We start from the raw sequence: 71,895 nt of genomic DNA on the forward strand, positions 1-71,895 counted from the left end.
AAGATTTGCATGTATGCTGGATCACTATAGAACTCTCCTGTTAACCAAAATCTGTGATAAGATCATATTCTTAAGGACAAAGAGAATACAAAAATCTATAGATTGAATGGAGCCATATCTAAGACCAGCTCTGTAATTCTTCCTTTATATATTGGGCCTTTATAATCCAGGATCTTGATATTAAAATAGCATAAGAAAAACAATTTCTCATACCCTTTATATTAATTTTTATTATAAATCTAACTGTCAGAGATACTTCTAGTTATTTGGATCCACACTCTACTTTCAGACTGTATATTCTGTTTTTATAGTTTGTTTATGGAGACGACCATCTTCTCCTACAAGTTTGGACTTCTGCCCTATTCAGTTTTTTAAAGTATTGTTTTTTTTTGTTTTTGGAGCCTCCTTTACCAAGTTGTTGATTCTTTTCTTTCATTCTTTTCTTTCATTACACATTTCTTTTCTCCTGCTTAATTTATTTAATTTTTTAAAATCCTTTTTCAGTCCATCCAGCAATTCTTTTTGGGCCAGAGCTCTTCGAGGCTTTGAATGCAGCAATATTGACTTTGTTGACTTCTTCTGAGTTTGTGTTTTGGTTGTTCCTATTAACAAAATAACTTTCTAAACTGAGTCACTTTTTTGTTGTTTGCTCATTTTCTAGCTTCTTCTTGTCTTTTAACTTTTTTTTCAAGCTAAATTAGCTTTTATTTTTTGAAAATTGTATTTAGTCAACTTAGAACATTTTCCCTTGGTTACAAGAATCATATTCTTTCCCTTCCCTCCCCCACCCCTTCCCTAGCCAAAACACAATTCCACTGGATTTTACATATGTCTTTGATCAAATCCTATTTTCATGTTATTGATGTTTGCACTAGGATGATCATTTAGAGTCTATATCCCCAATCGTATCCCCCTTGACCCATGTAATCAAGCAATTGTTTTTCTTCTGTGTTTCTGCTCCCACAGTTTTTCCTCTGAATGTAGATAGTGTTCTTTCTTGTAAATTCCTCTGAGTTGTTCTGGATCACTGCATTGCCACTAATGGAGAAGTCCACTACACTCAGTGTATCAGTCTCTGTGTATGTTCTCCTGGTTCTGCTCCTCTTACTCAGTGTATCAGTCTCTGTGTATGTTCTCCTGGTTCTGCTCCTCTTACTCTGCATCAGTTCCTGGAGGTCATTCCAGTTCGCATGGAATTCCTCCAGTTTATTATTCCTTTGAGCACAATAGTATTCCATCACCAACATATACCACAATTTGTTCAGCCATTCCTCAATTGGAGGGCATCCCCTCATTTTCCAATTTTTTGCCATCACAAAGAACACAGCTATGAATATTCTTGTACATGTATTCTTGCTTATTATCTCTTTGGGGTACAAACCTAGCAGTGCTATGGCTGGATCAAAGGGCAGGAAGTCTTTTATTACCCTTTGGGCATAGTTTCAAATTGCCTTCCAGAATGGTTGGATCAATTCACAACCCCACCAACAATGCATTAATGTTCCAACTTTGCCACATCCCCTCCAACATTCATTACTTTCCTTTGCTGTCATGTTAGCCAATCTTCTGGGTATGAGGTGATACCTCAGAGTTGTTTTGATTTGCATTTCTCTGATTATAAAAGATTTAGAATACCTTTTCATGTACTTATTAATAGCTTTGATTTCTTTATCTGAAAATTGCTTATTCATGTCCCTTGCCCATTTATCAATTAGGGAATGGCTTGATTTTTTTTTTGTACAATTGATTTAGCTCTTTATAAATATGAGTAATTAAACCTTTATCAGAGGTTTTTGTTATGAAGATTCCCCCCCCCCCAGTTTGTTGCTTCCCTTCTTATTTTGGTTGCATTGGTTTTGTTTGTATAAAATTTTTTTAATTTAATGTAATCAAAATTATTTATTTTACATTTTGTAATTTTTTCTAACTCTTGCTTGGTCTTAAAATCTTTCCTTTCCCAAAGATCTGACATGTATACTATTCTGTGTTCACCTAATTTACTTATAGTTTCCTTCTTTATATTCAAGTCATTCACCCATTCTAAGTTTATCTTGGGGTAGGGTGTGAGATGTTGATCCAAACCCAATCTCTCCCATTCTGTCTTCTAATTTTCCCAGCAGTTTTTATCAAATAGAGGGATTTCTCCCCAAAAGCTGGGATCTTTGGGCTTATCATAGACTGTCTTTCTGAGGTCACTTATCTCAAGTCTATTCCACTGATCCTCCTTTCTGTCTCTTAGACAGTACCATATTGTTTTTTTTTAAACCCTTACCTTCCATCTTGAAATCAATACTGTGTATTGGCTCCAAGGCAGAAGAGTGGTAAGGGCTAGGCAATAGGCATTAAGTGACTTGCCCAGAGTCACACAAGGAAGTATCTGAGACCAGATTTGAATCTAGGACCTCCCATCTCTAGGCCTGACTCTCAATCCACTGATCTACCCACCTTTCCCCCAGTACCATTGATTACCAGTGCTTTAGAGTATAGTTTTATATCTGATACTGCAAGGCCACCTTCTTTTACATTTTTTTTCATTATTTCTCTGGATATCCTTGATCTTTTGTTCTCCCAGATGAACTTTGTTATGGTTTTTTCTAATTCAATAAAAAAGGTTTTTTTGGTAATTTGATGGGTATGGCACTAAATAAGTAAATTAGTTTGGGTAGGATTGTCATTTTTATTATGTTAGCTCATCCTACCCATGAGCAATCAATGTTTTTCTAATTATTTAGATATAGTTTTAATTGTGTGGAGAGTGTTTTGTAGTTGTGTTCATATAGTTTCTATATTTGTCTTGGCAGATAGATTCCTAAATATTTTATATTGTCTAGGGTGATTTTAAATGGAATTTCTCTTTCTAATTCTTGCTGCTGAGATGTGTTGGAAATATATAGAAATGCTGATGACTTATGTGGGTTTATTTTGTATCTTGCAGCTTTGCTAAAGTTGTTGATTATTTCCACTAGTTTTTCTGTTGATTCTCTAGGATTCTTTAAGTAGACCATCATATCCTCCACAAAGAGTGATAGCTTGGTCTCCTCATTGCCAATTTTAATACCTTCAATTTCTTTTTCTTCTCTAATTGCTACTGCTAGTGTTTCTAGTACAATGTTAAATAATAGAGGTGATAATGGGCATCCTTGTTTCACTCCTGATCTTATTGGGAATGCATCTAGTTTATCCCCATTGCAGATGATGTTGGCTGATGGTTATAGATATATTCTGTTTATTATTTTTATTAAAGACCCTTGTATTCCTATACTTTCTAGTGTTTTTAATAGGAACGTGTTGTATTTTGTCAAAGGCTTTTTCTGCATCTATTGAGATAGTCATATGATTTTTGTTGGTTTGCTTATTGATATGGTCAATTATGTGGATGGTTTTCCTAATATTGAACCATCCTTGCATTCCTGGTATAAATCCCACCTGATCATAGTCTATAACCCTCGTGATGACTTGCTGGAGTCTTTTTGCTGGTATTCTATTTAATATTTTTGCGTCTATGTTCATTAAGGTGATTGGTGTATAGTTTTCTTTCTCTGTTTTTGAACTTCCTGGCTTTGGAATCAGTACCATATTTGTGTCATAAAAAGAATTTGATAAGACTCCTTCTTAGCTTATTTTGTTAAATAATTTGTATTGTATTAGGATTAGTTGTAATTTCACTGTTTGATAGAATTTACTTGTGAATCTATCTGGCCCTCGGGATTTTTTCTTAGGAAGTTCCTTAATGGCTTGTTCAATTTCTTTTTCCTGAGATGGGATTATTTAAGTATTCTATTTCCTCTTTTGTTAAGCTAGGAAATTTATATTTTAAATATTTACCCAATTCACCTAGATTATCATATTTATTGCCATATAATTGGCCCAAATAGTTTCTAATGGTTGCCTTAATTTCCTCTTCATTAGAGGTGTGGTTGCCCTTTTTATATTTGATACTTTTGATTTGATTCTCTTCTTTCTTTTTAAAATTAGATTGACCATTTTTTTGCCTATTTTATTTGTTTTTTCAAAGTACCAGATTCTAGTCTGATTTATTCAATCAATAGTTCTTTGTCTTACAATTTTATTAATTTCTCCTTTGATTTTTAGAATCTCTAACTTAGTTTTCATCTGAGGATTTTCAATTTGTTCACTTTCTAGTTTTTTAATTTGCATGCCCAGTTCACTGACCTCTGCCCTCCTCAATTTGTTAATATATGAACTCAAGGATATAAATTTCCCCTAAAACTGCTTTGGCTGCATCCCATAGATTTTTAAAGGATGTTTCATCATTGTCATTTTCTTCAGTGAAATTGTTAATTGTTTCTATGATTTGTTCTTTAACCAATTTTGGAGAATCATATTAACTTCCAATTAATTTTTTATTTGCCTTTCCATGTACCCTTACTAATTATTATTTTTATTGAACTGTGATCTGAAAAGGTTGCATTTATTATTTCTGCTCTTTTGTACTTGCTTGCAATGCTTTTGTGCCCTAGTACATGGTCAGTCTTTGTGAATATACCATGTGCTGCTGAAAAGAATGTATATTCCTTTTTGTCCCTATTTATTTTTCTCCATATATCTATTACTCTAATTTTTCTAAGATTTCATTCACATCTCTTACCTCTTTCTTATTTATTTATTTGATTTATCTAAATTTGATAGTGGTAGGTTCAGGTCTCCCACTAGTATAGTTTTACTATCTATTCCCTCCTTCAAATCCACTAGTTTCTCCTTTAGAAATTTGGATGCTATACCATTGTTGCATACATGTTGAATACTGATATTTCCTCATTGTCTATATTCACTTTTTTCAGGATGTATTTATGTTCTGTATCCCTTTTAATCAGATCTATTTTTACTTTGGCTTTGTCAGATATCATGATTACAACTCCTGCCTTCTTTCTATCAGTTGAGGCCCAATAGGTTTTGCTCCAACCTTTAATTCTAACCTTTTGAGTATCTACCCACCTCATGTGTGTTTCTTGTAGACAGTGGATTCTAATCTACTCTCCTATTTTTTTCCGTTTTATGGGTGAGTTCATCCCATTCACGTTCAAAATTATGATTGTCACTTGTGTATTCCCCAGCATTTTGATATCCTCTCCTAGTTCTGTCCTTTCTTCTTTTGCTATATCCTTTTAAACTAGTGGTTTGCTTTTAATCAACCCCTTAATCCCCCCCCCCTTTAATATGCTTACCTTTCTGACCTGTCCCTTTTTTTCTCTTCTTTTTTTTAGGGTCTGTTAAGTTCCCTCCCCCCTCTCTTTCCCTCCCTTTTTGTACTCCCTCTCCCCTCCCCCCCTTAGTTCTCTCTTCTCTCTTTCCCTGTAGGGTAAGATAGAATTCAAGATTCCAATGGATCTTGATGCTCTTCCCTCTCAGAATTGATTTCACTGAGAGTAAGGTTTAAGTATTACGTATTAGCACTCTCTTCCTTTCCTTCTTATAAGAGTATTCTTCCCCTCCCCTTTCCATGTGTAGCTTTATATGATAAAGATTATCCTATTTATTTTCTTTCTTCAAGTATCTCTTGGTGCCATATTTGATTCCCCCCTCTCTTTTTCTTTTTTTGCATATCATCTTATAGCACTTATTACCCCAATCTCTTCTTGTGAATGATTCTTCTAATTGCTATAATAGTGAATATAATTTTTGAGAGTTACAAATAACATTCCCCCATATATTAATATAAATAATTTGATCTTACTGTAGCTCTTAAAGAAAAAAGTTTGAATAAAAAACATTTTCCCCTTTCCCCTCTCTTTCTTATTTACCTTTTCATGTTTCTCTTGATCTTTGTGTTTGGATAGCAAACTTTTCACTTAGTTCTGGTCTTTACAAATACTTGGAAATCTTCTATTTTGTTGAATGAACATACTTTCCCCTGGAAGTATATAGTCAGTTTTGATGGATAGGTGATCCTTTGTTGAAGACCCAATTCTCTTGCCTTTCTGAATATCATATTCCAAACCTTGAGGTCCTTTAGTGTGGAAGGTGCCAGATCTTGTGTAATCCTGATGGGTGCTCCTTGATATCTGAATTGTTTTGGGTTTTTTTTTTGTTGTTGTTTGTTTGTTTGTTTTACTTCTTGTAAAATTTTCTCCTTAGTTTGGAAGCTCTTGAATTTGGCAATTATATTCCTGGGAGTTTTCTTTTGAGGATTTAGTGTAGAGGGTGGTCTATGAACTCTTTCAATGTATATTTTGCCCCCTTGTTCGAGAACATCAGGGCAGTTTTCTTGGATAATTTTTTGTAGTATGATGTCAAGATTTCTGTTTATTTCTGGGTTTTCAGGTATACCAGTGATTCTCAAATTGTCTCTTCATGCTCTGTTTTCCTGATCTGTCTTCTTTTCAGTGAGATAGTTTATGTTTTCTTCTATTTTGTCAGTCTTTGACTTTGCTTCATTAATTCTTGCTGTTTTGTAAGATCATTGGTTTCTAGTTGCCCAATTCTGGTCCTTAAGGCCTGGTTTTCTGTTATAATCTTTTGGTTTTCTGCTTTTATCTTTTGATTTTCTGCTATAATCTTTTGAATTTCCTTTTAGGTTTGGTCTATCCTGCTTTTCGTGACTTCCAGCTGTTTCGCCAATTGCAAGTTCTTGTCCTTTAAACTGTTATTTTCTCTTTGAACTATTTCCCACTTTTCTAGCCAGAAGGCTTCCATCTTTTTGATCAGCTCCAATTTAAATTCTTCAAGAACTTTTGGAAAATTTCCATTTTTTTTCAAAGGTTTTGGTGCATTTATTTGAATTTCCTCTTCTATTTCCTCTGTAGCCTGAGTTTTTACTCTGTAAAAATTTTCCAGGGTCAGTCCCTTCTTCTTGTTTTTCTTGCTGGAGGGAGGTTGTTGTTCCTGGGTACTATTTGCCATCACTGTGGAGGTTTTTCCTTCCCTTTTTAGTCAGAAATCTTAGTGAGATGGGCAGGCTCTCTGTATGGAGTTAAGGAGCAAGGATTTTACCTGAGGCCAGCTCTCGAATCTCCACAGCTACTGCTTTTTGCTTCCCTTCTCTGTGATATCTTCCTATGAGTGCCCACAGTCTGTGCTCTTCAGCCTGCTGAGGTTTCAGGTGTAGTTGCTCTCAGGGGTATGTCTTTGGTAGTCTTAGTCAGCTGCCAAGGACCTAGATGTGCCCCCTCACTCACTCTAGAGGTGCCCCTTGTTCACTCACTGATTCTGGCACGTGCTGGCTCTGACTCTGGCTCCATAGATGGGGTGGGGGAGGGTAGATTAGCTTGCATTTTGGTGGGAGTTTTTTCACCTCCTTATAATGTGGCAATGCCCAAATCTCATGTACCTTCAATGCTGTGCCCTACTGTAGAGTCCCTTCATTCAAATGAGTTTCGTTTTTTTGTTTTTTAAGGTAGTCTATATTGGTAGGTGCTGAGGAGAGGAAGCGTCCTGTGTCTAGACTGCCTCCATGTTTACCTGGAAGTCTCTCCTAGACCAATGATTCTTAAGTTGTTTCTCCTGGACCTGTTTTCCAGATCTTCCATTTTGTGGATGAAGTGTTTCATATTTTCCTCAATTTTTTCATTCTTCTGGTTTTATTTTATAGTTTCCTCCTACCTTGTGAAGTCATTTGCTTCTAGTTGTTGAATTCTAGTTTTTAAAGACTGAATTTCATCCATGGTTTTTTTGGCCATCCTTATCCTTCTGGTCTGATTTTCTTTGGAGTTCATCTTTCATCTTCTTTGCCTCATCTTTGATCTCCTCTGCTTCATTTTCAAGCTGATTAATTTTGGTCTTCAAGACACTATTTTCTGTTTCCAGATGATTTATTTTTGCTTTTTAAGTTCTCTTTCCAGTTGTCTTCAACCTGTTTTGATTGTTTTTTTAATTGTGTTTTGAGTTCTTCCAAAGCCTGAGACCAGTTTGCTGGAGTTTCTGTGTTTTTGCTTGGTATTCCTTGATCCTCCTCTGTTCCATTTGCTCGTTGTTCATTGCCTGTATAGAAGCTATCAGTTGTAATTTCTTTTTTCTTTTTCTGTTGTTTACTCATATTTCCCCCTTCCTTCCCCCCTGTAGTTGACTGTAGTCTTGCTCCTCTCATTCTGTGCTGGATCTGTGGGTTTGGGCTGTTTTGTCCTGAAGGGGCTTCTTCTCTGTTTTACTGATTGATCAGTTTAGTCAGATCTTCCCCAACTGACAGCAGAGGCTAAAAAGGAGCTGGTCTTTCTGCCCTGTTGTCAAGGTTGTTGCCTGTAGTTTGTTGCAGCTTTTGCCCTTGGAGCTTAGTCAGCAAGGCTCTCAGATCAGTCTGTGGGGGAGGGGTGTTTAGGCTTGAGCTTTCCTACCCTCTGAAGGCTTCTTATCTGCCCTATTGATGAGACTGAGCCAGTGAGGAAGAGTTGATATACAAAGCTGGATGTGCCCTGAGGCCAAAACCTCCAGAAATGAGGGAAGGGGAGAGGGTAAGTGGGGGGAGGGGGGCCAAGATGGAGTGTCTTGGCTGTGACTAGGCTGCCTACTCTGCACTTCTCCTCCAGCTGCATCTATGCTGCTGGTGTTCTACACCCTGAGCCTGGCCCAGCTTTGCAGGTAAGGTACTCCCTCTGGACTAAGACTCTTACCCACCCAGAGATTCCAGCCACTGCTGGAGGCTCAGCACTGTAGGTGTGGGAGGAGTCCTGGAACCTTCCTTCTTCATTCCCCTTAAACCCCCATGTTCTAGAATTCAGACTTTTGGGGTGGTGTACCTTTTGAGTTGGGTTCAGGAGAAGGGTTCCCTAACTCTGTCCTGTTGTTAGATTTGGTTTTCAGTCCCCTGGAAGCATTGTGTTTTTGATCAGTGAGGAAGGGTTTATGGAGGTCTGAAATGTTGCTGTCTCTAAGATGCCATCTGGACTCTGCCTCTTCTTGTCTTTTAACTTTAAAAATTGTTAGAGGTAGGCTTTGTTCCTTTGGTGAAGGGAACTCTATTTCAAGCTTCAAGTTCTTTGCACAGCTGCCTTCAGAACTAGCTCTTCAGATTTATGTTTTCAGTTCTTCTAAGGTGGTATGATTTAAGGAGCAGTGTATTGAATACTCTCCCAATCTGTGCTCTGGTCTGTGAGCAACCACAAGCACTCTTTTATACCCTGGAATTGTGACCCCTGTAGCTACAAGCACTGGTACTCCTCTTCATCCTGGGACTGCTAGTGGACTTCAACCTGGATCTGTGTGAGGGAAATGCAACAGAGTCTTGCACCCAGACACAGCAAAGGCACTCCGGTAATTTCCTTCTGACCAGTTGTCCAATCCCTCTTACCATCAGTGGCTGAAAGCTCTTGAAGTCTTTCCTGCTGATTCAGGTGCCCCCAAGACCTATGTTGGCTTGCTGAGGTGGGACCTACTGTTAAGAGAGTTTTTGTTAATTTCTCCTTTTTTATACTAACTTAGGGTTTTATAGGAAAAGTTAGTTAGGATTGGGATCTTGGGTATAGTTATAATCTATTATAAGATTACTTTTACTTTCCTCCTTCCTGTTTCCTATCCATATTTCTTTTTTTTTAAACATTATTTTATTTGGTCATTTCCAAACATTATTCACTGGAAACAAAGATCATTTTCTTTTCCTCCCCGCCCCCCCCCCCACCACCTTTTCCTCTCCCATAGCCGACACACGATTCCACTGGTTATCACATGTGTTCTTGACTCGAACCCATTTCCCTGTTGTTGGTAGTTGCATTAGAGTGTTCATTTAGAGTCTCTCCTCAGTCATATCCCCTCAACCGCTGTAGTCAAGCAGTTGCTTTTCCTCGGTGTTTTTACTCCCACAGTTTATCCTCTGCTTGTGGATAGTATTTTTTAGATCCCTGCAGATTGTTCAGGGACATTGCATTGCCACTAATGGAGAAGTTCTATCCATATTTCTTAATAATAAACAAAGTATTTTGCATTGAATAAACTTTGCACTGGATTTTGATCAAACTTCTGCCCCCAAAATTTAACCCCTCACACTACCTTGGTTTGCTGGTCTGTGCTCCACTTCTGCTCCGGTGCAACAGATTCCTCCTGCTGACTTCTAAGTTACTTTAGCTTGAAAAATTGTTTCTTCCAATGTTTTGTGGATTCTGTAGCTGCAGAATTTGTTCTGAGGTGTTATAACAAAATGGTTTGGAGGGTAGTTTGGTAGAGATCAGATGGGTCTAATACCTTTTTCACCATCTTAGCTCTACCCTTAATGTTTGTTTTTTTTTTATTTAATTTTTATTTTTAGTTCTAGGTATTCCCTCTCCTTCTACTCCCTCTACCACCCATTGAGAAGACAAGAAATATGACACCTATTATACATATGAAGTCATGTAAAATATATTCCCATATTAGCTGTTTTACAAAAAAACTAAAGAAACAAGGAAAATTTAAAAAGGAAATAAAAATACACTTTGATCTGTACTCTGAAACCATTAGTTCTCTATCTGGAGGTGGATGGCATTTTATAGTATGAGTCTTTGGGGTTGTGGTGGGTCACTGTATTGATGAGTTTCAAAGTTTTTTACAATTGTTGCAATATTGCTGTTATTATGCATATTTTTCTCTTAGTTCTGCTTACTTCACTAAATTTTAGTTCATCTAACTTCCCAGGGTTTTCTGAAATCATACCTTTCACCATTTCTTTCAATAATAGTATTCTATCACATCCATATATTTGTTCAGCCATTCCCCAATTGATAGGTAGCCCTTTAGTTTCCAGTTCTGTGCCATCACAAAAAGTTGCTATATTTTTATACATATGGATTCCTTTAATTTTTCATTGATGCTCTTGGAGTTTAGTCCCAGTAGAGCTATTGTTGAGTTAAAGGATGTGCAGTGTTATAGTCCTTTAGGCATAGTACCACATTGTTCTTCAGAATGACTAGACTGGTTCACAGCTTTACCAACAGTGTATTAGTGGGCCTATTTTTCCACATCTACTCCAGCATTTGTCATTTTTCTTTTCTCTCCTCCTAACCGATCTGTTGAGTATGGGGCAATACCTCAGAGTTATTTTAGGAGGCAACCAAATGGCTCAGTGGATTGAAAGTCAGGCCTAGAGACAGGAGGTCCTGGGATCAAATCTGGTTTCAGACACTTCCTAGCTGTGTGACCCCCAGCAAGTCATTTAACCCCCATTGTCTAGCCCTAACCCCTCTTCTGCCTTTGAACCAAAACAGTGTTGATTCTAAGGACAAAGGTAAGGATTTTTTTTTAAGAGTTGTTTTAATTTACATTCCTGTAATTATTAGTGATTTAGGGCATTTTTTCCCATATGATTATTGATAATTTCTATTTCTCTGGTTTAGGTATCAAAACCACATTTGTGTCATTGAAGGAATTTGATATGATTCCTTCTTTACCTATTTTTCTTTTTTTTTTTAATTTAGAATATTTTTCCATGGTTACCTGATTCATGTTCTTTCCCTCCTCTCCTCCTTCCCTCTCCCAGAGTTGACAAGCAATTCCACTGGGTTATACATGTCTCATTGTTCAAAACCCATTTCCATGTTATTCATATTTGTGGTAGAGTGATCTTTTAACATTAAAACCCTAATCATATCCTCATCAAACTACATGATTGATCATATGTTTTTCTTCTGTGTTTCTGTTCCCATGGTTCTTTCTCTGGATGTGGATCGTGTTCTTTTTTTAAAATTTATTTAATTAATTTAGAATATTTTTCCATGGTTACATGATTCATACTCTTTCCCCTCCTTCCTCCCTCCCCCACCCTGTGGTCAATGAGTAATTTAACTGGGTTTCACATGCATCATCGATCAAGACCTATTTCCATATTATTAATATTTGTAATAGAGTGATCATTTAGAGTCTACATCCCCAATCATATCCCCATTGAACTATGTGATGAAGGAAATGTTTTTCTCCTGTGTTTCAACTCCCACAGTTCTTTCTCTGGATGTGGATAGTATTTTTTCTCATAAGTACCTCAGAATTGTCCTGTATCATTGCACTGCTGCCAGTAGAGAAGTCCATTACATTTGATTGTGCCACAGTGTATCAGTCTCTGTGTACAATGTTCTCTTGGTTTTGCTGCTTTCACTCTGCATCAATTTCTGGAGGTCTTTCCAATTCACATAGAAATCTCCAGTTCATTATTCATTTCAGCACAACAGTATTTCATCCCTATCTTATACCACAATTTTTTCAGTCATTCCCCAATCCAGGAATACCTCCTCATTTTCCATTGTTTTGTCATCACAAAGAGTGTGGCTATAAATATTTTTGTACAAGTATTTTTCCCTATTATCTCTTTGGGATATAAACCTAGCAGTGGTATGGCTGGATCAAAGAGCAGGTGGTCTTTTAAATTCCAAATTGCCTTCCAGAATGGTTGGACCAATTCATAACTCCACCAGCAATTTATTAGTGTCCCAATTTTGCCACATCCATATTGGCCAGTCTTCTAGGTGTGAGGTGGTACCTAAGAGTTGTTTTTATTTGTATTTCTCTAATCAAGAGGAATTTAGAACACTTTTTCATGAGCTTATTGATATTTTTGATTTTTTCATGTGGAAACTGCCTGTTTATGTCCCTTGATCATTTGTCAATTGGCTTGATTTTTTGTGAATTTGACTTAGTTCCTTTTATATTTGGGAAATTAAACCTTTGTCATAGAGTTTTGTTATAAAAATGTTTTCCCATTTTGTTGCTTTCCTTCTAATTTTGGTTGCATTGTGTTTGTTTTAACTTTTAAATTTGATATAATCAAAATAATTCATTTTACATTTAATAATGTTCTCTATTTCTTGCTCGGTTTTAAATTCCTTCCGATCCCACAGATCTGACAAGTATGCTATTCTATGTTCGCCTAATTTATTTATGATTTCTCTATATTTGAGTCATTTCCCCATTTTGAATTTATGTTGGTATAGGGCATAAGATGTTGATCTAAACCCAATTTCCCCCATACTTTGTTTTCCAACATTTCCAGGAGTTTTTGTCAATCTTTACCTATTTTTCAAACAATTTATGTAATAGAACCAAGTGTTCTTTAAATGTTTAGTAGAATTCACTTATAAATCCATCTGTTTTTTTTCTGTTTAGATTCCATTTACGCCTTTTTAATTTTTTTTAAAGATAAAGTGATTTAAGCATTTTTATTTCCTTTTTTGCTAATCTGGACAATTTATATTTTTGGTAAACAATCCAGTTAATTTATATCATCAGATATATTGTATCGGGGCAAAATAATGCATAGTAATTGCTTTAATTTCATTGGTTGTATATTTACCCTTTTCATTTTTATACTGGCAATTTGGTTTTTTTCTAAATGCTTTCTTAATATTTCTAAAATAGAGAGAGGGTTGACCTGCTTCCAGAAAATGGAAAATTATCAAATGACAAAAGGGAAAGTTTCAGAGGAGCCCAGGAAGACTTGTGTGAACTGTTGCTGAGAAAGGAAAGCAGAAGCAAGAGAAAAAATTATATAATAACAACATTTTAAAGAAAAACAACTTTGAAAAACTTAAAAACTATATTCAATGCAACAAATAACTGTGATCCCAGAGAACTAATGACAAAGCAGGTTATCTGCCTCCTGAAAGAGACATGATAGACTCAAGGTATAGAATGAGGCTTTTTTGGACAGGATAAGAATTTATTTTGCTTAACTATGCAGATTTTTTAACAAGGACTTCCTTTTTCTTTACCTTCTTTACTTTTCTTTTTTTAAAATGTGTGTGGATGTGTGGGTGTATGAGTGTAGTTGGGAGAGAGTAGGAGAGTATTGATAGGGTTTCCAAAGGAAAGAAAAGAAGGTCATTCAAGCATTTTTTAATTTTTTTTATTTATTTTAAAGGAACATCAATAATAAAATAAGTCGGATACCTTTGAAAGCTACAGACTGAATTTACTTTATACTTAAAAGGAAAATCAAGCTATATACCAAAATTTCATGTATAATCCTCTTTTTCTGTTCTACTTTGTATATGGGAATGTTCAATTTATTTCCCGTGTGTTAAGTTCAAGATAAGAAAATTGAATACAAACAAATGCCTACTACACACAGGACTCTCTTCTAAGTGTTGAGGAATATACTCTGGTTTATCTTCGCACCACATAAATCTTTCACCTTTAACTAAGTATTGAGGAATAGTATGGTACAGAGAAAGGAGCATCAGACCGATTTGGCACCAGGGTGCTTCCATTTAAAACACTGCTCCATCACTTGCTACCCCTAGAACATTGGGCCAAAATTAATTCAACTGCTTTAGGCTTCAGTTTTAGGCTCTGTAAAGTGAGGAGGTTGAACCAAGTGACCTTTTGAGGCCTCTTCTAGTTCTAAATTCTAAGAAGGATAAACTAAGACTCAGGGCTATGACAACAAATTCTTTCACTAATGGAAAAAATAATTGTTTTCAAGACACAGGCTGGGGAGTGGGGAAGATACTGGCAATAACTCAGGGAAAAAAAGCTTTATCATAAGAGAGAGTGTTCCCACCCTCAGGAAGGTCACTCCTCATCTATCTGGCCATGGGAAAAGGGCATAACAGCAATGGGTACCTGGGAAGGATGGTGGTTTGCGAGGACTTTTACCACATGTTGACACAGGACCATGGGGCAACGTAGAGAGGGGGAAGGTAGTAAATTGGGGGCAGGTGGATGTGTCCCTCTCCTAGACATTAAGTGCTCTGGGGCAGAGCACTTAATATACCTGAGATTGATCTAAACAGACTAAAGTGAAATTGAGAAATATTTAACAAGGTTTATAAAAATGCAATATTATTAGCGTGTGGTTTTCTAAGTCAATATGCTCCATTATGTATGGTTTAGTGGTATCGTTTCTTTTGAGTTCACTACTGCTACTACTCTGGAGCCAATCCCTCCCTATTCATTAAGTAGTTTCTGCTCTGGTCCTACAATCATGGAGTAGGGAAGGATTTCATCTGGCAGAGATGGGTGTTCCCCTGCATATGTACCCTCTATATAAGTGTATGAAAATAACTTTTATTTCTTTTATCTGGTCTTTCCCCCATGGGGCAACCCTAAGGCTACTATTTATTTTATAATGTGTTAATTTAAGCTGCTTTAATTGCTATGCTAGGTTTTAGATAATATAATTAGTGTTTTAATTCTGTGCACCAGCTTCCCAAGGCAATTTTGTGAAGGCCACAATTTTGAAATCAAACAAATAAAGAATAAATAATAGCTGAGGTTATTATAGCTACACCCTCTCCCAGCAGAATTAAAACTACATATTTCACAGCAGTTTCCAAAAGGGAAAAAAAATTGCGCCATTATTCCTCTGATTTAGGTCATGCTGTGATTGATGCTAAGAGGTGGTAAGGAGGCAGTCCAATGTAGTTCAAAAAATTCAGTTTTAAACTTAATTATCAACTTTCTGAGTTGCAAGGGACCTCAGAGTTGTTTACTCAATCCCAAACCCCACTGGAATAGGAAGCCCACCCCATAGTATTCTTGAAAGACTTAGATTTGGAGTCAGAGGCCCCAGGTGAAAATCTACCACTTACAATCTGTTTGACCTAGAGTAAGTCATTCCATCTCTCTTGGTCTCAGTTTCCTCACATGCAAAATGACAGGGTTAAATTAGATGACCTCTAAGGTCCTTTACAGCTCTAAATCTATGTCAGTTGTCCTCAATAAGTGCCATCCAAACCCAACCTGAAGACCTTAGCAATGGAAAGCTCACTATCTGAAAAAATGGGCCTTTCTTGGGCAAATTCCTTTTTGTCATGGAGCCCAAGTCACCTAATTTCTAAAATGAGTGAACTATATTCAAAATATCAAAGATTCCTCATAAACTCTATGACATTATTGCCAATAACTTATTATTGGAGTTCTTGACTTTCCTATTTGAGAGGGCTTTTTTTTCCCATCACCCTTTCTTGCCTTATTAGTGCTACCTTCTTTGCTGCTGAAGAGATGCCAAAGTACTCTGAGGCACAGGAGTTAAGTGAATTGAGAATGACGTATGCCGACAGCAGAATCAACTCTGCCTTCTCACATGTTGTTCAGTTGTTTAAGTCATGTCTAACTGTGACCCAATTTGAGGGGTTTTTTTGGCAGAGATACTGGAGTGATTTGCCACTTATTTCTCCAGCTCATTTGACAGGTGAGAAAACTGAGGCAAACAGGGTTAAGTGACTTGCACAGGGCCACATAACTAGTAACTGTCTGAGGCCAGCTTTAAATTCAGGAAGACAAATTTCCTGATTCTAGGTTTGGCACTTTATCCTCTGTGCCATCTAGCACCCACGTATATTGTACGTTGTGTCAGACTCAAGGACAAATATAAAATGTCAGAGGTGGAAGGGATCTTAGGAGGTAAAAATGTTACCCATGTCTCAGAGCCAAAGCCTTGGGTTAAACTGAGATCTGGTTCAATCTTGGAGACATTACTCCAAAATCTCTCTCTTTGGCTCAGAAACCTTACCCAGGACTTGCCCAAAAGGAAACATAGTTCATTCTAGGTCGAAGTAGAAAAGATAGGAGCAGCTGGGTGGCTAAGTGGATAGAGCCAGGCCTAGAGATGGGAGGTCTAGGTTCAAACCTGACCTCAAACTTCCTAGCTGTGTGATCCTGGGCAAGTCACTTAGCCCCCATTGCCTAGCCTTTACCAATATTCTGCCTTGGAACCAATAATATTAATTCCAAGACAGAAGGTAAGGGTTTAAAAAGTATATAGAAAAGGTAAAAGAGCCCTCAGCAACTAAACAAGTACTCAGGTGAAGAATACATCAAATACTAAATGGACTTTATTTCATCAACAATTTGATTATCTCCAGGGTTTTCTGAGAGCATTTTTTATAGCACAAAAGTATTCCATCATGGTTACAATACCACAACTTGTTCAGCCATTTCCCAATTGATGGGCATAAATCCCTTTGATTTCCTGTTCTTTGACACCACAAAAAGAGCTGCTATAAATATTTTTGTTCATATAGCTTTTCTTTTTTCTCTCTTTGGGATACAGATCTAGTAGTACTATTGCCAGCAAAAGGTATGTGCAATTTTTTAGCCCTTTGTTCGCAAAACCAAATTGCTTCCCAGAATGGTTGGATCAGTTCACAACTCCACCAACAGTGCATTAGTGTCTTAATTTTCCCACATCCCCTACAATATTTGTCATTTTCCTTTTCTCTTCATCCCCTCCATTTTATTATTTTTATTTTTTTAAACTTATACCTTTTGTCTTAGAATCAATACTATGTGTTGGTTCTAAGGCAGAAGAGCAATAAGGGGTAGTTATTGAAGGTTAGGTGACTTGCCCAGGGTCACATAGCTAGGAAGTGTCTGAGGCCAACTTTGAACCTAGGACTGCCTATCTCTGAGCCTAGCTCTCAATACACAGAGTCTCCTAGATGCCCCTTAATTTTTAAATTATTTTTCAATTAAAATTTTTTACTTATTTTTTCATCTGGGGGGGATGAAAAAATTTGAAGACAAGAAAACAGAGGCCAAGAAAGGAGAAATTATGTGTCCAGTCAAGCATGGTATAATGGAAAAAGCATTGGATCTTCCAAAAGACCTGGCTTTTAGCCCTGGCTCTACCATTTACTGCTATTTGACGTTGGGCAAATCACATATTCTTCCTGAGCCACAGTTTCCTCCTCTTTAAAATGAACCCTTAAATCCTCAAGTTAGAAAGGGTTTTCCAGGTCATCTTTACAGAGTCACAGAGTTCCAGGTTTGGAATGGGCCTTAGATGCTAAATCCTTCTACCTCCCAAGGAAGCCCATTTTCCTTCTGGATGGCATGAATTGTCAGCTGAAATATGCCCTTCTGCTACTTTCTTTGTTGCATTGTTCTTAATTCTAATTGCTGCTTCCAAGAAGAAAAATCTAATCCCTCTTCCATGGTCTATAGTTCCCTCACTGTTCTGGTCAGCTCTCCTCTAAATGTACTTCAACTCGTCAATGAATAAACATTTAGCTAGCACTTGGTATGTGCCAGGCATGGTGCTATGTGCTAGATTTCAAAGAAAGTCAAAAAGATTCCTCCCCCTTAAGGAGCTAACATTCTAATGGGAGAAACACATGCAAATAACTACATAATATAAGTATATAGAGAAATCAGATGGAGGTAGACTAAATGGTGAAGGAAAAAAAAGTTTAGGGGATTGAAAAGGCCTCCTGTAGAAGATGGGATTTGTGCTTGTCAATCTCTTTTCTAAAATGTGGTGTCCAGAGCTGAACATAACACTGCAGATACAGTCTGACAAGAGCAGAATACAAAACCACAAAATCTCAGGGTTGGAAGGGACCTGAGGGAGCTTCTAGATAGGACCAGATAGGACCTGAAAAAGAAATATTTTCAACATTTCCAACAAGAAGTCACACAGTGATGGTAAGATTTCATTATTTGGAATTTTTTTCTTATGTCAAGCTGAAATCTGTCTTGGCAACTTCCATATATTGCTCTTCCCTCTTGGATCTAGTAGAATAAATCTAATCCCTTTTCCTGTCTTTCACATATTTAATGAAAGTGTAATTTTCTTTGCTTAAAACTAAAATAACCCTGGTTCCTCTTTTGTTTGGCATCATCTCTGGCCCTCACCACCCTGATTACTCTTCTTTGTAGGCACAGTATGCCAAGGTCCTTCTTAAAAGGTGCCTCCCAGAATTGAATATGATGTCCCAGATGTCATCTGAGCAGGGCAGGAGGTAACAGGACAATCACTGTCAGTGTTCTGGACATGTTGACTCTTAGTGTAATATTGTATTAGCTTTTTTGGCTTCTCTGTTGAAATGTTGACTCATTGAGCCTGAAGTCAACTAAAATTAAAATTCCAGATATAGTAGGACCTCATTACATGAACTCAACACAAGTGAATTCATTCAGGGGTATGTGATGGGCAAGCAAAAAAATGTGAAATAAAAATTTTAATTATGTGCTAAATCCATACCATTTTCCTCAAGTGGTATAAAGGCTTATAGCAGTTCACCCAATCATGTTTGTTTTTACTTTGAGAAGGATTAGTATGAATCTTGACTTTGTTTTGCCCCAAAGATAAGCTCCTACATCAGTCTTTTTTTTTTAAACCCCTATCTTCCATCTTAGAATCTATACCAAGTATTAGTTCCAAGGCCAAAGAGTGGTAAGAGCTAGGCAATGAGAGTTAAATAACTTGCCCATGGTCACATGACTAGGAAATGTCTGAGGTCAGATTTGAACCCAGGATCTTCTATCTCTAGTCCTGGTTCTCAATCACCTAGCTGCCCCCCCCCCAGTCTTTATCTCGAATTCCTGATTATAATAAGTCCTGTCCAAGTCAGAGCAGTGTTTCTCTTTGCTTCATTTAGTTATTAATAGTGGTCCCATAATACAAGAATAGTCATGCAGAGCTCAAAGCACAAAGTAGCTCTGATAAACCTAAGAAAAGTGGCAAAGTGCTTAGGTTATGGTTAAATAAATACTTATTAAATAGTGAGGTTTACTATTATGCATGATTTTCAATTTATATGAAGGCTTAGAACATATCGGTTACATAAAATGAGTTCCTTTTGTATTTTTCACAGGGGAATTGACTCTGCCATGCCTAAAACAACTTATGAAGTTATTTTTTTTGAACATCAGTGAAGTACTTTACATTCTTTTTTATTGCATTTTGTTTTCCTACATTTGATTTATCAACTTGCACAAATCTTTGGATCATTCTTCAAGAGAATGATCACCAAGTGAACATCAACCAATTTTGTAGATTGCCAACCTTTTGAATCTAATCATTTAGCCAGTTCTTCTATTTTAAACCCTTACCTTTTGGCTTAGAATCAATACTGAGTATTGGTTCCAAAGCAGAAGGGCAATAAAGGTGAGGCATTGGGGGCAGGGTTAAGTGACTTGCCCAGGGTCACCATCTGAAAGTATCTGAGACTAGATTTGAACCCCAAGACCTCCCATCTCTAGGCCTGGCTCTCTATTCTACTTAACCTATTCTACGGGCCAGTTCTAATTCTACCTAACAACTTTAATTTAGGACAATTCTCTCCATCTAAATATACTATATCTATATCTATATATACTATCTCTCTATATATATAATATACACATATATCCACTATATAGCATTTCTATGATATTATTATAGTAACTCTATTAAAAAAGGAAATGAGATTTGCTTGATTTACTTTGTTCTTGTTAATGACTTGCTGTCTCAGGGGCAGCGAGGTGACTTAATGGATAGAGGGCCAGGCCTAGAGACAAGAGGTCCTGGACCTCAGACACTTTCTAGCTGTGTGACCTTGAGCAAGTCACTTAACCCTCATTGCCTAGCCCTTACCACTCTTCTGCTTTGGAATCCGCTATTGATTCCAAGATAGAAGATAAGGGTTTTTGAAGAAAGACCTGCTCTCTTGGTAATTGCTTGTGAGGTCTTAAACTGTAGTGATTAAAATAGTGGAAGATATAAATTGTGATAGATATGAGAGGGTGAGTAAATTTGACTGCAGAAATATGTTTCACTACAGTGTCTTGGGTTTTAAAATCAAATATAAGGTGGTCGCCAGGGAAAGATTCCCAATTATTCAAATACCCAAGTCAATTGGGTTTTATAGAGATTTTAATTAACAATACAATGAGTAATCAAAGAAAGAGAGAGAGAGAGTAAGAAAGGAATAAGTATGAAGGGCCTCAAGCCAATATGGCCTAGACCTGAGTCTTAAAAGAGAAATCAGTCAGTTTTTTAACACTCACCACAAGGTCTGACTAAACAAGGATACTAGTGACACCAGGCCAGCGTCCTTCCTCAAAGAGTCTTCCAGCCAGAGATTGTTTCAAAGGGCCTCTCTCAAGAGCCTCCAGAGCTCCTACCCAGAGGGACAGAGCCCCTCAGAGGAGCTCTTCAAGGAGCTCTCCTCCAGAATGAGAGTCAGAAATCGAGTTCCTTTGCTCTTCTCTGAGCTCTTATTTTTAAGGACAAAATCTCCTCTGTCACCTCCCCTAAATCCTTACATCTACCAATCACTGTAGATGTTTCTAAAGGACCGCCCATTTTGAATTCACAGCTGAGTAGTTTTAATCTCTTTAGTAAATCAGGAAAAAATGCTGCTGTGTCGACAAATTTCATTAAGAAAAAACCTCTGAATAAGTTATCACCCTTTTAGATTTAAGTAGTTTACAAGTTGCCCCACCTTTATAGGTACTTAGTATCCCATTGTATCAATTCTAAAACAGTCATGACTCAAAGAACTTCCTGTCCCTTCCATAAGCATGGATCAAAGTACTTTCATTGTTTAGCAAGCCGTTTTCTGTCCTAAGCAGTCTTAAGTAGGGTGGAGCAGGGACACTCCCATAGCTAGGAGCCCCCACACTCAAGTAGAGTTCTCACCATCTGCTAGGGAATTTTTTTAAGTAGAAGATTCCCCAATGGGGGAAACCCCTAACATTCATAAGTCTAAGAAATTTTGAGGTTTACATGCTCATGATAATTGCTTCCCTTTCTAAATTCTCACAAACCTTCCTTTTAATAGTGTGTGACACTATAAGCTAATTGGTTAATGTGCTACTTTCCTAAATCCTACAGAAGGATAATATAATTAAGTATCTAGCATGGGAGTACAATATTTGAGTTGTTCTTCTAGCATCACTATTCTCAGATCACCAGCTCACAAATCCTCTCAGTTCCTTTCTAGTACATCCGGAATAGCCTTCCAGAAGGGTGCAGTGCCTTGCCTGACCACCAGAGGACAATTGACCTACAGAAACCTACATTACTACCCCATTGTCCTAGTATACAATTTCAAGCAGCAGCACTAATTGGTTTCTGAATTGAATCTGTGGATGAAATGACATGACTCAACATATCGACAATATGAAATCTACAGCTCTAGAACCCTTACGTGGCATCTGGATTAAGAATATATTAAACAAAACAGAAATAAAAAGAAATAGGTTAAGCCATCCTACATGTAGCAGGATGCCTCCAGGCATTTCCCCAAATCTCCTCCCACTTAGTCTTCATTTCTTCCAGATGTGGCTGGGGAAATTCCCAAACCACTTGTGTCTGGAGATTTTGGTCCAGGGCCTCTTCTCTGGAACAGAGACTATTCCAAGGAAAGTCAAGGGAAGACTGGAGAGAGAAATATCTTTCTCCTCCAGGTCACTCACATGATAGAAAGAAACCACAATAACCACCAATCTTGGGATTGATCTGAATCATCTTTGCAGCCCTGCTCTTCAGGGCCCTCAGAGAGCAACTTAAGGTTTTAGCTCCACCACCGGCTGCCCAGTATTCCTCCCATCATTTCATGGAGCCATAATATTCTCAATCTAGTGGCAGGCCTACTATCTACATGTTATTATTGCTTAATTGTTTTCAGTCATGTCCAATTCTTCATGACTCCTTTGGGGTTTTCTTGGCAAAGATACTGGAGTGGTTTGCCATTTCCTTCTCCAGTTCACTTGACAGATGAGGAAACTGAGGCAAACGGGATTAAGTGACTTGCCCCAGGTCGGACAGCTACTAAGTGTCTGAGGCTAGATTTGACCCTACACTGTATTCACTGACCCACTGATCCATTGCTTCCATGGTGGCCTGCATAGTGATCCAGAAATCTGAATCTCAAGGGCAGCGGGTAGAAGAGTAAATTAGCCAGTCTTGGGATGCCAATGTCCAGATCTCATCCTTTTTATCCTATTGCCCTCTGCTGGTTTTGAATACCCATACCGTAGCATTTCAGTGGGGGGGGGGGGAAGGGAGCAGAAAGGGTGACCAGAATCTCTCTGCCATCCCCTCTCTCTGAATTTTCATTATCACCCTGACAAAATAAGCCAACTAGATAAGTAAACAGGGAATGGATTCAGGTTACAGATGTTTTAGAGTTTTGTCGGGAATTGGAGCCAAATTCACTAGCCTTTGATTTCTTTTTGTGAAAATTGGAACATCTGCTTTTCTCCAGTATTCTGGCATCTCTCCTGTTCTCTACAGTCATTCCAAGGTTATCGATAATGATTCAGCAATGACATTTTGAGGTTCTTGAAGAACCCTTGCCAGGCAAGTCAAACTACCAGCATTCTCTTGTCCACCACCTTCTCTCAGACTTCAGTGGAGACAGACTAGAACCCTGATCCCAGGAGCTTTAGGAAGAACAGTGCCACTCCCAGACCACTGACACTGCTTCCAATTCAATCCCTGAAGTCATCATTGGGGGGAGTAGCTCTTGTGGTGAAGGGGGAGCCATATTAGCCAACTGCAACCCATAGACCATGCAAGCTACCTAGCCAAAATAATAAAGCCTCCTGAGGAAGATATAATAGGTTCAGTGAGTCAAACTACCACCATTATTTCTCCCTCAACCAGCAGACTAAGAGCACAAAGAATAGCAGCTCCCCTCATACCACCAACCTTGCTTCCGGCCCAGCTCCCACAGCCATCATCTAGGAAATTAAGCTTTCTAAAGATGTGACCTGGGCTCTGAATGTACTTCTGTACATCTGCTCTTTAGTCATAGCTATTTAAGACTTTTTTTATTTTAAAAAGGAAAAAAATAAAGTAAGAACTTAAGAAAATCCTCACCACCAGAGTCTTTGATATAAAATGTCTCAATATGAGAAAGAGTTATTATTTTACCATTGGAAATAAAAATAAAAAGGAGGCTTTACCAGCTGCTTTGCTGCTAAGGATCTTAAGGACCATTAAGATTTCCTACCCAACTTGTTGTTGAAATATCCTTTATGTGTTATTTCTCCCTATTAAAATGTGAGCTCCTAAGAGCAGGGACTGTGCTGTTTTTATATTTAAATCAATAGCATTTAGACAGTGCTTTGCATGCAGGACAGTATTAAATACATTTTCTTTTTTTCCTTCTTTCCTTCCCTCCTTCCTTCTTTTCTTCCCTCCCTCCCTCCTTCCTTCCTTCCTTCCTTCCTTCCTTCCTTCCTTCCTTCCTTCGTTCCTTCCTTCATTCCTTTCTTCCTTCTTTCTTTCTTTCTTTCCTTCCTTCCTTCCTTCCTTCCTTCCTTCCTTCCTTCCTTCCTTCCTTCCTTCCTTCCTTCCTTCCTATAGTTCTTAAGGATCTTTTCCCAGTGATTTAAACTCCTTGAGGGCAACAAAGTGCTCTCTTACTGACTCTTCATTTATCTTTAACATTAATGTCTTATTAACTAATTATGTTCCATCTTTTTCAGCAGGAAAACCATTCTCTTTGATAGAAGAAACAAAAGCAAAACAAGAGAGATGAGTAGTTCTGCTTTTGTTTTTATCATCCATCATTATTTTCCTGTCCAACCTGAATAGTCCTTCTTTTGAGGCTTCTTTTGCTCTAGTTTACCTAAAAAATCTCTTTGAGTTATCCTCAGCATTCATCAACAGATTCAGTTCATCCTGGGCTTTAGCACTCTTAACAATATTCTTACAAGATCATCCTACTTTTTAAAAGTTCTTCTTTTATTACTGGCTCCAAATTCTATCACACACACATATATGCACGTGTAGAAATATATAGGGAAGTATGTGTGTATATGTGTAGGGTGTCTTTTCACCAAATTGAGGTTGGTTAAACAAATTTGCTCAGCATTCACATTGGTATCTTTTCTTCCTCACTGGAATGGTTTCTCTTTGCATTTTCAGCATTTGATTCTCAAAAGTTTCCCATCCAGTCTTGTCTCCTCTCACCCCCAAAACTGAATCTTGTGTTATAATTGGGATAGTATTTGAGCCACTAGTATCACTAGATTGTGGTGAAGATCACAAGAGACCTTGGATAGAATGTTCTACAAGAAGAATAAGAGCTACTGTCATTACTGCTGAAGCTGCTGGCAGGATTCATGGGGCTATACATCTCCAGTCTGTGATAATCAGTCAGAAGCAAGGCAGCAAAGCAATCCTGGTACTCCTGCTTAATTGACTCTCTATTGTACTCCCCACAGCAGCTGTCTCATTCTTTGTTGAGAAGACAAAGGCCATTTGCCATTTGCCATAAGCTCCCCTACTTTTGGTTTCAAAACTCCTTTATATCATATTCCCCATTTACTTCTCCCTTATCTCAGTCTCTGATGACAAGTGGTGGCTTTTCTCCCCATGGAAGCAAATTCCTCTAGTTGTACCTTTGATTCCACCACAGATATGCCCCCACAATCATTTCCCTTCTCCACAATATTTAGTCTCTCCCTATATAATGGTGTTGTTCCTGCTACCAACAACCACCCAGGTTTCCCCAATTCTTAAAAAACCTCTCATTTGACCAAGATTTCCCAAGGCTTTTATTTTATAGTTCTCCTTCCATTCACAGTCAGCTTCCTAGAAAAGGGCATCTCCATTTGTCATTTCCACTTTCTCTCCTCTCATTCACTTCTCATTCCCTTGCAATTTGTGCTCGGATCTCCTTACTCAACTAAAACTACTCTCCAAAGTTGCCAATGTCTTGTCTTAATTACCTTACTTCTTTCTTTACACACTCTCTTATAACCTCACTGGCTTCATGGGTTTATCATCATCTTTATGCAGATGATTCCCAAATCTGTATATCCCACCCTACCTAGAACCTTCCGTTACAAACCTAACTACTTTTAGATATTTTGAACTGGGTGTTTCATAGGTGTATCAAACTCGGAATGTCCAAAACAGAATTTATTATTTCCCCCTAAACCTATCCCCTCTTACCAACTTTTTTATTTTAATTAAGAGCACATTGATCCCACAAAGTACCCAGATTCCCAATCTTTTTTTTTTTGTTATTGTTCTTCAGTTGTACCCAACTCTTTGTGACCCCTGGAGTTTTCTTGGCCTAGACCCTGGAGTTGTTTGCCATTTCCTTCTCTAACTCATTTTACAGATGAGGAAACTGAAGCAAACAATTTGCCCAGGGTCACAAAGCTAATAAGTGCCTGAGGTCAGGTACTTGAACTCAGGAATATAAGTCTTGCTGGTTCCAGGTCTAGCCACCACAACACCTAGCTGTCTTAAAGTCTAAGTCATCCTTAACTCCTCATTCTCCAATACCTCACGTATCCCATCAGGTGCCTCTGGCATCTATCTTCTCTCTGTTCACAAGACTACCACCTTAGCTCAGGCCTTATTACCACTCTCCTAGTCTATTGTTATAGCCTTCTATTTTATCTCTCTCTTTTCCAATTTTTCCTCCACACAACTGCCAAAGTGGATAATTCTAAAATAGGCCTCAAATCATGGCAAACCCTCTGCTCAATCAACTCCAGTTATTCCCTGATATTTCTAGGATCAAGTATAAATTCCTCTATTTGACAACCTATGTTGTAACTCTTTTCCTTCCCAGTCTTATGAAATATTATTCCCTTTCACTTACTCCTTGGTCTAAACATCTAGGCTCTCTCTCTCTCTCTCTCTCTCTCTCTCTCTCTCTCTCTCTCTCTCTCTCTCTCTCTGTCTCTCTCTCTGTCTCTCTCTCTGTCTGTCTCTCTCTCTTTCTCTCTCTCTCTCTTTCTCTCTCTCTCTCTCTGTCTCTCTCTCTGTCTCTCTCTGTCTCTGTCTCTGTCTCTGTCTCTCTTTCTCTCTCTCTCTTTCTGTCTCTCTCTCTCTCTCTGTCTCTCTCTCTGTCTCTCTCTCTTTCTCTCTCTCTCTGTCTGTCTGTCTGTCTGTCTCTCTCTCTCTCTCTCTCTCTCTCTCTCTCTCTCTCTCTCTCTCTCTCTCTCTCTCTTCCCCCTTTTAAAAATAAGAACCCTTACCTTCTGCAGTTGGTTCCAAGGCAGAAGGTTGGTAAGGACTAGGCAATGGGGATTAAATGACTTTCCCAGAGTCACATAGTATGTCTGAAGCCAGATTGGAAACCAGGACCTCCAGACTCTGGGCCTGGCTCTCAGTACACTGGCTGCTATCCAAAGCTCAACAATTTTACTTTCTTAGAAACATCTTTAAGACAGAGGGACAAGGGTTGGGCAAATGGGGCTAAGTGACTTGCCCAGGGTCACACAGCTAGGAAGTGTCTGAGGTCAGATTTGAATATAGGACCTCCTGTCTCTAGGCCTGACTCTCAATCCACTGAGTCACCCAGATGCCCCCTCTTGTTTCTCTTACAGACAACATTCCGTGTCCTATCTCTGGGCTATTTCTCCATGCTAGAAATGTAATTTTACCTCATAGCATCCCCCATTCTTTTCAAAACCCAGCCCAAGTGACATCTTACATGAGACTTTTCCTGACCCCCCACTATTGCTAGTGACTGTCCTCCCAATTATCTTGTACTTACTTTGTGTCTATTATGCATATACAGAGAGGATATATACATGCACATATATACTGTGTCCAAAAAGTCTTAGAGTAGCTTTAAACTTTAATAGCCTCAGAAGTACAGGATAAATGCTAAACACTTATGAAATATCATTTGAAAGTTTGTATTGACTTCCTTGGCACTTGTTTAATTTTGTGAAATTTGAATAAAAGTTATTTTTGAGTTTAACAAAACAAGGAACCATGGCATAATGATTTGCATGTGACAGTTTTAAGATGATACTTCCTCAGATCAATTAGAGGATGTCTTCTTTTTTGGTCTCACCTTGGTCACATCATCTGTCTCCATTATACTTTTTCACATCAAAACTGTCCATATGTATTATTCTTTGGATGATCTTAAGGCTAGAATTACACATGCAATCCTTTCGGTTACTGAGCAGCAGGTGACAAAAATGTATACAAAGTTTAAAAATTAACTAGAGCAATGTATAGCACAAGATGGTGCTTATATTGAATTTTGATCAGAAACATCAATACTTAAAAAATTTAAATCATTACATTTTCACATTTGGGGGTAAATTTGTACTACTGAAGTTATTCAACCTTAAAACTTCTCTAAGACATTTGGATACCCTGTCTAAGGTGTGGGGTAGGAGATAAAGAGTTAACTTCATAGTCAGGAAGACCTAGGTGCAAGTCCTACCTACCTCTCATAAATACTAGCTATATGACTCTGGACAAGTCACTTCACTTCTCAGTGACCCTGGCAACAAAGACTATACTTGTTAGAGAAAGTGCTAATCTATATTAGTAGAGAAAAGTTCCTTACTTGGAGTTGCTTTTATTAATGATATATAAGTTCAATTAAAAATATATTTGATGAGCCAGGTCCAGAGACAGGAGGTCTTGGGTTCAAATATGACCTCAGACCCTTCCTAGCTGTGTGACCCTGGGCAAGTCACTTCACCCCCATTGCCTAGCCCTTACCACTCTTCTGCCTTGGAACCAATACACAGTATGGATTCTAAGATGGAAGGTGAGGGTTTAAAACAATATATGTACATGTATATTTGATTACATATTCTTCTCCCTCACCCATACTATAATCTTCTTGAGGGCAGAAATGGTTTCATTTTTATCCTTGTATCCTCAGCCCCTGGTACAGTTCTTGGCACACAGTAGGTACTTAGTACACCCTTTTTGAAAGATTCAGAAGCTATGAAGATTAGATTTCACCACCCTTTCTTCCTAGGATTATGTGTTCTCAGGTATTTTAAAGATTTAAAGATTATGTAGTGACCCTTCCTTGTTCCAAAGCTAGGCTTTCTTGTAATGATTGAGAATATTATTATGGTTTATATTTCTATAGCAGTGAACATACAAAGTTTATTTACCACCTTCATTTAAAAAAAGAGAAAACAGAAGCCCAGAAGAGAAGAGCCAGGACAACTGGCTTCAAATCCAGCGATCTTTTCATTACACAGAGGGCTCCACAAATCCTCTCTCCCCCCTCCCCAAATCTGGGATTTCAAAATCTTTTAGGAACTTTGTATTCCAATAAGAACACTCAACCGGGAATCAGGAGATTTGGGATCCAGGCCTGGCTCTCTCTTGTGTGACCTCAGGCAAGTCAGTTCTCTCCTTTGCAAAACGAGCAATGACGTTTACACTAGGACTGGAGTTGCTACAGAAATCATGTGAACTCTGGTCATTCTTCCTGTCAGTTTCGGGCTAAGGGTCGGGGACCGAGATGGGCCTGGAATAGCCCTCCCAGGTCCCTCACTTAGTCTGGAATTTCCTTAGGAATGAAAGAGAAACTCAATAGGGAAACTCCTTTCCTTGTAAACACCCCCGCTCTCTTCTTCCAGTTGCATTTCTCCCAGGGGACTTCCTCCAGAAAGGCTGGCAGAGAGCCCAGAGGGGGCGGGGGACAGACTTTCAGTTCAGTCGGAATGGCGGTAGGAGTGGAGCAGGGTCGAGCCCCTAACCCCATAGCGGGTCTCCAACCCCAGGGGCGTGACAGTTTACCACTCCAATAATCCTCGGAGTGTGAACAGGGTACCTCTTTCCTAAATTTACTGCCCTTTGGCATTCCACGAAAGGGGTTGAAAGTAAGGGGAAGAGAAGCTTGGGGCACTAGAAAAAGAGTCCCCGTCACCGCATCTCGGAAAGCTGCCCTAACCTGAAATGTCCACAGAAAAGACTTCTTGAGGGGCGGCCAGGGGCCTCCCTGAGCTTCTAGATCTCCCGCCACCTTCAGCTGCGATTGGCCCGAGGTGGCCCGCCCATACTCTGGGTGGGGCTTCCACTTGGTGGCTAGGAGGCTATAAACCGCCGGCACTTGTTCTTCTTCACCTCTCCAGAGTCCCTCAGCTAGTCCAGCCATGATCCTGTTCTGTCTGCTGTGGGGATGCGTTTTCACTGCTGTGAGTTGACTTTCTAACCCTTTGTTCCCCACCCTTCCCCCCCACCCCACCCCCACCCCGGCCCAGGGAGGCCAGGTTGGAGTCTAAAACTTGGGAGGAGACGAAGGGAAAAGCAAAGCTCTTGGAAAGGACTCAGTCATCTGGACATAGTCTGGATCCTAGACTTCAATTTCCTCCACCGTAAAATAAGAGCAATGGGCTAGATGATCTCTGAGTTTCCCCCACTTCCCCATTTTAACATTTGACTTACTTTCTTGGAGATATCAACTAATGGAAGAAGTAGAGGGAGAGGACAGTAGGGAAAGGGAAATGACCTGATGGTGGATGGTTGTCAGTTTACAGGGAGTGAGCTGTGGATCACCCCACCAACTGCCAGGGAACAGGTCATTTATCCATAGGCTACTTCCTACGACCATCTTTAAAGGTCTGAAGCAATTAATGCCTAGGTTGAGCTGGTTCAATTCATTCCACATTCCTTGAGTTTGTATTATGAGTTTTTGTGGGAATTTAATCACTAGTACTTAAAGGAGAAATAGGTGAGACTACCCCTCAGTTGGCACCTGGCTGGGCCCCAGAAGCCTGTATTTAGCCTGTAGACCCCTGAGACTGGCTGCTAAAGAATTGTCAAAGTTATAGAAGGGTTTCTGGCATCCAGGCCAGGAAGGAAATGGAATGGTAGGAAGAGGTGGAAAAAAATCCTGCTTCCTGTCCTTTCCCCTATTTTACAGGATGCTATTATATCTGGTAACAGCCTTTTTCTATGGTTATGGGATCCTCGACAAACTAGGGGGAATCTTTTTAGTGCTTCCCTTCTGTGCTCTTTCCTTGGATAGAGGGAAAGATAGGATGCTGGGTTGAAAGTCCTTGGAGAAGAGGAGGAGAGAGACATAGAAGACAAGGCTGCCATATAGATCCACTGGTCTGGTCTTGTCTTGAGGGGAATGCCCAGGGAAATTCCCCATGACTCCCTAACTCAAAGAAATGGACATAATTTCAGGAATAGCATCAGAAGGTTAAATGAAGCAAAACAATAGGATGTTTTTTTGAACTGAGAATCCTGGAATGTTCAATTTGAAAAGGCCTTAGAAAACAGAATGGCAAAATCAGGGAGGAACAATAGAATAGAGAACATCAGAACTGGAAGGAACTTTAGAGGGAGACACAAAATGCAGCAGAAGGATCATTAAATTTGGAATCAGATACCCAAGTTCAAATCCCTGCTCTTTCTTGAACAAATCTTTTAACCTCTCTTGGCCTCACTCTCTTCATCAACAAGAATGAGGGTGTTGGACTGGATAGACCTCTAAAATCCATGTCAGATATCCATGATCCTATGAAATATGCTATCAGAGCTGGAAGGACCCATAGAATGTAAAATATTAGGACTTGCTCGTTCTTAGACTGACCATGATGGAGTTGTGGAAAGGACCTAAGACTTATGAAATGGTAGAGTTGGAAAAGGTCTTCAAGACTATATTTGGTTCAATTCTTCCCATTGACATAAGAGGAAACTGAGGCTCACTGAGATGAATTGACTTGCTCACATTGATAGTCAAAAACTTACTCAGTTCAGTGCTTATTTGTCTCAACCACACTGTCTCTCAAAGGTGGCTCAAGTACTGCCTGGGGATGATGGTGTCACTCTAAAGCTATCACATTGGCTCAGAATTGCTCAAGCATATAGCTGGGGAATTCACTAAGGGCCCACACCCCTCTTGGTTTTTTTGGGTAGTTCCTCATTTTGGAGGTTGGGAATTCCCCTTGTACCTGGTCTGCTGTGTCCCCTCCCCCTCCCTAATAGTTTCTCCCTTTTCCCCATCCCACATCATTAGGTGAGGGAGAGGGGTTGTCAGTGAAACTGCAAAACTAAATCTAGAGAGATGGCTCTACAGGAATAAGCAAACTTGGGAGGGTTGCTGGGAAAGAGTTAGACTCCTAATGGGAGAGGAAGGGGTAGAGCCACTTCTGCCCCAGCTACTTTCATTTTCTCTAAGTACAAAAGTTAAGAGGGAGAATAAAGACAAAGAGAAAGGCAGGTGGGGCTAGAATTGGGGGAAAGAACTTTTGTGGAAGAGGGCACATGGGGAGGAAGAGGCGGGTAGAAAAGAGGTGAACTACAGGGTCTCACCCCCAATTCAAAATTCTGGCTCAAGTGCTGGGATCTCTAGCCACTTGCACTCCCTTTGGGAATATTTTGTGTCAGGAAGAACAGAGCTAAGGGCTTGTGGTTGTTCACAGGTTCATAGTGGATCGATTTCTTTTTCTGTTTTGCCATGGAGTTAATGATATTGATTGCTGGATTAGAGAGCATTAGACTTGGAGTCAAAAGCTCCAAATTTTGGGCTTAGCTCCAAAATGTGTTAGCTATATGATCTTAGGCAAGTCACACCCACACTTCAAGTCTCAGTTTGTTCATTCGTAAAATAGGGATTCTGATGCTGGCACTAAAAGGCTTTATAAACTAGTAAACCATAAGTCCTAGGGACTGTGACCTATTATTTCAGCCACAGTTCTTCTCTTAAAATATAAATAGCACTGGATTTAGAGGTAGAAAAATAGGGGTCCCCATTCTGCTTTTGCCACTTATCTGTGTGACCTTGGACCAATTAGTGAGCTTCTTTGAGCTTCAGTTTCCTCCTCTGTAAATGAGGGAGTTAGATTAAGTGATGTCTAAAGTCACTTCTAACTGGATCTTATGCTCTGTGTGTATGTAATTGAAATGACAACTGTGTAGAAAGATCCACAGGCTGTTATATTTCAGGGGGCCTGGTGAGCCTGGTGACTGGCTAGGTGGTACGGTAGATAGAGTGCTTGGATTGGCGTCAGGAAGACCTGAGTTCAACCTAAGTCTTCCTGACCCCAGGCCCAGCATTCTCTTCCTGACTCCAGGCTTGGCTCTAAATCCACTGAGCCACCTAACTACCTCCAAAGTCATTCCATAATATTAATTATCTTGAATTTTGTTCATTTACATTTTCAGTTTCATGAAATAGATGTAAAATTATGTGCTTATGTCCCACACCAATATAAATGGGGAAGGGAGTATTATTGGGCCAGACATTTGTTTGGGAAAGTTATCTGGGGATTTTAATTGGCTGCAAGCTCAATATGAGTCAATAGTATGATTCTGAAATAGGGAAGTAGTGGCTGTTCCTTTTCTCTGCCTGGTCAAATCTCAGCTGGAGCATTGTCTTTCTTTCTAGGTCACATTTTAGGAACAATATTGATAAACTTGAGTGGATCTAGAGGAAGGCAGCCAATATAAAAAGACCCCAAACTGTGTCACTGTGGGTGCAGCTAGGTGGTTCAGGGGATTGAGAGTCACACTCAGAGATGGGAAGTTCTGGGTTCAAATCTCGTTTCAGATACTTTCTAGTTGTGTGACTCTGGAGAAGTCAGCTAACCCCCATTGCCTAGCCCTTATCACTCTTTTGCCTTGTAATGAATACCAAATACCTTCTAAGACAGAAGTTAAAGTTTTGGAAAACAAACAAACAAACAAACAAACAAACTATGTCACTAGAGGAAAGGGAATAAGCATTTATACAACACCTATTATGCACCAGGCAGATGCTATTATTCCCATTTTACCATTTAGGGCAACAGGAGTTAAGTGTCTCAGGATCACATAGCGCTAATAATTATGGGAAGCTGAGTTTGAACTCAGGTCTTCCAAACTCCAGGTCCAGTGTGCTCTTGAGGTTGTAGGAACTGGAGAGAACGACTTGGATGGAGAATGAATGGATTTTGTCAGGATCATGATTGTGTTCTTCAAATACTATACTTGAAGGGCTGTCCTGTGGAAAAAGAATTAAACTCAGCCAGTTCAGTGCTTAGAATGTGGAGTCAGAAAGACTTGAGTTCAAATGTGACCTCAGATCAAACATTTAGTAGCCGTGTGACTCTGGGAAAGTCAATTAATAAATAGCTTTCAACTTCAGTTCCTCAACTGTAACATAGGGATAATAATAGCATTTACCTCCCAGGGTTGTTGTGAGATAAAATAATATTTTAAAAGCAGTTTTGCAAACCTCAAAAGCTTCATGAAAATACTGGCTATCATTGTTATTATTATTAGATTTTAGTTCCATATAAGTAAGAATTTCCTAGAATAACAACTGTCCAACAATGGAGTGGGCTGCCTCCTGTTGCTATGTTTAAGCAGCATATGATTGGTATTTGTGGGGATGCTTCAGAGGGGATCTCTGCCATTGGCTGCTGGACTGAAGAATACAGGACCTGATGCAGAGAGTTATACTAGAGGAACTCCAAGTTTTCTTCTAGCTCAAGGATTCTCTAATGACTGTACTTAGCCACCCACATTCTTACCTATCCCCCTTTAGGACTGTCTGCACTGTGAGATGGCTGACATTGCTAGGGGGACAAGCATCTACTGTGCACTCATCTGCTTTGTAAGCTGTTATTGAGTTGATCCTCTCAGGTTTGCTGTATAAGTCACAGGGGGTTCTGCTTCTGGCTGTAAAATGTAATTAATTAACATACATATGTATTATATCTTACTACGTTTCCTGAAGGCTAGAGATCACCTGCAACAAACTTGACCAATTTCATCTGGTTCCAATAAAAGAATGTGGTAGCATTGGGGGCAGCTGGGTGGCACAGGGGATAAAGGGTCAGACTTGGAGTCAAGAAGACTAATCTTCCTGAGTTCAATGCATGTAAAAATTAAGTATTACCTGTCTCCAACCTCTTTCACCCTTCCATTGCATTGGTCTTCTCCCCTTTTTCCTGCCATGTGCTTCTTTATGAAATAAAAATTTACCCCATTTTGTCTCTTTTCCCATTTCTCTTAGTATTAACCTCTAGTTATATATATATATATATATATATATATATATATATATTGACATTTCATCCTATACAGTTTGTCACTGTTCCCTCTATGTATACTTCTTCTAATTACCCTGATGATAATAACAATTTTTAAGAGTTACCAGTATCATCTTTTCTTATAGGAATATAAATCATTTGAACTTACTGGGTCCCTTAAAAAGTTTTGGGTTTTTTTTTCTCTTTCTAACTTACCTTTTGGTGATTCTCTTGAGTTCTATGTTTGGAATCAAATTTTCAGTTTAAGCTCAGTCTTTTCTTTATGAATGCTTGGAAGTCTTCTATTTTATTAAATTAAATGACCATACTTTCCCCTGCAAATATATAGTCAGTTTTGCAGGGTAGTTGATTCTTGGTTGTAGGTCCACTTCCTTTGCTTTCCAGAATATCATATTCCATGCCTTTCTGTCCTTCAGTATAGATGCAGCCAGGTCCTGTGCTTTATTAACTGTGATTCCATGATATCTGAATGACTTCTTCATAGCAGCTTGTAATATTTTTTCCTTGGTCTGGTACTTTTTAATTTGGCTATAACATTCCTAAGCATTGCCAATTGGGAATTAAATATAGGAGGTTATCTGTGGATTCTTTCAATCTCTACTTTTCTCTTGTTCAAGAATGTTGGGGCTGGGTGTTTTTTTTTTTTGGATAATTTCCTGTAGAATTATGTCCAGGCCTTTTCTTTTATAATGATCTTCTGGTAGTCCAATAATTCTTAAATTGTCTCTCCTGGATCTATTTTCTAAGTCTGTAGTTTTGTCAATGAGGTGTTTCATATTTTCCTCAATTTTTTCATTCTTTTGATTTTGTTTTATAGACTCTTGCTGCCTTGTAAAGTAATTTGCTTCTAGTTGTTGGATTCTAATTTTTAAAGACCGAATTTCATCTCTGACTTTTTGATCATCCTTCTCCTTCTGGGCTGATTTTCTTTGTGGGTCATCTTTCATCTTCTTTGCCTCATTTTCAAGCTGGTCAAGTCTGGCTTTCAAGACACTATTTTCTTGTTTTAGTTCATGTGCCTGTTTCTAGATGATTTATTTTGCTTTTTTAAGTTCTTTTCTCAATTGTCTTCAGTCTCTCTTAATTGTTTTTTGAATTGTGTTTTGAGTTCTTCAAAAACCTATTCCTTGGTCTTCTGTTCCATTTGCTCTTTGTTCATTACCTGGATAAAAACTGTCAATTGTAATTTCTTTTTTCTTTTTTCTGTTGTTTACTCATATTTTTTTCTTCTTCCTCCCATCCTCCCCCCGTTGGCTGTAATCTTGCTCCTCTGATTATTTCCTGGATATGTGGGTTTGGGCTATTCTGACCTGAAGGGGCTTCTTCTCTGCTCTGCTGACTGACTAGGTTAGGCTGATGGTATTAATGAGCCCTAAGGTCAGATCTTCCCCAGCTGGCAGCAGAAGCTGAAGGTGTAGGTGAAGGTGTGGAAGCTGAAGGGAACTGTGCTTCCCGCCCTGTTATCAAGGTATTCTGTAGTGGTTGCAGCCTTCTCCCTTGGAATTTAGTCATCAAGGCCCTAGTGGAGTCAGTGGGGGAGGGGTGTTAGAGATTGAGCTTCTCTGGCCTCTGAAGGCTTCTTATCTGCCCTATTGATAAGATTAAGTCAGAGCCGAGTTGATCATTGGAGGCAGATGTGTCCTGAAGCCAAAACCTGGAGAAAAGGGGGGGCAAGATGGAGTGTTTTGCCTTCGACTAGGCTGCCCTCTCTGTGCTTTTCCTCCAGCTGCCTCCCTGCCACCAGTGTTCAATGCCCTGAGCCTGGCACAGTTATGCCAGTAAGGCACTACCTCCAGACTAGAGTCCTTGCTCACCCAGAGATTCCAGCAACCTCTGGAGACTCAGCACAATAGGTGGGGGAGGAGTCCTGGGACCTTCCTTCTTACTTTCCATTGACCCTGAGAGTTTAATAATTCAGGCTTTTTTGGGCATACCTTTTGAGTTGAATCCAGCAGTAGGGACCCCTCTAAACACTTTGTTGTTTTCTGTCCCCTCTAAACACTTTGTTTTTGATTGATGTGGAAGGGTTTTCAGAGAGGTCTGGACTTTTGCTGCATCATCTTGACTCCATCTCCATCTTCCTGAATTCAAATGTGGCCTCAGACACTTACTAGCTATATGACCTTGGACAAGTCACTTCACCCTGTTTGCTTTTGTTTCCTTGTCTGTCAAATGAGCTGGAGAAGGAAAGGGCAAACCACTCCAGGATCTTTGCCAGGAAAGTCATGAAGAAGTGGACACAATTGAAAATGACTGAACAACAAAAGGACTGGGGGAGGGAGTGGTGGGAAGGAAGATAGAGACATATAGAGACAGAGACAAGGAGTCAATGAAATAGAGTCAGAGAATAGGAAGGCAGGAAGTTATGTTTAATAACAATGGATAACAGTTTGTGTGAAAGAAGATGTACCTTGAAGAAAATAATGAATGGATAGAAGAGAAAGGGGTTGTTTGAGAGGCCATATGGTGCAGGGGAAAGAGGAGTAGTATAGGAATGGCTGGCCATATCGTTTTCTGTTACTGGTAATGTCTAAGCAGAAATTGCACAAGCTATTCAATTTCATGCAGGGAAAGGACTACTAGACCATCAATATGGAGAATTGGATTTGACTGAAAGCAATGGTATTAAGTAAGGCTTTGAATAAGTGGCAGAGGGGGGACAGGAACTCAGGAGGTCCCCTCACTCCACACACAGAGTTTTTTTCACTCTATTCCATAGTTCCAATTTAGATCAGTTCATCTGATTATTTTAAGACAATAGAATTTTCCTAATTCTTAGAAGAAACCTAAGAGATCATTTAACCCAACCTCTCTAACTTTACAGATGAGAAAACAGGCCCAGAGATGTTAAATGATTTCCCCTTGATCACCCAGATAGCAGAACCAGAATATGAACCTAGGTCCTTTGACTGTTATCATTACAGTTGGCTGAGGCTGCAGTCATTTAAGGTGTGTGTGTGTGTGTGTGTGTGTGTGTGTGTGTGTGTGTGTGTATCTAAGTGTTTGGGGGCCTGGATCTGTGATTATATCAGCTTATAGAATTACAGAATTTCAGATAATTAAACTCTAGGGGGTATGATGGTAAATGTTTAACAATTTGCAATCATTTAACTATCTCCCAAACCCAGGATGCACTTTTAAGTTTAATCTGAGCCATTAACCTTTTCCCCATCACTTTGTTAAGCCTAGACAATCAACAAACAATAGCTCAAATACTGATTTGTAGAGTTTTCTGATTTTAGAAATATTAATGGTTACAATGAAAATTTAACTTGCTCAGGCAATATCCCTTTCCCACTGCCAATGCACACAGATAAGCAGCTGTTTTGACACTTGGTTTTAGAGTTGTCTAAGACACTAAGGAGTTCATAGATTTGGCCATTTGCATCAGCAGTGGAACTTGGCCATTATGCTATAGATCTCTATGAAGGGATAGAGCAAGGGAGGGAGAGAGGATCAGTTTGACCTTCAGCATATCAAGAGAGTAACTCACTTTTAACTTCATAATTCAGACCCATTTAAGCCTCTTGAATAGTGGTGTCAGGATCAATAAACTGTACATAAGGATCCCTACAGGTACTTATTGTCTTCGAGAATATTACTTATGTGCTATTGTATTTTTAATTTATTTTGTTAACTTTTCCAATTACTGGGGACTTTGCTCTCCCACTTCCAAATTCTCAAATATTATAAATTCCAAGGAAGAAGAGCAATAAGGATAGGCAATAGGAGTTAAATGACTTACCCAGAGTTATATGCCTAGGATGTATCTGAGGCCAGAAGTGAACCTAGGACCTCTCATCTCAAGACCTGGCTCTCAATCCACTGAGCCCCTCCCAATTACATTTTAATCTGATTCTGGTGACATTCCAAAGTATCTCTGACACTTCTGGTCTAAACTCTCCACCACAGATAATTGTCCCTCACTTAACTACAAGAGGCAGGCAGTTAGGTTTTTTTTTTTTGTAAGATTCTTCCAAATTCAGGAATCTGATGATTTCTCTCTTCTCAGGTCCATATGAAACCATCCATTTCTTGTGAGGAAAAGCAGTACTTGGTGAATGGGCTGTGCTGTAAGAAGTGCTCTCCAGGTATATGAAAAGGTGACTAGGCTGGGAATTAGGAGACCTGGATTTGAATCCCAGCTCTTACACATACTAACCCTATGACCCCCCCCCCCACCCCACCCCACTGCTCAGTTTTCTCATCTATGAAGTAAACTATAAAGTTCAACAATAATATGCCTAGCATGGTACTTGGCACATAGTAGGCACTTATGCCTATTTATGCTTATGTATTGATTGAATGCTGATATTACCTACCTCCCCTGGCCCAGTGTGAGAAAAGTGCTTTGTAAAGACATATCAACTGATGCAAAGTGAAGTGAGCAGAACCAGGAGAACATTGCACACAGTAATAGTGGTATTGTACAAATGATCACCTGTGAATGCCTTAGCTATTCTCAGCAATACAATGATCCAAGCCATTTCCAAATGGTTTATGATGAAAAATGCTATCCATTTCCAGGGAAAGAACTGATGGAATCTGAATGCAGACTCCTTTTCACTTTATTTTCTTCATGTTTTTATATATATATATATGTGTGCACACATATATACATATGTATGTGTGTATACATGTCTTCAACAACATGGCAAATATGGAAATATGTTTTGCATGATAGCACATATATGACCTATGTAAATTAATTACAATCTCAGGGAGAGAGGGAGAGAATTTGGAGCTCAAAATGTTAGAAAACAAATGTTAAAAATTGTTTTTACATGTAATTGGGAAAAAATAAAATATTACTGAACGAAAAAAAGTTTAAAAGAAGAAAAGAAAGATATGTGAGATTTTGTCCTAGCTGGAACTTTGTCTTCTCCTAATTATCTCATTTTCCAGGAACAAAGCTGGTCACTGACTGCACTGAGGACAGTGAAACCCAATGCATGCCTTGCCAAGAGGGAGAGTTCCAGTCTTCCTGGAACCATGATAAATACTGCCATCAGCACAAATACTGCGATCCCAGTATGTTGACAGAGGGTGGTGCTGATGGTAGTGGGGAGTCAGGGGAAAGGGAGAAGGCATGTGTCCCACTCTACCTATGCTTATAAGGAGTGGATTCTGGGGCAGGAAAGAGCTGAACAGGTAGATCCCACCCTTTTCTTCTAAACCTTGATTCCTTTCGGCTCTCTCTGCTCAGATTTGCACCTTCAGATTCAGAAGGAAGGTTCCTTGGAAAAAGACACCATCTGCATCTGCACAGGTGGCCTTCACTGCAGTAGCCCAGAGTGTGAGAGTTGTAGCATCCATAGCCCCTGTCAGCCAGGCTTTGGTGTCTATCAGACAGGTGAGTAGCCCTATTCTTGAAGTACTTTAGTTTCACCTTCATGAAATAAGGGGGTTGAACTAGATGGTCTCTAAGGCCTTTGAGCTCTGATATTCTGTATTATAAGGTCCCTTTCAGATTAAGATTCTAGTCCAGGAAGTATGGGGAAATGGGGGGGGGGGGGGAAGTGATCATCTCTTTTTCATCTCTTTTTTTTCTACATTTAGCTGGGCAATTCCAGTTTATAATTAAAAAAAAAACCAAGGGGATTAGCAGGAGTGGAGAGTGGGGGGTGGGGGAAGAGAAGGGGCAAAGTCCTTATGCCCTAGATTGATGCCTCATCAACATTCAGGTGGGACTATACGGCTTCTATTATAAGTTCTCTTTCAGGATACAACTGGAGAAAAGGACAGGTCATCTGGTATCAGGCCTACTCCTGACCCTTGTTCCTGAATGGCTGTTGCTCCCATGGTAAATAGGAGCCTGAGTTAATAGCCTTCCATACCTACCTCAAGATGACAGCCTTGTACCTGCCCCCTCTGATTGAAAGGCTGGAGGATGGAGGCTAGAAAAAAGAACTCTCTAAAGGCTTCTCTTTGGAGGGCTCAGAGGGCTCAGACTTTTCCAGCTAATTTACCATCAGTTGCTCTGCTTGGTTTGACTTCAAGAACATCAAATCCCATGCTAAATACCCTCTGCCTTCCTCTCCATTTTTTACCTTCCTTTCTATGTGTTATCTTCTCCCATTAGATTGTAAACTCTTTGAGAGCAAAAGCTTAGCACAGTGCCTGGTACATGGTAGACATTTAATAAATGTTTGGTGATTATTATTGACTACAAAGTCACTCTGCTCTCTTTTCTCCTCCCAGGCACAGGTACTACTGACACTATCTGTGAACCTTGCAAGAAAGGCTTCTACTCCAACGTGTCCTCTGCTTTTGAACAGTGTCTCCCTTGGTCCAGGTAATGGAGATTCCTTACTTTTTTTCTTTCTGGATCTAGGAGTATTCATTTGTTTGGACTGCATTTCCTGGGCCATTTGTCCATAGCATACCTGGGAAGTAGAAAAGACATATTACTGCACACAGAGGTCTTTTCTCTCCAACTCTTCCCAACCATCCACAGGTATTCTTTGGCACACCAATGCTTTCAACTAGAGAAGAATAATAGCTCCCACTGATCATCTTTCAAGGTTTATGAAGAACTTTCAGTAGCAAAGCAAGTAGTATAAGGATAATAATAACAATGATATAAAGAATAGCAGCTAACATTTCTGTAGCACCTTAAGGTTTACAAAGCATTTTACATATAATTTCATTTGATTCTCACAATAACCATGTGTAGAAGATATTATTATTTCTATTTTACAGATGAGAAAATGGAAACAGAAAAGTTAAGTGACTTCCCAAGGTCTCATTGCTTTATTACCTGTTTTTAGGATGATTCCACTTATTTTATAGGTGTGGATACTGAGTCTGAAGAGATTAAATGACTTATTTGCTCAAGGCCAGTTTAGTGAACATGAGAACTCAAACCTATGTCTTTTGACTGAAGTTCAGTTATACCATATTGCTCCTGTTCACATTAACATTCTACTCTTGTCTTTTTATTTTTTTTATGTGCTCACACTGATCCTTTATTTTATTTTTTTGAAAGTTTAATTAGGCAATTTAGAATATTTTTTCTTGGTTACATGATTCATGTTCTTTCCCTTCCCTCCCGTAGGTGATGCACAATTCCACTGGGTTTTACATGTGTCATTGATCAAGACCTATTTCCATACTATTAATATTTTCAGTAGAGTGATCATTTAGATTCTACATCCCCAATCATATCCCCCTGGACCCATGTGATCAAGCAGTTGTTTTTCTTCTGTGTTTCTACTCCTACAGTTTTTCCTTTGAATGTGGATAGCATTCTTTCTCATAAATCCCTCTGAATTATTCTGCAATGGCATTGCTGCTAGTAGAGAAGTCTTTTACATTCGATTATACCACAGTGTATCAGTTTTTGTATACAATGTTCTCCTGGTTCTTCTCCTTTCACTCTGCATCAATTCCTGGAAGTCATTCCAGTTCACATGGAATTCATCCAGTTCATTATTCCTTTGAGCACAATAGTATTCCATCACCAACAGATACCACAATTTGTTTAGCCATTCCCCAATCAAAGGGCATTCCCTCATTTTCCAATTTTTTGCTACCACAAAGAGTGCAGCTATAAATATTCTTGTATAAGTCTTTCCTTATCATCTCTTTGGGGTACAAACCCAGCAGTGCTATGACTGAATCAAAGAGCAGACAGTCAGTCTTTTAGTGCCCTTTAGGCATATTTCCAAATTGCTCTCCAGAATGGTTGGATCAGTTCACAACTCTACCAGCAGTGCATTAATGTCCCAACTTTGCCATATCCCCTCCAGCATTCATTACTTTCCTTTGCTGTCATGTTAGCCAGTCTGATAGATGTGAGGTGGTACCTCAGAGTTGTTTTGATTTGCATTTCTCTGATTATAAGAGGTTTACAACACTTTTTCATGTGCTTGTTAATAGTTTTGATTTATTTATTTGAAAATTGCCTATTCATGTCCCTTGCCCATTTATCAATTGGGGAATGGCTTGATTTTTTTTGTACAATTGATTTAGCTCTTTATAAATTTGAGTAATTAGACTGTTATCAGAGGTTTTTGTTATGAAGATTTCTTCCCAATTTGTTGCTTCCCTTATTATTTTGGTTGCATTGGTTTTGTTTGTATAAAACCTTTTTAATTTAATGTAATCAAAATTATTTATTTTACATTTTGTAATTTTTTATAACTCTTGCTTGGTCTTAAAATCTTACCTTTCCCAAAGATCTGACATGTATACTATTCTGTGTTCACCTAATTTACTCATAGTTTCCTTCTTTATATTCAAGTAATTTACCTGTTCTGAATTTATCTTGGTGTAGGGTGTGAGATGTTGATCTAAACCCAATCTCTCCCATACTGTCTTCCAATTTTCCCAGCAGTTTTGTCAGATAGTGGATTTTTGTCCCAAAAGCTGAGATCTTTGGGTTTATCATGGACAGTCTTGCTGACGTCACTTACCCCAAGTCTATTCCACTGATCCTCTTTTCTGTCTCTTAGCCAGTACCATATTGTTTTGATGACTACTGCTTTATAATATAGTTTGAGATCTGGTACTGCTAGGCCCCCTTCCTTCACATTTTTTTTCATTATTTCCTTGGATATTCTTGATCTTTTGTTCTTCCAAATTAACTTTGTTACGTTTTTTTCTAATTTGGCAAAAAAAGTTTCTTGGTAGTTTGATGGGTATGGCATTAAATAAGTAAATAAGTTTGGGTAGGATTGTCATTTTTATTATGTTAGCTCATCCTACCCATGAGCAATTAATGTCTCTCCAGTTATTTAGATCTAATTTTAATTGTGTAGAAAGGGTTTTGTATTTGTGTTCATATAGTTCCTGTGTTTGTCTTGGCAAATACATTCTACTCTGTCTTTTTAAAAACAACTCTCTTCCTTCCTTATTCCTCCCTCTCTCCTTGCTCCCTTCCTTCCTTCTCTGCCTCCTTTCTTCCTATTTTCCTCCTCTCCCTTCCTTATCTCTTTCCTTCCTTCTGTGCTTGCTTCTCTCTTTTTCCTTTCTTCCTCCTTTTCCTTCCCTCCCTTTCTTCCTTTCCTGCTCCTCCTCTCTACTAGGATCACCCCATTGTCTATGCTTCATTTTTCTGATCACAAAATAGCAAAAGTTTGAGAAGAACCCAAATATTCAAGATATACTTAGCACATCTTTATAACACAGCTATGTGTTCTGGTGTTCTGAGAGAAACAATGGTCTAGAAAACAGCAGCAGCCCCCAGTTGGGAAGGACCCCCAGTCCTACTAGTTCTTCTGGACTTGTCAGTCTAGTCTAGTCTATCCTATTACACCCAGTTGTTGCTACCCCTAATATCTTATTCTGGGTAGAGTTATTAAATGGAAAGAGCACTGTGTTTGGAGTTAGAGAACCTGCACTCAGTTTCCCCTTTATAAAACGGGAAGTTTATTGCTCTATGATCACCTATGATACTTACTAAGGGGAGAATCACTGAACTATGTTCTTTCATAGGGATTATAAGATTTAGATCTGGAGGTCACTCAGCTAGCATTTTATCCAGTTCTTTCATTTCAGGGATGCAGAAGCTGAACTTCCCACATGCTCCATAGGTAGTAAAAACATTCATATTCAAACTTGGGTCACTGAGTGTAAATTCCTTTCTATAACATCAGATTTTCATGTTTGGACCCCACCTTCTCGTTCATCTCCTGCTGCTATACCTTGAAATGTATATTTCTTTTTCTCCCTTTTCATGGCCACCATTCTAGTCCATGATCTCATCAGCTTACGTAGAGATTGTTTAGTCATTTTCAGTCATGTCCAATTCTTTGTGACCCCTATTGGGGTTTCCTTGGCAAAGAAACTGGAATGGTTTGTCATTTCCTTCTCCAGCTCATTTTACAGATGAGGAAGCGGAGGCAAACAGGGTAACACAACTAATAAGTATCTGAATACAAATTTGAACTCAGGTCTTTCTGACTCCAAATCTTAAACCCTAGCCCCTATACCATCTAGCTGCCCCCTCTGGACTACTAGAGTATAGCTAGTCTGTCTTCAGTATCCTCCTCCCATGTATTCTATACAAGTTCCAGATTCATCTTCCTAAAACACTAATTTTTATCATGAAATTGATCAAACACTGCCAGGGACTTCCTGCTGCCTAATGAATCAAGAGTGAACTTTATAATAATGTATGTAGTCCCATTCTGCCTGCCCAGCCTTATTTCCCATAATAATCTAGGACCCAGAATACTAATGACATTAGTTCACATTCCTATAGATCCTGCAAAGTCCTTCAACAAATCCTATGAGATATGGTTTGCAAATGTGATTAGTCCCATTTCACAGAAAAGGAAGTAGAGACTGTGAGAAGTGAAAGTCAACAGAACTCACAGCTACCAACAACAGTCTGGTGCTCTTTCCTCTGCATTCTGCTTTGTCTACCCACAGAAGCTTGATGCCTGCTTCAGTATTGCCTGTAGACATGAGCTTGCTTTTATTAATATCATTTATGGGTATACAGGGGGTGCAGTGGATAGAGTTTGGGGTCTGGAGTCAGTAATATCTGAGGTAAAATCCAGCCATCTACACTTGCTAGCTGGACAACCTTGGGCAAGTCACTTCACCTATTGGCCTCAGTTTCCTCATCTGTAAAATGAGCTGGAGAAGGAAAGGGCAAATCTCTCCAGTATCTTTGTCAAGAAAGCCCCAAAAGTGGTCACAAAGAGTTGAAAACAACTGAACAACAATAAAATGGTGCAGTAGAGAGAACTCATTTTGAAACTAGAGGATCCAAGTCCCGGTTCCGTCACTTACTTCCCTTCTGAGCCTATTTCCTCTTTTGTTTAACAAGGGGATTGGACTGGATGACTTTTAAAGTCCTTTCTTCTATAACATAATGTAGCATCCTGGACTAAAATAGACTTTCTCCCTAAACTGCCCAGACTCTACCCATTCTTTAAGATGAAAATGAAGTCTCACTTCCCTCAGGAAGCTTCCTCTGACTACTCTGTCCTTTTTCTGAACTTTCTAGCACTCATTGTTCGTACATTAGCACTTAAATCATGTTCTGTTCTCTACAGCATAGTCTACTGGGAAGGACTCTAGACTTGGAGTCAGAATCAAGAGACCTGGAATTAGTGTATGAATCCTGGCTCTGACACTGACTTGCTCTTTGGACAAGTCCCCTAATGTCTCTGTGACTCAGCTTCCTCATCTATAAAATTAAAATAATAACCTCAGTACCACCCACCTTTCAGAGTTGTTGGGAGGAATAATGGTGTACAAGCTATAAATATGAGCAGCATTATCACTGTTTATGAATTGAATTGTGCATTAATTAATTTTGCTTTCCCTAATTGGTTTTAAGCTCCTTGAGCACAGGGACCATATCTTATCTTTTTCCATTTCTCATAGTCCCTTATTAGAGGAGGAAGGACTTCTCAATTGATCTGATTGTCCCAATTATGGCCTTGAAGCCCATGAACTGGAGAAACTTAATTTGTGTGTGTATATGTGTATGTGTGTGTGTGTGTGTGTGTGTGTGTCTGTCTGTCTACCTAGCTGTGAAGCCCCAGGACTGATGAAAATTCAGGAAGGGACAGATAAAACTGATGTACTCTGCCAGCTGGTGTATCAAAATCCAGGTAATTATAGGAGGACAATGGCAGAAGAATAAAGTCCCATGGGGAGAGGGATGCGAAAGGACTAAGATCTATACATTTAAGTTATGCATCTGCAAAGGGCTGAAATGTGGAAACAGTAGAAAGAACATTTGACTTCAGAGTCATAAGTCCTGGGTTCTCCTCCTTGGCTCTGCTAGTTACTAGCTGTGTGACTGTGAACAAGTCATTTTACTTCTCTGCCTCACCGATTCCTCATCAGTCATATGAGGGGGTTAGACTAGATAATGACTAAGTCTCTCTCCAGATGTGGTATTTTATCATTCTGTGTGAAAGAAAAGATTCTGGGGCAGCTATATGGCACAGTAGATAGAGTGCCAGGTCTAAAGTCAGGAGGACCTAGGTTTAAAACTGGACTTAGACACTTTCTAGGTATGTGACCCTGGGCAAGTCACTTAAATCCAATTGCTTAGCTCTTGCCCTTCTGTCTTACAGTTGTTATTAGGACAGAAGATAAGGGTTAAAAAGAGAAAGAAAGAAAAGATTCTGGGGTGGGGAGGAGAATGAGACAGTGGACCAAGGATGGGGAAAATGGGAGTAATAAAGATTCTAGTAGGATGGGAGATGCTTCAGGGAGGTTTTCCTAATGTCCAGTTTCTCCAGATCGAATCAGTCTCCTGGTGCTGATCCCCATCACAGTAGGAATTGTTTTTGCTGTCATCACCTTATTTTACTGGAAAGGTAGGTCTGGGATTGGGCTGGGTGATGGGAGTTTCTCCTGGGGAAGGATGGAGCAAAGAGCCAGGGAGGGAAAGGAAAGGGCATAGGGTGTAGTCTCTATTCCCGGACCTTAACAGCTTTTCCCTCCCAATTTCCCATTCAGGTCTGTGCTTCAAGGAGCTGAAGAAGAACAAGGTAGGTCATTTCCTGAGCTGGTTTTATTTCCTGAGATCTAGACAGGGCTCAGCAGACTGGAAGAAGAGAGAGTGAGTCACTGGCATCCACATTTGGACTGTAAGAACTGGCTTCCCTCCCCATCCTCTTCATGGCCAGTGTCCTGTCTTTACTTGGCTAGAGGCCACAAATGGAGGCTCAGCTTTTTTTGTTTGTTTGTTTTTTTGCCTCAGAACCCGGTCATTATCGCACCCTAGACTGGGAGTCAGGCGATCAGAGTTTAAGTCTGGATTCTGAATGACCTTGGGACTTCTCTTCCTCTCTCTCGGCCTCGGTATCCTCTTCTGTAAAATGAGTACTGCATACTCAATAATTCTATCATTCTCTACTTGCTCCATCTCCCGGGGCTTGACCCTGAGCTCCCCAAACAGCTGGTAGCAATCCAGGTGTCAAGGGCTGGCCGATAATGTACCTGGCTTTTTTCCAGACTTTTGAACAGTCAGGTGCTTGTGGGTTTCTTCCCCTAAGCCCTTAGAGGTGGCAGCAAAGGCAGGATCTGTGGGAAAAGAAGAGCTTTGTGGCAGGAACAAAACCGTTGGATTTGTAGGCAGAAGATCTGGGTTCCAGTCCTGACTTTTTCTATAGTCCTACCTGTGTGACCTTGGCCTTTTGGGCCTCGATTTCTTCTTCAAATCGAAAGGGCTGGATTAGATCATCTCTGAAGCCCTTTCCAGGTTCAGAGATTATGACCTTGGATTCCTTCCCCCTCCCTAGGATTAAAGTCTATTGTGATTCTCGGTGTGGCCAGCAGGGAGCAGGAGGCATCCACGGAAAGGAGCCTAGAATTCTGTTCCTCTCTGTGCCTTCCTAGCATACAGGGGATCAGCCATAAAGGGGAGCACACACATCCCTCCCACCTTCACCCCGTCCTCTTCTACCCCAGAATGCTGAGCTCTGCCTCTGTCTGTGGCAGGGAGGGGACACTCTAGCTGTAGATGCTTCTGCCCCATCCCCACTCTCTGTCTTGAACAGGTTCTGCAGCTCGTGGAGACAGAGCCCCAGGAGCCCCCAGGAAAGCATCCCCAGGAGAATGATGAGGATCCCTTCCCGGTGCAGGAAACCTTACTTCGGGGCCAGCCTGTCACCCAGGAGGATGGCAAGGAGAGCCGCATCTCTGAGCAAGAGGGACAATGAGAGACCCGGGCCAGAGTGGGCTCTGGGATAGAGCTTCAGGGCCTCTTGAGGTGGGGGGAAGCCCCGGGGGACAGAGAGCTGCTGTCCTGGAAAGGGGCGGGGGAAGCCCTTGGGGGCTGCCTGCTTCCTGTCTGACCCTCGAGATGCTCGAGCAGCAGGTCCTCAGACTTTTCCCCCTTTGCAATGACTGACATTTCCACACCCCAGAGTTTCTCTTGGTCCTACTGCCTTTGTGTAAAGAGGAAGGACAAGAGAAAATGGCCAGTTATCAGAGAAGGAATACCCACTAGCAGGATCCCACCCTCCCGCCCTCCGGGCTCTAGCCACCAAGAGGATTCCCCTGAATACACACTGCCCACAAAGCCCCTTGGGCCGAACAGGGTAAAAGCTTTGCCTTTTAGCATCCATTCAAGGCTGGACCCGATACCCAGGGTCTTTCCCTCCACCAGTGGCTGCTGCCAACGCTGCTGGGTACGGTAGTGCCCTGTTCCTCACCTTCAGGGAGAACATGGGGATAAAAATATACTATCCCATTATCTTCCCGCAGCGCCAGCTGAGGGGGAAGCAGACAGGAGGAGCAGATGGAACAAAAGCCAAGGGAGGAGAGAGGAAGGAGGCAGGGCAGCGGGAAGCCGGCTCTGGCCCATGCTGGCCCAGGCACAGATGAGGCGAGGGTCAGGCCAGAGAGGGGGTCATGATCATGGAAAGGTAGGATGCGGCCGGGGTTTGGACACATTTCCTGGAATGCTGTTGGGGTTGGCATCTCTAAGTGGTTTGGAGATTGATGAAATAAAACTTGGAAGTCCAATCCGAGGTCTTGATCTACTAAATGGGAAGTCTTGGTTTATACTCTAGGGTCTGGACCTTGGACCTGGACTGGCTGCCTGTTTGGAGAGGGAAAGTGAAAGGGGTAGGGAGCGGAGAGGAGTGGGCACAGGCAGGGACTGGGTTCCCAGGAGGGCCCCCTCCCCTTTGTGAAGATTCTTAAGCCAGGCTAAAGCCACTGCCCCCACTCTGAAGCCCCCACTCTGGCTCTGGGCCTTGGACCCTACTGGAGATGGAGACTATAAAGCCAGCAGCAGCCAGAAGGTGGCGCTGAGGTCACATCCATGCCAGTTTTGCTTCCGGTGGGGGGGGGGGGGGGAGGAGTGGGGCCTCTGCCCTTATTCTCCCCATGTTCCTTAGCATGTTCCTGAGACCTCCTACTTCCATCTCTTCTTTTGACAGTGAAGGAAATAGTTCCAGGGAAAGAGCAACTTGCTGAAAGTCACATAGATGGACTGAGCAGAGCCAAGAGTTAAAATAAGGGCTCCTGACACGAAATCCAATGCTCATTTGACTATCTTGCCATTCAATAATTCAATTCCCTTCCTTTGCCCATTTGAGTTTATGGTCTTTCGAATTCCAGCTCTAATTCTATCCGTCTAACTTGGGGCATTCCTGGCCTCAGTTTCCTTTCCTGTAAAATGACAAAGTTGGATTAGAGGGTGTTTATGGTGCCTTACAGTTCTAAGTCATATGGCCCACCAATCCTTCTCTTCCCTTAGCTCCCTCATCCCACAGTCCCCCTCCTACAATCTGGTTTCTTCTTTCTCTTCTATCTACTTCCTCCCAAAACAAACAAACAAACAAATAAATAAAACCAACTAGTGGGAGAAGTTTGATCCAAGTGGGTATAGGAGATGAATGAGCTAGAGTCCGTGGAGGGGGCAGTAGCTAACTTCTGATTATTTCCCTTTGGGACCTCAGGAATCCCTCCCTTCTAAAATATGTGTCGCACATGGGCCCTCTGGCACTATGACTGGTTTCCTAGGGCAGCCTGTTATTAAAAACTCTGCCCCTGAGGGATCTGTCTGCCCAAGCAGCTCAGACATAGAAAATTATGAACTTACTTGCTGCTGGGGGATGAGGGGGTTGGAGGGTGGGGAGAATGCAATTTTAATCTGAAAAAAAATCAAATCAAAACTATGTGGGGAAGGGAGAAATATGGGGGAGGCAGGCAGCTTGGGAACTGGGATGGAGAAACCTGGAAGCAAGAAAGAGGAAGGGTAGGAGGGAGAAGTTGCTGAGCGATAGCCAGGCAGGGGTTCCAACCCAGAGGGCAGGGCCGGTGGCCTTGTGGCAGAGCAAGGGAGGCTAGCCCAGGACAGATAACTACCATCTGCTCTGGCAAGGGATGCAGGGTCTTCAGCCAAGATCCTTAACTTCTCTAGGTTTAGAACAAAATCCTCCCCACTCTTACCACAGTAAGAGCAGGGAATGGACGGGAACATTAGTCAAGGTTGACTAAAAGTCCTGTCCCCTCTTCTGTACTCCCAACTCTCCCTGCGAGGTAGTTCCCCAGCTCACATTCAGTGATCTTGTCTCCTCACTCATTTGTCTCCCTGTCCATCCCCCCATCTCTACTATTCTTCCTCCATTCTTCAGTTAGTCCTTTTCTTTCTTCACTGATTGACATCTTTCTTCCTTCTTTTCCTTGAAACTCCCGACTTTCTGTTTTTTTGTTTGTTTTTGTCATCCTTAACTTCTGTCTTAGATTTGATAATAGGTATCACTTCTAAGGCAGAAGGGCAGTAAAGGCTAGACAATGGGGGATTAAGTGACTTGCCCAGGGTCACACAGCTCTGAGGCCAGATTTGAAACCAGGACCTCCCATCTCTAGGCCTGGCTCTCTGTCCACTGAGTAAATCAGACCCCATTGTGATTTACTCTTATGGAAGACCCTTAATAAATGGTGAATAAGTCAAATCTACAAGCACTTATTAAACATCTACTGTGTGCCACACACTGTAGTAAGCACAGTGGATACAAAGAGAGGCTGTAAAAAGCAGTCCCTGGCCGAAAAGCTCACCATCTAATAGAGGAGACAACATGCGAATAACAATGTACACAGAAGATATGTACAGGGTAAAGTTGAGGGAATCTCAGAGGGAAGGATCTGACATCGAAGACCAGAAAGGCCTCGTGTAGGGAAGACTGTGCAAACACAGGTACAGATGAATGAATAATTTTTCCACATTATTTGTTTTTTTGTTAGAATATTTTCCCATGGTTACATGATTCATGTTCCTTCCTTCCCCCTTCCTCTCCGCTCCCAGAAATGACAGGCAATTCCATTGGTTTGTACATGCCTTATTACTCAAAACCTATTTCCATATTCTAATGAATGATTTTTATTGGCCGCTGTAAAGAGCACTAACCTTGGGAGTCTAAGGCCTAGGTTCCAGTCTCACTTCTCTTACTTGTTAGCTATACAACTGAGAAAGCCACTTAAACTATTCCAGCCTCACTTGTCTCATCTGTAAAATGGAGATATCAATAAAGAAGGGCAGCTAGGTAGTGTAGTGAATAGAACACAGACCTGAACTCAGACACTTACTAGCCATGTGGCCCTAGGCAAAGCACTTCACCCTGTTTGCCTCTATTTCTTCATCTATAAAACAAGCTAAAGAGGGAAATGGCAGACAACTCTGGTATCTTTGCCAAGAAAACCTCAAGTGGGACTGTAGAGTCACAACTGAACAACAACAAAGCATTATAGAAATGTGAATTATGATTACTATCCTTCTCTTGTTTTCCTCAATTTCTCACATTTATCCACCCACCATCTGCATCAACTCCCAAGTCTTTCTCCATTTGTTCCTTCCCCCAATCACTCCTTTCCCTGTTCCTTCTATTTCCCCCTAATTTCTCCCTTCTTTTTCGGCATACTTCATTTCCTTCCTTCCTTCCTTCCTTCCTTCCTTCCTTCCTTCCTTCCTTCCTTCCTTCCTTCCTTCCTTCCTTCCTTCCTTCCTTCCTTCCTTCCTTCCTTCTTTCCTTCCTTCCTTCCTTCCTTCCTTCCTTCCTTCCTTCCTTCCTTCCTTCCTTCCTTCCTTCCTTCCTTAGTTCCTAACTTCCTCCTTCCCTGTCTTTTACTGTGCTATTCATAGGAAATGTAAAAATTAAAATTCAGTTTAATTCAACAAATATATTAAATGTCTACTCTACCATAGAGTACATAGTAGGTCCCTGCCCTCTAGGCATATATAGCCCAGAGGAGAAGTAAGACATGTAGATGTAAATAGATTTAATCCAACTTTAATTATATCTACAAGGTTGTACTTGTACTTTCAAACATGAAAAAGGACAATCTCACTCCTCTCAAGGAACTTACATTCTAGGTAAGTAAATAAGACACAAAATAATAATAATAATAATTAACATTCATATAGTACTTTGAAGTTTGCAGAATGCTTTATGTGTACCATCTCATTTGATCCTCACAATAATTCTGAGATATTTTCTCATTATCCCCATTTTGCAGATGAGGAAACTAAGGCCTATATTACTTGCCAGGGTCAAACAGCTAAGTAAATGTCTGAGACGGGATTTGACACTAGTCTAAGAAACTGCACACAAATAAATATATATCTTAGGTGTCTCCCTCCCTTCTCTGTCTCTCTCTTTCTGTCTTTAACCCCCTTTCTGCCTCCCTTTCCTCTCTCTCCTCTCTTCTCTCTCTCGCTTTCTGCCTATCTCTCACCTCTTCTCTCTCCTCTCTTCTCTTTCCTCTCCCTCTCTTTTCTTCTTCTCTCTGTCTCCATCTCTCTCCTTCTCTGCCTATCTGTCTCTCACTCCTCTCTCTCTCCTCCTATCTCTCAGCTCAAATTAAAGCAATGCCACTCAGTAGAAAGATGAATCAGAAGCCCATGGGCCATGACACTGAAAGGCTGGTGAATCCTAGACACCTGCCTTCCCATTGTCCAGAAAACCATCAACCATTGGACTAAGGAGCTGAGGAAAGCCATGAGGAATAGCAGGAATCTAGAAAGAGAGAGAAAAAAAAATAACACCCCTGTCCCCAGCTCCCTTTGACTGTCAGAGAGCAGGCAGATTTATGGCCTTCAGATCCCAGACTGTAAGTGACTCATGATGTATGCATGTACTGTATTCTTTCAGGGATCTCTCTTTTTTTCTTCTCCTTTAAAAACCAGACTTCTGAGATGTTAACCGTGGGCTTGGAAGTAGGGAGCAGGTCTCAGTATCCTGAAACACAGGGGAAACGGTGAGGGTTCCAAACTGAGAGGAAAAAAAAATGAAACGAAACCCCCTGGCAAGGTTCTTGGGCCCTGTCAGTGCAGTATAATGGCAAGAGAACTCAGGGATCACAGATTTCAATTTGGAAGGGCCCGTAGAAGTCATCTTGTCCAATAATTTCATTATACAGATAAGAAAAGGACGCCCAAAGATGTGAAATGATTCAAACACAGGCTGGCTCATTCAAATTTTTGACTCACTCAAAAACGTAGAGCGTACAGATCCTGCCTGGACCACTCACCTGTGTGAACCCAGGGACATCCCTTCCCCTCCTGGGCCTCAGAGATGACTGGAATAGATCAGAGGCTTGTAACCTGGCTTTGGGTTCACACATAGATTGGGGCCTATGAATTTGGATAGGGAAAAAATGGACAACTTAATTTAATAAAATTGGTTTTCTTTGTAATTCTACGTCTTTTATTTTATGCATTTAAAAATATTATTCAGAGAGGCAGCTGGGTGGCCCAGTGGATTGAGAGCCAGGCCCAGAGACAGGAGGGTCCTGGGTTCAAATGTAGCCTCAGATATTTCCTAGCTGTGTGACCCTGGGCAAGTCACTTAACCCTCATTATCTGGACCTTACCACTCTCTGCCTTTGCACCGATATATAGCATTGATTCTAAGATGAAAGGTATGGGTTAAAAAAAAAGTAAAAAAAAACCCTACATCAGGAAGGCTAGCTAGATGGCTCAGTGAATAGAGTCAGGCCTAGGGATAGGAGATTCTGGGTTCCAATCTGGCTTTAAGACACTTCCTAGCTGTGTGACCCTGGGTAAGTCACCTAACTCCCATTGTATAACCCTTATTACTCTTCTGCCTTGGAACTTTTACACAGTATTGATTCTAAGACAGAAGGTAAGGGTTTAAATATTGTATTTTATAATACTATTATTAATTATAGTTATATAAATATTATATTATTAATTTTAGAATTATTATATTATTCCAAGAAGCTTCATGAGACTGTCCAAGGGACTCCATGAACCAAAAAAACTTAAGGATTCCCTGCCCCCACAAGACACTCTCCCAGGTTTAACCCATTCCCTGTTTTAAATCTTATGAACCAAATCAATGAGAATTAGTGACAATTAGGGTTACAAACACAATATAAATCAGAAGATTGATGAATGAGAGGCCTCTAATGAGTTAGCTTGGTATAGTGACAGATTGGAGTCAGGAAAACTGGGCATTCATTCCATTTGGGCCCAAGGACCTCTTGGTTGACCTCCTGAAAGCCTCAGTTTCCTCATCTGTAAAAAGAGGAGTAACGCCTCCTCTGTGCATCAGAGGGTGGCTTTGTAAACCTTGGAGCTCTGTAGCCCTGTGAGCTCTGCTTATGGCTCTCTTCTAAAGCTCACTGTTTCCTCCCAAATCTCTCGCCCCACTTCCTCCCAGCCTGGGGGCTTCGGTGTTTAACATTCACTCCTTACTGTCATCTGACTTGCTGTCTCATTAGTCTGCCTGTCCCCCCAAGTGAGGGGAGAGCATTGAGGCCTAATTGAATGTAACTAATTATTCACTCAGTGCCAACCCTCCTTTAAATGAGCCTGGGAGGGGACAGAATTACTCACTTAGAACTGGGGAGCCAGAGAGAGGGAAAGAGGAGGGAGGGAGGGAGGGGGCTGGCCAGAGTGCAAACAGGCCAGGGGCTTCTGGAGTCTGCTCTCCCTAGAATACCAATGAGAACTCCAGCAGGAGGATGGACCCAAGCCAGGTGGAGCACTCACCAGTGTCCTCTGATGATCAGCTGGGGAGAAAAAAATTAGTCCTAGAATTCAAAGCTTAGAATGACCTTAGAACAGAGAAGATCAGAGCTAGAAGAGACCTTTCTTGGTCCCATTTCCTCTTTTGGCAGAGGAGCCAAATGATCCCCAGAAAAGGGGCAGTGACTCCCTCAGGGTTTTGTAGGTAATAAATAGCTGAGCCGGAATTGGAACTTGGCTTTTCTGATCTCAGATCCATTTCCACTAAAAAGCCTTATTTTAATCTAGTTTAAATCTCCTCTTCTTTCTCCAGTGTTATAGTTGTCAGGCTGGAAAAGAGTTAACATGGGGTCAAAGAGAGGTTCCTGAGTGATGATGGGTTCTGGGACTTAAGAAAGATGGAAGGAAGAATGGTGAGTTTGTGGGGAAACAAATAGAAGGAGGATGGGAAGGGGCAGCTGGGTGGCTCAATGGATTGAGAGCCAGGCCCAGAGATGGGAGGTACTGGGTTCAAAATCTGGCCTCAGACACTTCCTATCTGTGTGACTCTGGACAAGTCACTTAACCTCTATTGCCTAGCCCTTATTACTCTTCTGCCTTGGAACCAACACAGTATTGATTCTAAGATGGAAGGTAAGGGAGGGGGAGGGGGAGGAGGGGGAGGGGGAGGAGGAGGAGGAGGAGGAGGAGAAGAAGAAGAAGCAGAAGCAGAAGAAGGAGGAGGAGGAGGAGAAGCAGAAGCAGAAGCAGAAGAAGAAGAAGGAGGAGGAGGAGGAGGAGAAGCAGAAGAAGAAGAAGAAGAAGAAGAAGAAGGAGGAGGAGGAGGAGGAGGAGGAGGAGAAGGAGGAGGAGGAGGAGGAGAAGGAGGAAGAGGATGAGGAGGGGGAGGTGGAGGAGGAGGAGGAGGAGGAGAAGGAGAAGGAGGAGGGGGAGGAGGAGGAGGAAGGGGAAGAGGGGGAGGAGGAGGAAGAAGGGGAAAAGGAGGAGGAGGAGGAAGAGGAGGAAGAGGAGGAGGAGTTCTTTGTAGAGTTGAGTTCCCAGTATTCTCCCTCCAGCCCTTCAAGGACAGCAGGGCATGTGCTCTTGGTCATTCCTAGAAGGAAAGGCATCTAGAGCCTGGCACTCCCAGGGATGGCCCCAACCATCTTGTTCCCAGTTCCCAAGTTCCTGATCCATTTTAACTAGGGGTATCCCTTACTAGCTCTCCCACCATCCTGTCCCCACTAGGTGCAGTCCTCCCTGGAACAATCAGCTTTATCTGAATCCAATTTATAACCATGATTGGGAATTGGGGAGAGAGATGACCGAACTTTTGATCTAATTTGTCTAGGAAACTCCCACCTCAAATGCAAATCAAGAACTTATACCACAATTAATATTCTCAGGGAGTCTCCTGGAGCACTGAGATGTGAAGGGATTGTTGGCCCAGTCACCATGTAAGGAACTGGGCTTGAACCTGGGATTCCAGACTTCAAGGTCAGCTGTGTATCCACTATGATAGGATCAGAGATTTAGGACTAGAAAGGCTCTTAGGGGTCATTTAGACCCTAATGAGGAACTGGAGCCCCAGCAAGGCTGCCTTGCCCAAGGTTCACATAGGTAGTCAGTGACACAGCCAGAATTAGAAACAGCTACTTGGATTTCATTGGGTGGCACCACCTTTTATCCTTTTTTTTTTTAAACCCTTACCTTCCAGCTTAGAATCAGTATTGTGTCTTGGTTCCAAGGCAGAAGAGTGGGAAGGGCCAGGGAATAGGGTTAAAGTGACTTGCCCAGGGTCATACAGGAAGTATCTATGGTAAGATTTGAACCCAGGACCTCCTGGGGATGACTCCTACAGTGTTTTTAAATGCATAAAACATAGAATTACAAAGGAAGCCAACTATACTGAAATGTTATCAAAGTATTTTCTTTTTAAATAAGTTCATTGGGGCAGCTGGATAGCCCAATGGATAGAGAACCAGACCTGGAGACAGAAGGTCCTGGATTCAAATGTGGCCTCAGACACATCCTAGCTGTGTGATCCTGAACAAGTCATTTAACCCCAATTGCCTAGCCCTTACCATTCTTCTGTTTTAGAATTAAAACTAAAACAGAAATTAGGGTTTTTTTTTTTAATGACAACAACAAAAATAAGTCCACGGACTCCAGGTTAAGAACCTCTTCTTTTGGAGAGTGAACAGGATGCTCTGAGAGGCCAAATGACTTTCCCAAGGAGTTGCAAGGATTATCAATCTGCATTTTACAGATGAGGAAACTGAGCCCTAGAGAGAGAGATCAAATTGCCTCAAGGCCTCACAAGGAGTAAAGAATAAAGCTGGGATTCAAATCCAGCTCCTCTGTGTGCGGGAGGAAGGCAGCTGTGTATGTATGTATGGGGGGACTTTGTGGGTGGACAGCTATGTGTGTGTATGTATAGATGTCTAGGAGTGGGGATGGGGGCTCCGTGTGTGTACATGTGGGGGTAGGGCGTATTGGGGGGCCATGTGTTAGCTACCCTGCGTGCCTCTTCGTGTGATCACGCGCTCCTAGCGTGCGTTCTCTCCTCTAACAGGTGTGAGTGTAGGCGGGCTCAAGGAGCCTGCCTGTCCTCTCCTGCCTAGGCAGGGTAGGCCCTCAATGACAGTAGCGCTGGGGCTGGCCAGGTGCCCTGCACCCACAGGGAGGGAACTTGGGCCTGGAGCTGTAGCCTAGTGCTCGGGAGCCAGGGCGCTGGTTCAACCACTCTTGAAGCAGTCTCCAGCCTTCAAGTGAAGCTGAAGGCTGGGAGGTGTGGGAAATAGAAGGAGGGGCCGCCTGACAGAAAAATGAAAAACAGACTTGTTGGTAACAAAGGTGGAAAGAGAAGAAATCCCTCACCCAGCATTGGGGCTAAGGAGATTCCTTCCCTCCTGGCTCCCTCCATGGCGGCAGAGAGATGGACGGCTGCCCCCATCACCCCCTCCACCCCACCCCCCAGGGCTCAGGACTTCAGGGGAGCTTCATAGAGAAGAAGCAAATTTATGAGCCCAGTACTGAATCCCCAATCATCTTGCCCACCAATCCGTCTTCCCGTAGCGAGGGATGAAATGAAATTATTGTGAAATAAATCTGTGTGGATGATGGAAGGACTGGTGGGGGCTGGGGGTATACTGAGCACAGAGCTGAAGGTGGGGAGAATACCTCCCATCCCCAGAGCTAGGGAGCACAGGGATACCAGCCTGGGTGCCTTTTATCTAGCTAGCTGGGAGGTGGGCTGGGAACCAGGCTGGGGCAGGGGAATAAGAGGTTTCTTTGTTTCCCTCTGGGGTTTTTCTGACTCTAAGGAAGAGGGGCTGACCTCTTTTCCCAAACCCTCAGAACTTTATCTACCCCCCAAATTCTCCCACCTTTCTTGGATTAGATTAGAGACAAGGTCCCTGGCTCCTAAGCCTTGAGCCATTTCTGGATCTGAATTTTTTAAAGAGATAGAAGCATGGGCAAAGTCAGGGTTGGAGAAATCATTAAAAAGTCAAAATTGGGGGGCAGCTAGGTGGCTGACTGGTTTGAGAAAGGCCTAGAGATGGGAAGTCCTGGCTTCAAATCTGACCACAGATACTTCCTAGCTGTGTGACCCTGGGCAAGTCACTTAACCCCCATTGCCTAGCCCTTACCACTTCTGCCTTGGAACCACTACACAGCATTGATTTTAAGATAGATGGTAAGGGTTAAAAAAAATCAGAGACAGTATTAGAAATCAGATTCAGATCAGGAACAGAATCAAAGAAAGATTTGGAGGCAGAGGTTAGAAGTTGAATCAGAGACAATGCCAGGCTGAACATCACAGAGAGAATGGGAAGGAATCAGAGACTGGGTCTGGGACTGGGTGGGAGAGAGACAGACAGACAGACAGACAGAGACAGAGACACAAATAAATAGGAAATGGCAGAGACAGAGAGAGAGAGACAGGGGCAGAGACACAGACACAGACAGAGAAAGGCAAAGAGAAAGAGACAGAAACACAGAGAAACAGAGACAGAGAGAGACAGAGAGACAGAGACATAGATAGAAACAGAGACAAAGAAACAGATACAGAGAATGGCAGAGACAGAGAGAGAAGCAGAGAGAAAGACACAGAGACAGAGACACAGATAAGAGATAAAGACAAAGAAGAGAAACAGAAACAGATATAGATGGAGAATGGCAGAGATAGAGAGAGAGACAGAGATCAGCATGAGGGATAGCTATGATTAGGGGCAGGATTAATTTAGATTAGCAACCTCTGAGTCCCTTCCAACCCAGAGACTCTGAGGTTCTGTAATAGCCTTAAAGACAGGGTCAGGGCCAGAGACATGAAGGGGACAGAGACAGGCTCATAGCCAAGCACAAAGGTAAAACCAAAGACCAGGATGAAGTCAGGGACATATTTAGTTCCATGTCAGAAGTATGTCCAGAGGTAAGGCTCAGGAGGCTCTCATGTCCAATCTTTCTCCCCAGACACCCACGATTACTGAATCTCTGAATTGACCTAGGACAGTTGGAATGGGATTAAGGAAAAGGCTGAGGCAATTTAAAAAAAGATGAAAAAAATGCCCAAAGTTCTGGACAGAGTCCCCAAGGCTCCATTCTCTCCTATCTACTAGCAGCTCAGTCCTCTGTTCCCTCCCAATGGGAACCAACAGCACAGACTATGAGCCCCAGCCTTGTGAAGCTCAGGGAACCAGAGAAGGGACCAAGAGGGCTCCCCGATGGGGGAGAGGGGGCAGCTCCCATGCTGCCCTCAGCCCCAACAGTCTCGGTGGGACCTTGTCCCTTACATACCCTCACACACAACAGGAGCATTGAACTGGAAGTGGAGTCAGCCAGCAAGCTGAGATGCAATCATTCCGCCTCCTGAGCGGGAGCAGCACCAACCAGAAGGAAGTAATGGGAGACAAAGCCTCAGGGAGAGAGTTGTTGTGTAAGGCCTATGGAGGGAGCAAGGTGGGAGGGGGATGGTAGGAAGAGGCCAAAGCAGTTTCTGGCCTCTTGGGTTCTATAATCTATTCCCACTCCCAGCCAGGGACACCCTTTGTCCTCTCCCAGTGACAGAACTCATATTTATCTCCTGCTCTAAATACATCCTCTCATTTGATCTTCACAAGGAAGATTAGACCCATTTTAAAAATGGAGACAATAAGGCTAGACATGATTTACTCAAGACAGCATTTACTAGTATAAGTGGCTGAGCTGGGGGCTGTGGATGCTTAGACCAGAGCTTTTTCCTCTGGCACAATGGAATGGCAGGCTTGGAACCCGAAGGCTCATCCTTCTGAGTTCAACTTTGGCTTCAGATCCCTACCAGTGGTGTGACCCTGGTCAAATCCCTTCACCTGGTTTGACTTAGTTTCCTCATCTGCCAAATGAGCTGGAGATTTAAATGGCAAACCACTGCAGTCTGTTTCCCCAAGCAACCCCAAATGAGGTCACAAAGAGTGAGGCAGGACTGAAAAAACACGAGGTGAGTGCTCCTTCTGCCCTGCTTCTCAGGTGAGCGGTGTTTTCAGGACACACCAGGATGGGGCACCTTCAGAGGGGAAAGACAACAGAAAAGCAGTCATACTGGCTCCTGGTGATCAATCCAGATGAAAACTGAGTTCTGTCTAGGATAGGTTTGGCATGGGAGGAAGGGGGCAGCAACAGATAGGAACTGGCTAGAAAGCATTTTGTAAACCTGAAAGTGCTAGTCATAAATATGAGTTATTATGATTATCATCATCATTCTGTGTACAAAGGCTGGGAGAGGGCCGCAGGCCCACATGTCAAGGGAAGATGGTACCGGATGTGGGGTTCTTTGTACAGCAGGGGGCTCACCTGAAGAGCTGGCAGGCTAACTTGGCTAAGGAAAAATAAGATTTGCTGTGTTATCTGTGCTCATTCAGGACCGAGGCTTTAGGCATTAAGGCTCCCCCCACCCTGCTCTACTGGGAAGAGAGAGATGGGGGACAGGAGCAGGAGGGGACATGTTGATCAAAGCTTCAGAGAGCTGGGGAGCTAGCTGGAGCAGCAGCAATGTGACAACACAGGAGTCTGGAGGAAGGCAAAGGGTTTAAATTCCAGCTCTGCCCGTTTCCCTTGGGCAAGTCGTATCCCTTCTCCAAGACTCAGTTTCTCCTCTATAAAACGAGGAGGCTGGACTAAAGGATTTCCTTCCAGCTTTAAGACTTATGAACACAGATAAGACATGTAAAACCCAGTGGAATTGCTTGCCAACTACAAGAAAGGGGAGGGAGACAACATGAATCATGTAACCTTGGAAAACATATGTAGATTTGTTACTGGAATAAAATAAAGAAAAATTTAAAAAAGACTTAATGAACACAGCATGTATTATTTACTCCTACCCATGGGGGGGAGTTGTGGGCATTGACAGAGACACAAAGACCCTCAGTGAAAAGGAGAGGGAGACAGAGACAGGGAGAGAAAACAGATATGCTCTCTGGAGCGTTCATGTACCATTGGAGGGGGGGTGTTTGTGGCATCTGTCCTGTTCCAGAATGTGCATGACTCCCAGGAGAAATCGGTGTGTGTGTGTGTGTGTGTGTGTGTGTGTGTGTGTGTGTGTGTGTATCAAAGACACAGCCAGATACTTCACAGAAGCCCACAGGCAGATTTGCACAGATAGGGAGAAGGACAGATAGCCAGCCCTCTGGAGACAGATAGGGCAGAGTAACACACATCAGTGGCCTGGGGAGAGCTGGGGGCAGAAGAGAGCGCTGGAGGCCTGTGCCATCTGCCTAGCAGGGAACAAAGAGGCAATCAGTGGAGTGGGCCCACATGGGGGTGGGGGCAGGAGGTGGAGAGAGCCTGATTGGGGAAGAAGAATTAGTGAGAAGTCTCCTGGGGCCCAGCAGCAGCTCCTGATTAAGAGAGTGGAGCAGGTGTGAGCATGGCCTCACCTGAGCCGCTGGAGATGCTGCACTGAGGGAGAGACACCGCCAAAGGTGAGCTGAAGTGATGTCCAGGAGAGAGGAGAATGGAAACTGGGCTGTAGCTGAAATAATGGAGGGTGCTTATCCTGGAGAAGGGGAAATAGAATTTTGATCAGGCTGAAAGAAAAATGTTAAAATCTATAGAATTCCAAGTTCCTCAAGTCCCCCAATTTTATAGGTAAAGAAACTGAGGCTTAGGAGAGTAGAGTCAGTAATGTGCCCAGCTTCACTCAGATGTCGTGGGAAATGTCTGATAAAAATCAATGGCATTGGGGGCTCAGTGGACTGGGAGACAGGCCTAGAGATGGGAGGTCCTGGGTTCAAATATGACCTCAGGTACTTCTAAGCTGTGTGACCCTGGGCAAGTCACTTAACCCCTATTGCCTAGCTGTTTCTGCTTCTCTGCCTTGAAACCTATACACAATATTGATTCTGAGACAGAAGGTAAGGGTTTAAAAATAAACAAATAAATAAGATCAGTGGCATTCCCATAGTTCAATGAGGTTTGGAAAATAGTTGACATAAGTTACCTCATTTGATCCTCATAACAACCCTCTGCAGGAAGCACAGAGTTATGTGCTCCATTTTACAAATCAGAAAGCTGAAGACCACAGAGATGAAATAATTTCCCCATAGTCACACAACTAAGCAGGATCAGAGGCAAGATTCAAACTCAGAGCTCTCTTGACTCTAAGATGAGTGCACTTTACTTTCCATCTTAGAATCAATACTGTATACTGGTTCCAAGGAAGAAGAGTGATAAAGGCCAGGCAATGGGGGGTCAAGTGACTTGTCAGAGCTAGAAAGTGCCTTCCATCTGGTCCAACTAATTTCTTCATGTTCTAGGCAAAGAAAATTGGCCCCACGAGGGGGGAAGGAACTTGCCTGGAGTTACACAGCTGATTCATGGTAGGGCCAAGATGAGAATCCATGTCTCCAAATCCATAGTCCAGGGCTTTTCCCATGGCATCATCCAGACACCCAAGGGAGACCTTACACCAGAGAACTAGACATCCACCCCCAACTGGCCAAAGGGCATGGAATTGGACTGAGGCCTTCGTAGTGGGGAAGATGGTCACCAACTAGTAACTCCCTGGGAGAGAGGTCCCCAGTTGTCCCATGTGGGTATCCTGGGCCCAGCCAAGTAGGTTCCCTTCGAATGACAGGCTGCTCAGCCAACGAGGCATGGTTGAGGCTGGGGGGACAGATGGTGGGAGAGACGGAAGCCCCATGTTCTCCACCATCTGTTATGTTTAATTGACTTCCCACAGAACTTAAAAAAAAAAATAAACCAGTTGCAAGGATGAAATTGTTAATTAAAAGGCCTTTTGATTAGATAGACAAATATTTACCAATTATGGCTGACCCTGGCCCTCACTCTCTTGTCTGCAAACCCGGCATCAGCAGTTATCACCACAGTCTGGGCCAGGCTGATGGCTCTTCCCCCAGAATCTGTCCCCAGGGGATCCAGCCCTGGAAGCATGTGAAGGCAGCAGAGGACAGGGAGCAGACAGGGAGCTGCGGGCTCAGGATGGGAAGGGGTAGAGGAGAGGGGGACACAAAGCTGCACACAACCACACACATAAAACAGAGAGTCCCCCAAAACACTTGACAAACAGACGCAATTCCCCCAGATACACAACCCCACACAGACAGTCTCTGAAGCACTTAGCCAAAAAGATACATAGGTATAGACCTGATCCGTCTGCCCTCCTCAGCCCCCGAAAAAAGGGCACAAACACACCGATACTGCCCATGTGGGGACACATAAGGGTGCCCAGTTATGCACAAAAGGAGAAACAAAGTACACGTACACAGACATATGATATGATCCCCTGCCACATGGGAAGCCTTGGAAAGAACTGAGCTATAGCAAGCAAGGCTCAAAGAAAGTGAAAAAGAGACTTCCAACTCTTCTCTCAATGTCCAGGCTGAGAGGTTGCCTATTTCAGCCTTAGGCATATGACTCTGGGGCCCTAAATCAGGAGAGGTACTAGAGACACACCATTGGGAACCAGGGAACCACCTACATGATCTTGAGCACTTCTGCTCTCAGGGCCTCAGTTTCCCCATCTAAAAAACGAGGGAGCAGGAGTAGATGAGCTCTAGGTCCCCTCTTGGCTTTGCTCTTCTATGCTATAGGTCCTGAGGGCCATTCCAGTTCGAACATCCTATGGGCTCTGTCCCAACTTTCTATGTTACGCATTCCTGGATCCCTTCCAGCTTTAACAGTCTGTGATCTATGCTGGACCTTCTGCTCCTCTTGCCCAAAATCTACTGGGATGTAAACACTTCAGTGCTCAGTCGGGCTGGGGCCCCAAGCCAAGCATCCCTGGCCCACCCTACTTCTCACTGCCTTCCCCCACCGGTCCAGTAACAGATCAGTCCTCTCCCCTCCCCCTCTCCAGGCTCATACCAGGAGAGATCCATCCAGAGCTTTCCACTCCAGAGGGATATATATTATCTAAATTTGATAAGACAACTTAATTTCACTCCGTGTCTGTTACCGGCGATAAAACCGGGAGACTTTTATGACCCAGAGTCCTCGGGAAGATTGTCAGGAACTTATTATACAAGGTCTAACTGGATTTCTCTCTGCAGATGGCTGTGAGCCATGGGCTGGAACACAATTCTGCAGCACATTTGGGGGAGTAAATGCAAAGGCTTGTTCCAGAGAGGTAGATAAGGGAGTCGGCACCAGAGCGCCGGAATCTGATCAGCCTTGCTTGGGGCCTGAAGGACGATTTGGAGTTTCCAAGACCAAGGAAGAAAGGGGGTGATGATTCTAGTCTCTTGCCTCCATTCCCCGCCAAGGCTCCTCTGCCCACAGAACAGAAGGAACCAGTCAGGCTTATCATTGAGCATGTCCCCTACTTTCTAAGATGTCCTACAGTTTATAGGATGAAAAGATCACTGATTTAGAGCCAGAAGGGGCTTTAGAGGTCATTTGGTCCAACCCTCTGACTTTGCAAATTAGGAAACTGAGGTCCAAAGAGGTTTAAGAGACTTGCCCAAGGTCACACAGATAGTTAGTAGCAGTGCTTGGATTTTAGCCCAGGATTCTGAAACTACCCTACCTTCCACTTTCTCCCAGGGGCTTTGGAATGGGAGAGAAAATCGGGGGTGGGAGGGAGATGAAGCATCCACAGAGATTATGGAGGATAACCCTGATCTGTCTATGTCTTGGCCCATTAGGAATTTTGAGGGGAAATGGAGAAAAGAACCAGGACTGAGCTCAGATGGGTCTTCACTTTCTCTGCCCACCTCCCCAGATTCTCATCCTCAGCTCCCTAACATAGTAGAGAGGAATCACCCAGGGCTCCCCCTTACACAGGGAGCTCTCATCATAAGGGGTGGGGATTCACACTCAGATGCCAACATAGCTCAGCAGCAGGTGGTTTCCTATTTCTGTTGGCATTATTTCAGGGCTTCGTGGCACCTTCATCTCCTCCCCCTTCCATCTCTCCTGCTAGGGTCAGAAGGCACAAAGTGACCAACTCTTCTGCTCCCTTGAGGGTCCAAAAACTCATAGTCTTGACATCACTTTTTTTGAGTCCAGAGCCAATCACCCTTTCCTCTCTCTTCTCCCCACCATTCTCCCCCCTACCCTTCTTGCCTCTGACCAAAGGCTTTTCGAACTGGAGGCAACCAGTTTAACTATCTCATGGAAGAGTATATTTGTGCGACCCCCAAAATATTTTACTAACTAGAATTTATATGGTGATTTAATATTTGCAAATTGCTTTGTATGTTAACTCATTTAATCCTCACAACAATCCTGTGATAATAGGTTTTCTTATTATCTCCATTTTACAGATGAGGAAATTTAAGAAGCAGAGGGGTTAAATGACATAACTTGTAAGTATCTGAGGAAGGATTCAAACTTAGGTCTTTCTGACTCCAGGCCCGCTGCTCTATCTAAGAATGCCAATTCCAGCTCATGTATTTTTGCTTTTGATAATTTTTTTATTTTTATTATTAATTTTTCCTACAAATTATATGTCAATGCAGTTTTTAAAAAAAAAAAACTCTTACCTTCTAACTTAGAATCCATTTTATTGTGTGTATTGGTTCCAAGCTAGAAGAGCAGTGAGGGCTAGTAAATAAGGGTTAAGTGACTTGCCCAGGGTCACACAGCTAGGAAGTATCTGAGGCCAGATTTGAACCCAGGAACTTCTGTCTCTGGGCTTGGTTCTCAATCCACTGCCAGCTCATTTATTGATGAGGAAACTGAGGCAAATGGGGTTAAGAGAACTTGCCCAGGGACACATAGCTAGTAAGTATCTGAGGCTGGATTTAAACTCAGCTCTTCCTGACTCCAAGCCTGGAACACTATCTACTGAACCACCTACATGCCCCCTATGCCACCTAGCTGCCTTTAAGAGCCCCAAGAGTCAACTCAGGTCAATAAGCATTTACTATATGCTAGGCATTGTGCCAAAGCTGGGGATATAATAGAAGCAAAAATATGACAGTCCCTGATCTCAGGGATCTAATATTTTAATGGAAACAATATATAAAAGGGAACTGAGTGTCCAAGTCTTCATCATCTCATTTGGAGTTTTCTTGGCAAAGATACTGGAGTGGTTTCCTTCTCCAGTTCATTGGACAGGTGAGGAAACTGAGGCCACAGGATTAAGTGATTTTCCCAGGATCACAGAGTTGGAAAGTGTCTGAAGCCACATTTGAACTCAGGAAGGTTAGTTTTCTTGATCCCAGGCCTGGTACTGTATATACTATGGTACCATTTAGCTATTCCTCTTTTAAAGGTTACTTTGGATTGAATATGTGGGGATGGTGAGGCTGGGAGGAGAAGATAAGGGTTGAGAAAGGGGGAGACTGAAAAGCAGGGAGAATGGGGATTGTGGCAAAGACTAGAGAGTCAGAAACAGATTTAAGAGAGGATGGAAGGATGGCTGGCCTGGGATCTTCCTCAAAATGGAATTTCTGGAAGGAGCTCATCAATGGGAGAAGGGAGCTGCTGGGTGGAGGGATGTTCCAGGGTGAAATGGCCACAAGCACAGAGTACATAGATAAACTTCCTGGTTAAGAAAGTAGCTGAAGTGTCGTAAGTAAGTTTGTAGTCAGAATCAGAAGAGGGCTAAGTCAGAAGGTCATGGCTCTAGCTAATTATGAGCTAGGATGCTGGGCTAAGATTCTAAGAGTCTAAATTCAGGATTGTCTCAAATGAGAGACAACATGGTCTGGCAGCTAGATAGCTAGACTTAGAGCGTGGAAGATTTGGGTTCAAGTTTTGCACACAAACTGTGTGACCCTGAGCAAGTCACCTCACCTCTAGGCAAAACTGAGGCAGAGGAAGTAACATATCTAATATCACACCAGTTAGCAGCAGAGCTAGGACCATCCCTCATATCTCCCAGCCCCCAGGACACTGATCTTTCCTCCACACTTTGGTGCTAAGCATCTAGATTGGCCTTGAGGGAGGTGGTGGCTGCTCAGAGCAGGAAGACTTCTGTGGGGCAAAGAGGGACAGTTTCCCCAAAGGCAGCTAATCCCAGGAGACAATGTTCATTGGTTAAAGCCACTGCTGCTCTCTTCTTCTAAGAGAAGGGAAGAGGAAAAGCAGCAGAAGAAAGAGAGAGAAAAAGGGAAGGAGAGAGAAGGAAGCAGGAGGGTCTTCTAGAGTCATCAGGAACCAGACCTGTCCCATTATATTGGGATGGGTGATGGTAGTCAACTGTCATGGAGTGAGGAGAGGTTCCCTTCACCAAAGAATTCACAAGTCTGGTCTCTATCCCTGTTCTTTCCATTACATGTTATCCTACACATAAACATGCCCATATCTAGGCCCTTGAAGAACATAATGGACAAAGGTTCAAACAGGAAAAAGTTGTGATAATTGCCATCCCTCTCATTTCCACCCTGCTTCCCATAATTTCTTTTATTTATACAGTGATCCAGTGAAGCCAGCAGAGCAGGGATAATTATTATAGTTTTACTAAAAGGAGAACAGAGAAAGAAAGTGATAAATTTGGTAGTCACAAATAGACAGGACTCAAATTCAGGTCTTTTGCCTCTAAGCCTCAAGTTCTTCCTACTAAACCTCCATGACTCTTCCTGAGGCTTGAGGCTTTTGCCTCCATGCTATAGTCCAGTGATTCTCAAAGCATGATCCATGGGCTACAGAGGTCTTCAAGATCTTACAGAGGGACCATGAGGTCCAAATTGTTTTCATAATAATACTAAGATGTCATTTGTCTACTAAAATACTCCTTCCTTTTCCAACTATCTATATGTGAGGACAGATTTTCTTCATATGCTTCAACCAAAACAAGCACATATAAGAATCTTCTATTAAGCTAGATATTAAAGAGATTTATAAAGGCATGTAAAACAATGCCAATCTTCTCACTAATATTTTTTGTCTTAGAAAACAGTTTTCATAGAAAATGTTATTTATGTTAACATGTAATGGCTTTATTATTATCTTTAAATGAACCAATAAATATTTAATTTTTATCAGTTTTAATTTCTAACATGGTAAATATTAATAGATATAACCCACATAAACAAAAGTTCTTTGGGATCTTCAATAATTTTTCAAGTCCTTACCTTCTGTCTTAGAATTGGTACTAATTGGAACTAATGGATTAAGCATCTATTCCAAGGCAGAAGAATAGTATTGGCTAGGTGTTTGGGGTTAAGTGACTTGCCCTTGGGGCAGCTAGGTGGCTCAGTGGACAGAGAGCCAGGCCTGAAGGTCTAGGTTCAAATCTAGCCTCAGATACTTCCTAGCTGTATGACCCTGGGAAAGTCACTTAACTGAAAATGCATAGCCCATCCCATTCTTCTGCCTCAGAATTGATACTTCATATAAATTCTAAGGTAAGGATTTATTTTTTAAGTGCAAAGGTGTCCTGAAACCAAAAAGTTTGAGAACTATAACTCATAACTATAACAAACTTCTTTCCCTGGTATCATATAGAATGGGACTCGCATCAGACCTTTGGGAAGGGAAAGATTTTAAAACCAAGTGGGACTTTAGAAAGAGTCACAAAATGCAAAATAAATAATTTTGACTACATCAAATTAAAAAGTTTTTGTACAAACAAAACCAATGTAACTAAAATTAGAAGGAAAGCAACAAATTGGGAAACAATCTTCATTACAAAAACCTCTGACAAAGGTCTAATTACTCAAATCTATAAAGAGCTAAATCAATTGTACAAAAAATCAAGCCATTCTCCAATTGAAAAATGGGCAAGGGACATGAATAGGCAATTTTCAGTTAAAGAAATCAAAACTATTAATAAGCACATGAAAAAGTGTTCTAAATCTCTGATAATCAGAGAGATGCAAATCAAAACAACTCAGAGGTATCAGCTCACACCTGGCAGACTGGCTAACATGACAGCAAAGGAAAGTAATAAATGCTGGAGGGGATGTGGCAAAGTTGGGACATTAATGCATTGCTGGTGGAATTGTGAATTGATCCAACCATTCTGGAGGGCAATTTGGAACTATGCCCAAAGGTCGATAAAAGACTGCCTGCCCTTTGATCCAGCCATAGCACTGCTGGGTTTGTACCCCAAAGAGATAATAAGGAAAAAGACTTGTACAAGAATATTCATAGCTGCACTCTTTGTGGTGGCCAAAACTTGGAAAATGAGGGGATGCCCTTCAATTGGGGAATGGCTGAACAAATTGTGGCATCTGTTGGTGATGGAATACTATTGTGCTAAAAGGAATAATAAAGTGGAGGAATTCCACGGAGACTGGAACAACCTCCAGGAAGTGATGCAGAGCGAGAGGAGCAGAACCAGGAGAACATTGTACACAGCGAAACACATTGTGGTACAAGAGAACGTAATGGACTTCTCCAGTAATGGCTTTACAATGTCCCTGAACAACCTGCAGTGATCTACGAGAAAAAAAAAACAACTATCCTCAAATAGAGGACAAAACTGAGGGAGTAAAAACACCAAGGAAAAGCAACTGCTTGACTACAGAGGTTGAGGGGACATGATCGAGGAGAGACGCTAAATGAGCACCCTAATGCAAATACCAACAACAAGGAAATGGGTTTGAATCAAGAACACATGTGATAACCAGACGAATCGCGAGTTGGCTAGGGAAGGGGTGGCGGGGGTGGGGTGGGGGGGAGGAAAAGAAAATGATCTGTTTCCAATGAATAATGTATGAAAACGACCAAAAAAAATGTTTAAAAAAAAAAAGAATGAGACTCGCTATAGATTATTCCCAACCTACCTTTCTAGCCTTTGTCCTATAATTTCCTTCCCCAACCTCCACATTCCTACCAATCTGAGCTCCTTGGCTTTGAGGTATATGTCCCAGAGTGATGTAGTAGAAAGAGTCTTAAATTTATAATCAAGATACCCAGGTAAGCAGAGGACTAAGAACCACCCTGGCTCATTGAATGATGAGAAGGTAATTAGAAGGTTAATTATAAACATAAAAGGACCTATTGAAATAACTGGGGACGTCCAGCCTGGAGAAGAAAAGATTTAGGACCAGAAGGGCAAGAAAGCTATCTTCCTATATCTGAAGGGCTTTTACCAGGAAGAGGTTTGTTCTGCTCAGTCACCAAGCAGGGACATGCTGAAGTCAGCTTATATTGGTTCCCAAGAGCCAATTGTTAAATTTTTCAGTGTGAGCATTTATTTCCCAGAAGTCAGCAAATGCTACAAATCAGGCCTTGATTTATTATTTTGTTGATTGTATAGACTTAAGAAAATGATGGAGAAAATGTTAGTAATGTAGAGTAAACTGAAAAATATGTCCTAGTTTTCAGAGAGTAAGTTGTTAAACATTAACCAGTCCTTCTTTTACTCCCTCTTCCTCAGAGAGTTGAAATAGAATCATGGGAGATGTTGTGGGAGTTGGGGACACATTTTGCCCCAAGATAAAGAAGAATGTCTTAACTGTCAGATATCCAAAAATAGAAAGAGCTGCTCAGTGGAAGGCAAATCCCTGAGCCTCAGGTTCTTTACCTGTGAAATGGGAACAACTTACAGATGGAAATTTGCCACGTGTAGCCATCTAGTAAGTTACATAGCTAGCTAGAACAGTAATAAAAGATGCTAGTAGTAAAAAATGCTAGGAGATGATAATGATGATGACAACCCACAATTCTGTTGCACTGTAAACTTTACAAAGTACTTTCCTCATACCAGCTCCATGAGGCAGGTAGTACAGATTTTATATTCTCTATTTTAGACTCAGAAAGAATAAGATAACACAGCTTTAAAAAATTAGAAGTACTGACATTTGAACCCAGAGCCCTACTTCAAATTCATCCATTGTTCATATATAGTGTCTGCCCCAAATATATATGTATATATTATATATATTTGTATACACACACGTACTGAACCAATTAAATTGAATATCATAGTCCTATAAATGGTATTAATCTTCAAGAATATGATGATGATGCATCTTGAGAAACTTTTGCAAGAGACACAAATGAGGCTTTGGTTTCTTTGGATGGGCAAGGAGAAACAAAATTAGATTCAGAAGAAACTTTTGAGATTGATCATTCTCTTGACTTGGTGGTCTTTTAATAACATCTTTAATAGCTGGGGGAATAAATTTCTCCAAAATTGTCTAAAAATAGCAAATAAAAAGAGAAGCCTGTCTTGCCTGATTAAATAAAAAGTTTGAGTGTATTGAAAAAAATAGTCCTTCATCCGCTTGATTTTTGCTGTGTGGATAGTTATGCCATACTCTTTTGATTATGATCTAATCTGGGAGGCTCAAAGCATTGTCTATGAACCATGAGGGTCCCCAAGACCCTTTCAGGGTGTATATGTGGCCCAAACAATTTTCAGAACAATACTAAGATGTCATTTGCCTTTTTAAATACTCCTCCCTTTTCCAACTACATATTTGTATAAGGCCAAATTTTCTTTATATACTTCTACCAAAGTAAAATGTTGTGATAGATTGAATGCAGGAGCTAATAGGAGACTCTCTTGAGCATCTGGCCTCAGGACCCAGATCTTCTCCATAGCTCAATGTCACTGCCACTTCCAAATTCCATTCCATTCATCATATTCTCCTGTGAAAGGGGGCCATCTCCATCCTCTCATGTGAAATATAAGAGAAGATTTGTTTCAATCAGCACAATGACCCCCCAGCTTCTTCCTGAAACAAAGGCCCTTCTTTTTAATACCAATATTCTTCTAGTCAAAGTCACCATGGCTTTGACATACA

General features: G+C 41.3%; 1 protein-coding gene across 4 annotated transcripts; it reads left to right on the top strand.

The window, feature by feature from the left end:
- The first annotated feature begins 28,821 nt into the window (after positions 1-28,821).
- Positions 28,822-48,812, top strand: CD40 (CD40 molecule). Of its 4 annotated transcripts, none has more exons than XM_056812363.1 (9): positions 28,825-29,499; positions 38,363-38,441; positions 39,256-39,381; positions 39,557-39,703; positions 40,552-40,645; positions 45,841-45,923; positions 46,563-46,640; positions 46,783-46,814; positions 47,826-48,812. In XM_056812363.1, exons 1-9 carry the CDS (start codon positions 29,458-29,460, stop codon positions 47,985-47,987), a joined length of 843 nt encoding a protein of 280 aa, XP_056668341.1. In that variant the 5' UTR covers positions 28,825-29,457; the 3' UTR covers positions 47,988-48,812. The 4 variants fall into 4 exon arrangements, with proteins under 4 accessions (XP_056668342.1, XP_056668341.1, XP_056668340.1 ...); XM_056812362.1 differs by having other exon boundaries at positions 28,828-29,499; positions 46,554-46,640; XM_056812364.1 differs by lacking the exon at positions 45,841-45,923 and having other exon boundaries at positions 28,822-29,499; positions 38,363-38,453; positions 46,554-46,640.
- Positions 48,813-71,895: the final 23,083 nt, after the last annotated feature.

This window comes from Monodelphis domestica, chromosome 1, assembly GCF_027887165.1.
Source record: "Monodelphis domestica isolate mMonDom1 chromosome 1, mMonDom1.pri, whole genome shotgun sequence".
NCBI classification, from domain to species: domain Eukaryota; kingdom Metazoa; phylum Chordata; class Mammalia; order Didelphimorphia; family Didelphidae; genus Monodelphis; species Monodelphis domestica.

What these genes read in the sequence shown, in the direction of transcription:
- CD40 (XM_056812362.1), top strand. Translation starts at nt 29,458, where the DNA reads ATGATCCTGTTCTGTCTGCTGTGGGGATGCGTTTTCACTGCT. An exon ending in CTGTAAGAAGTGCTCTCCAG is followed by an intron (nt 38,442 to 39,255) that starts GTATATGAAAAG and finishes CTCATTTTCCAG; the next exon opens with GAACAAAGCTGGTCACTGAC. An exon ending in AGGAGCTGAAGAAGAACAAG is followed by an intron (nt 46,815 to 47,825) that starts GTAGGTCATTTC and finishes TGTCTTGAACAG; the next exon opens with GTTCTGCAGCTCGTGGAGAC.